Source organism: Schistocerca nitens, chromosome 8 (assembly GCF_023898315.1).
Source record: "Schistocerca nitens isolate TAMUIC-IGC-003100 chromosome 8, iqSchNite1.1, whole genome shotgun sequence".
In the NCBI taxonomy this organism is placed as follows: Eukaryota; Metazoa; Arthropoda; class Insecta; order Orthoptera; family Acrididae; genus Schistocerca; species Schistocerca nitens.
Window position 1 is genome coordinate 191,721,228 of NC_064621.1, and position 72,089 is coordinate 191,793,316.

The following is a 72,089-nucleotide window of genomic DNA, read 5'->3' on the forward strand; positions in this document are numbered from 1 at the left end:
CCATCACGATTATTCGTTGAATAATAACTGGAATTAATATCAAGTCTTTCCTTAATCATTTACCTTCTTAGATAATTTCTCAGTTGGAATTAATATGAAGTTCCTTCTTCATTATTTTCCTCCTCAGATCGTTTCTCAGTTTTAGGGCTTTTATTTTCAAACTACATGGCTCGTTCATTCACGTCAGTAGCTGGACCGAACGCATCTTATTGGAAGCAAGATATCGTCATGAGAATCAATAGTAATTAAAGCGGTTTTCGGCACATGAAGTATTTTCTTCTTTGCACTCAATTTTCAGGCGGTGTAAGGTCGTCTGAGATGCAGACAAATTCGGGAGTCGTGTTAGAGCGAATACGTCAAGAGTTAGCTTTTTTATAATTTATGGTTATTGCTTTTATGTAATAGGCAATACTAGATGCAGCACACATCTGCGTTGCATGAGTGTTTTCTACAACCAGATGATGCAGTTACAGTAACTTTCCTTGTCAACTCCTGTTAACTCAGACACTGCTCTGATTGTTAAACGGCGATCTTGTCGAACAAGTTTACCGATTTTTTCAATGTTTGCATCAGTTTTTGCTGACAATGGTCTGCCAGTGCGAGTGTCATCACTGGTGTCTTCGCGGCCATCTTTAAATCGTTTAAACCACTCAAACCCTTGTGTTCGCGATAAACAATCATCGCCGTACACTTGTTGTAACATTACAAACGTTTCACTTGCAGATTTTCCTAGTTTGAAACAAAATTTGATGTTAACACGCTGTTCTTTCTGTACACTCAACATTTTCCGACGCACAGACAAAACGTCAACTACTTAAAACAGACGCCACGGGCAGACTGAGTGCAGGAGGCAGATGAAACTCGAGCAGTAGGTGGAGCGAGAGTCACGTGACAGGCCACGCGACTTTCAGCCTTATTGCATTCGTTTTATTGTTTCACCAGTACTAGTCCGGTTTTTTTCTAGCCACACCTCGTATATGTGTTATGTGATATCAGACGGTAGTGATGGATAATCCGTGACGTCGCAGCGATTTAAATCGTAGCATTACGCACATGTCTGTCGTTTCTGCAGAAGCATCAATGCTAGCATTAATTAGCCACATCAACAGCTCTTGAGTGGTATCATGTACATGAAGTTCATTTGAGATAAACCAGGAGGTTTTCTCAGAAGTCTAAATTGTGAGATTTCCTGTCACAGCCCAATGTCCTTTCATCATTTTTAGCATTAAAAGTACTTCAGTGTAATAGGTCCTTCTTTACATTTAACTGTGTGACGCAATGAAATTCTCATGCGGCAGTTTTCCACCACCAAGAATATGCTGAATTTAATCGTAATACAGCAGTTGATAAACTAATTTCCATTTGAATATTTTCAAACAACTCTGCTAACATAACCTGCAACCGAACAACGTAAAGTAAATTTTACCAACAATGTGAAGTTTGATCCATTAAACTATAAATATTTCTACTAGACTACGAAGCACCACTCAATACTTTGAATTAAGCAAATTTTCAATGCAATATATGTTATACTTTTCATTTATCTTAAAGTTCTAAACGTTTACGTAAAATATTCTAGATCGTCTGGGTATGCGATAACTTCTACTTAGCGGGCAAATTGAATAATTTAGTAGCTTCAATTTGCCAGACATACAAACTAATTTAAACTTTAGCCTTAGGCACACTACACATAAAATGAAACTGAATCGTAAGAAACAGTTAAAGCGACGCAATCTCAAGGATCGCGAAACAGTTGGCAACTCCGTCCATAAAAACGCAGCTATCTGGGACCGAGAAATTTTAGCAGCGAAAAGTACGAGCCTGTTATCTCAATTACAATTTAAAACGCGTACAAGTCGTTTATGTCTCGCAGCAGATAGGCGGCAGCGGCAGAAATGTGCTACGGGTGTGAGTACCGATTCCCCCCTCCCCTCGCCGCGACCCAAACCCTCCCACCGAGGCAGGCGAGAACATTATCCGTACGAATCGCAGATGAAATACGGCCGAGGCAGCGAGCTTATCAAACCACGGGACTAATGCTTTTATCATTGTTCCGCTAACATAGCGCAGACCTTATCGTGGCTTAGAAACAACGCTTCCTTCACGTTCCTTCATCTCTTTGACAGTATATGATTTATCTCACCCTGTATGGTGCGCTAGTTAGCAAGTTCTACGTCATGAAAACAAATACCATTCAAAATACATGTAACAACATTAATACTAATCAGAATAATAATGATAACTATCACGAAGATGAAAGTAAGATATTTACGGACAATTATATATTTTCTTTAATAGGGACGCTTAACAGTAATTTATCTTGGAAGAGTATTATTACAGAAGGTGATTGCTGGACTATACGATTACTAACATATGCCGTTAGTACGGTTAGGTGGTCTCATCCTTGTGTCAGCTCACTAGATTTAATGAGAAAGAATTGCACCCGAATCGTGCAGTTTGAAGTATTTAATTTGTAACGTACTCGAAATGTTTTACTTGTCACGAAATGGAGATGACGCAGAATTGCTTATAATCCTTATGCATTAAACAGTGGGGAAAAGGATATGAGAAAGAAGTTTCGAGAGAGAATGTTCTACAGGATTAATTTACCTATTTTACCGATTTTCGGCATTCAAGTCCATCAACAGACTTTAACTGACGGAAGTAACTAAATAAACACATTATCGTGTTTTTCATTTATAATTATGTTGCTCTACCAAGAAGCGACGGTGGAATCAGATGAGTTTCTACAGCTCGAAAATAATTTTCTCTCCCTTGGTTCGAGAAAGGAACAGGGAATGCTTCATAATGATTCGAACACTATTGACCGAGAAATAAATGCATTCCCAGCGTTTATGTATAGTGTTTCCAAAGCGTTTATGATCAAACTTATCCATTTTACTGATAATCCAAACCTGAGTACTATAGGTAATCAAATACTGATCGTAGATGAATATCTGCTGTTGTTATCAACGTAAATAACTGATGCCCTGTACCTAGAGCTTGTAGTCATAGCAGCTGCTCAGGCAACGACTACCAGTAAAACTGCATGACTTACAACGGCATAAATAAGTGTTCTGTTTGGTTAATGTCCTAGCTGCCCGTATCGTTGTAAAACAGATAATGGTGATACTAGAGAGAAAATGGCATAAATAATTTTTCCACATTCTCACTAGTATCACCATTATCTGTTTTACAACGATACGGGCAGCTAGGACATTAACCAAACAGAACTCTTATTTATGCCGTTGTAAGTCATGCAGTTTTACTGGTGATACGGGCAGCCAAGATCTTTGCTCATATAGTGATTCATGTCCTTGGAAGATTTCATGTCCGGGGGAGGTGAGAGATGTTTTCTCCCACATAATCCAGTACTCTATCCTCAAAATCTACTGTAAGAACGATTCTTTTCTGCGAATTTTACCACCTCTTTGTGTCTTGAACAGATCAGATTCTCATAAATAATTATCTACCGTGGCAATTTTCTTCCAATTAGGATAATACCAGGGAGGAAATTTTCCTCTTTATACGACTCTAACGTAGCGTCCGCTGCATCGCTCGTGTAGACTGGATGGTCCTTTTGTTTCCCTTTCATAAAAATTTTACATTGTTCAAAAATTTCCACACCTTCTAAACTTTTCACACTAATGAAGGCCAGTGAGGATGGTCTTTTCCGAATGTACGTCTGACTAAAAAGCGATCCCGGTAGCTGAAGCTGGAGTTCAAGTTTATGTTAATTATGCCTTTTGTATTTTTGTAGTATTTCAAAGGAAACTTTCATCCTTTAACACATATTCCTTTAAATTTACGAAATGAAATAACAATTTTCATGGATATAGATTTTTTTAAACAAATTTTCATAGCTTTAACTTAGAAAATGCTTTGATAGTGAATCAGTTCCATGGAACTTTTGATCCTCTATTTCCCCCATAACGAGTGGAATTTCAAACTATCCCTTCTCAAACGACGCCTACAGAATAAGATTACGATCGTCTCAAAACTTCAAGCTTCTGTCCTTAGCAGTTTGGACTGGCCCTGTTTGACACAGTTAGGTTTCCAGAAACAGTGAAACACGTTTTTTTTTCCTAATCGAGAAGCCAGAAACCAATTTTCAATGATTTAGCTTTAAAAATGTTTTCGCGATAAAATATTTTCATAAAACTATTCACCCCTTTAGAGGCTGAATTTCCAAACACAGTGAAACGCGTATTCTTTTTATTTCTAACAGAGAATGCAAATACAAATTTTCATAGATTTGGCTCCGAAAACACTTGCATAATGCAATATTTCCATAAATCTTTTATCCCTTATTTCACCTCTTTAGTGGCTGAATTCGCAAGCCGGCCGATGCGGCCGAGCCGTTCTAGGCGCTTCAGTCTGAAACCGCGCGACGGCTACGGTCGCAGGTTCGAGTCCTGCCTCAGGCATGGAGGTGTGTGATGTCCTTAGGTTAGTTAGGTTTACATTTTTCTGAGTTCTAGGGGACTGATGACCTCAGATGTTAAGTCCCATAGTGCTCAGAGCCATTTGAACCTTTTTTTTTTTTTTTGAATTCGCAAAACATGTTGTTTTATTTCCAAGCAAGAGACCAAATTCAAGTTTTAATAGATTTAGCCTTAAAAATTCTTTCTTAATTAAATATTCCCATAAAACATTTCATCCCCTATTTTATTCCTTAAGTGTAGAATTTCCATAAACACTGAAATATATATTTTTTTATTCGGAATCTAGGAGTCAAATACAAAGTTTGAAATAGCTTTAAAATACTTAAATAGTTCTTTAATCATGATTTGTTTTCGAAAATAACGTTCAAAAATAATTTCACCCCCAAACAGGTTAAATTTCCAAAAAATGGCTAAATAAGTGTTTCTTTATTTCTGACCAAGGAATCAAACACAAATTTTCGCAGATCTGGCCTCAAAATTCCCTTAGTGGGGTCGTATATTCAAAAAACCTTTCATCCAATACTTCATCCCCTTAGGGATGGAATTTAAAAAAGAGAAACACCTGTAATATAAGATTAACACCCTCTGCTAATATCAAGTTTCTGTCCTTAGTAATTTGGGCCGGCCTATGACGTGTCATTGAGTGAGCCAGTCAGTTGAGAGACTGATTTTTTTTTATTGATACTGTAATGCCCAGGTTGTTCAGAAGCAATTAAAATTTGTAGTCATCCCATTATACGACCGATGGTTGTCCATATTCGCAACTGCAAACACATTTCCTCCGCCACTATCCTGCTCAACAATAGACTGATTGCACTGTCTTCAAGTTCCTGTAACAACTAAAGCTCCACGGCCGAAAACAAGTCTTGAAGACAAACAGCGATGAACTCAACAGTATTTGTTATTTCTGGGCGATGTTTCCAGAATGAGATTTTCACTCTGCAGCGGAGTGTGCGCTGATATGAAACTTCCTGGCAGATTAAAACTGTGTGCCGGACCGAGACTCGAACTCGGGACCTTTGCCTTTCGCAGGCAAGTGCTCTACCACTTTTTTTTTTTTTGGACAAGTGCCCTACCGACTTTTTTTTAAATTGGGTAACAATAGCAAACATAAACTGCTGCTAGCATTTTTTTTATATAAGACGATGACCTTTAGAAAGTAAAATATTTCTGGGAAACGTAAATAAGTGGACTTTTGTACATAATAGTAAAAAAAAAAATCCTGCTTCTGTCAGTACAAAACAATAACGGTCTACATTCCTCTTTTGGGCGCGTACCTCGCTAATCCCGTTATACCTCTCGTTGGTGTCGGGTACGTCTTCACGTGTGTTTGTGGATCTTCTCCACTGTCCTGGTCCTTTCTTGTTCTGATACTTACAATCAATAATTACATTCTCCTACCCGTGACACCCCAACTGGGTGGGGGATCAAGCAAGGCACTCCCTAAAAAATTTGCGTAATATGTTCGATATCTCGGATGTGTTACAAGCTTTGAGTGATGATCTTGTAGTAAGGCCCAAAAGTCGAGCACATTCTTAGTGCCGTCTCGGAAAAGATAACGCACAGTCAAACCTCGAATCCAGGTCACTGCGTTTGTCTTTGTTCGGGGATAATATGTCCTATCTGGGAGAAGTAGTATCCGTGGTTCTATTGCTTGCGGCCCCACCCGAAGGAGGAAGGCCATCATTTTTTTTGACCAAAAACCATACGTCCGCCGAAGGTCCGCATATCAGGCGATGCTCCTCTGTGTCCATAACATGGCACTGCGGACACAGTGGCTCGTCCGCCATATGAATTGTATGCAACCTGGTACGAGTCACGTATTTCCCATTTACCACCTGATACCACAGTGCGCGCGTTCCCGTATCAAGGTGTGGGTGGTGCCCTGTACGCCATACCACTGACCACGTAACTGTTGGTTGGCGACGCTCTACGGCATTATTCGGCCGTCGTCGAGTCAAGATGTGATATATATCATGTGCCGTTGCCGTCCTGGTTGTCGGTAGTTCCATATGTACATAACTGTGTTCCACAAAAAAGGTTCGCATATGGGCAAGCGATGGTGAGATGTGAGACACCGCTACTTGAGCCGAACGTGAAGGTGGAGCGAGTTCGTCTATCAAGGTGCCCGTCAGACTTGTCTGGTGTCGTGTCCACATCTTTATCATCGTGGTTACATAAATAGCCATTGCTCGGTCGCGTACGTGGACTAGTCCAAGACTTCCACGACTACGAGGAAGCGTGAGGGTTTCGTATCCGACCTTAAAAAGCAGACCTGTGCTCACAAAATATCCTAGTGCCGCCAGGATTCGGCGGGCCAACACCACCGGCATAGGAAGAACTTGTGCCAGGTGGGGGATGCGAGAAGCTAGATAAGTGTTGGCAAAGGTGACCCGTTGTATCATATCCAGTGCCCTTAACCTGTGACTTCGGACACTCGCACGAATTGTTTGCAGAAGATGTCTGTAACTCAGTGCCGCCGTGCGTCGAACGTCTGTAGTGAAGATAATTCCTAGGCATTTCATCTTGGTAATCGGCTGTAAGTGAGCTACACTTCCTGGCGGGAGTCCTCTCCCGATGTTCATCGCTCCCGACTTTGCCATGTTCAGGCGACTTCCCGCAGCCATACAATACAAATTAATGCAATGCAAGGCCGCTCTTGCCTCGTTGCCTGACCGTGCTAAAAACACTAGGTCATCCGCGTATGTTCTGCATATAAACTTGTTGTGCCTTATGGTCATTCCTTGGAGTCGATTCCGGAGCCCGCAGAGCAGCGGCTCGACAGCGATAGCATATTATATCGTTGACAGCGGGCACCCTTGTCTGACCGATCGTGAGATGGTGATGGGCCCCACCAAGCGTCCGTTGATGAGCACTTTGGATGCGGCTCCGTGGAGTAGTCGCATGACGACGGTGACAAAACTTTCCGGAAACTTCATTTGCTTCATCACGTCCGTGAGATAAGCATGGCTCAACCTGTCAAATGCGCGATCGAAGTCTATCGATACGAATGCACCCCGGAGACGACATGTTGATGCCAGTGCGATAACATCGCGGTAGTCGCTGAGTGCCGTTTGTATATTGCTATCTCCTCCTAGGTGGGTTTGTTCGAGTGATATCACTTGGCGTATTACGCGTTTAAAGCGTGCTGCAAGTATCTTGGCGTAGATCTTGTAGTCGCAATTAAGAAGGGTCAGTGGCAGGTAGGCCTGTATCCCTGTGCCGCCGGATGGTTTGTGGATGGGGATGATCATTCCTTCCATGAAGGATGGTGGAAGAGGCACGTTGGGAGACATCAATTCGCAGTACATGGCAGTCCATCGTGGAGTTATAAGATCTTTAAATGTACGATAAAACTACAACGGAAACCCGTCGGGCCCCGGCGATTTGTGCGACGCTCCCTTATCAATAGCTTCCATTACGGCGTCAACGGTGACTTCTCTTGTTAACTCCAGGTTGGCCGTCTCGTCGAGACACGCGGAGAACGTTCGTTGGACCTCATGAAAGGCTCCCTGATCGTGATCCGCTTCGTCATAGAGATGACCGTAGTGTTCCACAAAAGCGTTGGCAATGTCTTTTTGCGTCGTTGGCAATGTCTTTTTGCGTTGTCATACGGCGATCATCTGGCAGTACGACCGTCTGTATTAAGGTTCTGCGGCTACGTTGTTTCTCTCTGATAATGTGATACATCGACGGTGATTCTCCACGGACTCGTTCAAAGGCCCTTGCACGGATTGCGACACCCTCCAGACGGCGGCGCGTTATGGAAATTATTTGGGCCTGTGCTCGTTTTATACCGGCACGACGCTCCTGTGAAGGTGCTTGTACAGAAAGTTCGCGGAGCATCGTGAAATAAAAGTCCGTCGTGTGTCGCCTCCACATCATCTGCTCTCTGCCGTATGTAATTAACGCTCGGCGCAATGCAGGCTTAACGCATTCCAGCCACCACTGCAATGTCGACGGATATGTCGGGAGGCGTCGTTCACACACGTACCAAGTGTCTTCGATTAAGCGTCTGCACTCAGGTTCCCTGAGGCGTGCTGTATTCAGTTTCCAAACACTGCGACTCCTCCACACTTGTTGACGACTCAGGGAGACCGTGCATATATATGCTATGTGATCTGAAAAGGCGACAGGCCACAATTCCGCATCGAGGATCGCAGGTTCGAGACGACGTGTTACGTAAATGCGATCGAGACGACTTGCAGAGTGACTCGTGACGTAGGTGTATCCACGTCTGTCGCCATGTATCGTCTCTCATGTATCAATGAGATTCATGTCCTGTATGAGTTGCCGCAGCTCCGGGCATGAAGTGTAACGTGGGTGTTGATCTCTTGGTGCGAGCACGCAGTTGAAGTCGCCTCCAAATAACAAATGTTCATACCGACCTAAGAATAGTGTTGCAATCTCCTCTGCGTAAAATCGGGATCGATCGCGCTGTCTGTCGGACCCCGACGGTGCGTAAATGTTAACGACCCGTACTCCCAGCACTGTGAGCGCCAGTCCTCGCGCTGACGGCAGGTACACCACGTCCTCGGCTACTATGCCGCTACGTAGAAGTATCGCTGTTCCGCTTCCGCCGTCAGTAGTAGGTGTAATGTATGTATCGTACTCGAATAGGTCGGGGAAGCTCTCAACACATACTTCCTGCAGAAGAACGATGTCGACGTCCGACGCATGCAACATTTCTCGTAATAATTGTAATTTGACAGGCGTTCTGATCGTATTAATATTAATAGAGGTTGTTCGATATGCCTGCCGCTGTTCCTGAGTGCGTAAAGCGCACATGAACGCTTATGTTAATCTGTGTGCCGCTGCTCGGCGATATGCTGTCTGTGCGGCAGACTGCATCTTCGGCGTGGTTAACATCCGGTGGACGCAGCACTCGCCATTGCGGGTGCGTCGTCGGTGTGGGGGTCAGTATCGGATTCGTCGGCCCAGTTCGTGTGCTGGTGGTCCAGCTGCCGCCGTGTTTCTCCGGCCTGCCTGACCGAAGGCGGTGGCGTTGCTCCGGTGGGTGGAGGGACTCATTCCGTCGGCTTTCCGTCCGGTGTGTCTGTATTCAACACCTGTCTAGCATGCTTCGCGTCGTACTACTGTGTGGGAGGTAGAACCTCTCGTTGCGCATCCGGATGCACTGTATTGACGTTACACCCAAGTCCGTCTGACGTGGACTGCAGTAAGCAGGTATCCGACGGCGCTAGTCGTCGTTTCTTGTGGCGCTTCGGCGATCGTTGTTTGCGCGTGTGCGCCTCCGTATCCGAGTGCGGAAGTGACTCCCGGTGCTCAGGGACGAAAGCAGCTGTCGGCACAACCGCAGGATCAATTTCCATACCTCCTACCGATCCTTTCCGTTCAGTTAAGGGCGTCGTCGTCTCCGGAGCGGTAGAAGTGTGCGTCGTTTCGTCATTGGAGGCGGTCTCTGCTGCAGTCGGTTGCCGTAAACTGTCAGGATTCTGTAGCTGGTCATTCTTCGGGATGGGATCTGTTCGAAATGCGTCCGCATACGTTAGTGTCAGCGGCGTCAACGTGGACTGAGGCACGGGTTCGCCGGTTGGAACTTGCGCTATCCTCCGCTGCATACATTCGGAACGGACGTGGCCCTCTTTCCCGCAGCCTGAGCATGTTTTGGGTTGTCCATCGTAGATGACTATAGCTCTACATCCGCCGATGAACAAGTACGAGGGTACATGTTGTGTCAGTTCTATTCTGATTTGACGCACCCCATTGAGAACGGGGTAAGTCGTGAAGTTGGACCATTTTTCCTCAACGTGGCTAAGCACTCTTCCATATGGGCGTAAGGTGTCAATGACCAAGTCAGACGGAACCTCGAAGGGAAGTTCGAAAATACGTATGTTTCGTAAGCCCAGTCCTGCGTGATCAATAGTTACTTCTCCAACATGTCCATCAGAGCGACGAAATTTGAGTCCATGTTTAGTATCTCGGATGATTCTGTCACATACTGCATCGTTAATCAGCTTGACGTAAACGACACTGCTCACTATGGAGAGGTGTATTCCGATAAGTTCGTTGTAGTCAAGTTTAACTTCGTCTCGTAGGAACCTTTCGATTTCGTAGTTTTTCGGTCTCGCATATTCATTCGAAAAACTAATCTTGAGAGTCGACTTTCGGTATGCATGTGCCATTCTATATCGAGTCGTCTAAACGCGCGAGTACGCCGAAGAGGTAAACAACTGCGCGAGCGCGAACGTCTCCAGCAGGAACGTAAACAAACGTCCGTGCCGTAGCACTGCCGAAAGCAGACTGCCCACTGAGCACGACTCACGCCCCGTCGTGGCTAAGTCATGTCTCCGCAATATCCTTTCTTTCAGGAGTGCTGGTTCAGCAAGGTTCGCAGGAGAGCTTCTGTGAAGTTTGGAAGGTAGGAGACGATGTACAGGCAAAAGTAAAGCTGTGGGGACGGGGCGTGAGTCGTGCTTGGGTAGCTCAGTGGTAGAGCACTTGCACCCGAAAGGCAAAGGTCCCGAGTTGAGGGCTTGGTCCGGCACACAGTTTTAATCTGCCAGGAATGTTCATATTAGTGCACACTCCCTGCAGAGTGAAAATCTCATTCTGGAATGGAAATACGGCCGGTGTGGCCGTGCGGTTCTGGGCGCTTCAGTCTGGAACAGCGTGGCCTCTACGGTCGTAGTTTCGAATCCTGCTTCGGACATGGATGTGTGTGATCTCCTTAGGTTAGTTAGGTTTAATTAGTTCTAAGTTATAGGCGACTGATGATCTCAGAAGTTAAGTCGCATAGTTCTCAGAGCCATTTGAACAATTTTTTTGGAATGGAAATATTGATTGAAACCGTAAATATCCTGCCAATATAGTGATGTATCACGTAAATCACAAGTACCGTTTCCAAGGGAAATTATAACCAACTTTGACGTGACCTTAGTTCCAACAAATGAACGTCTTATCAACAAACGATTTCCCTTCGACAAAAAAATTCCTCCAAAGTTACTACCATCCAGGAAGTTAGCAACCCCCGCCCCCCCGACCAACCACATGCGTACGCCTCCTCTCTATTGCGGACAAACACGCCTGAACACCGCACCCCCACCCCAAAAATAGATATTTGATTCTCTCTCCGTTAGGGCTATTTGAATTGTTAATGTAGTTTCGTTGTCAGTCATTTTCTGCCCAATATTTTCCCCCTCAATACATGGTGCTAAAACTTGTCTAATATTTTGAGAAGTGGTATTACCCACCGAAGTAAAATAAATGTCTAATACGTTTGGGCTCTAAAATGCATACCTACAGAGCTAGGAGCACTTGTTCAACAGAAGAGACGTGTTTCAGAGTTGAGAATATGAAGAAGTGTTGTTATCTATTAGTGGAACTCGGTGAGGTGTATACTACCTCAAATAGGGAAAGCAAAGAGCTTGCAGCTGAAGAGATGTCTTTCACACTAATGGGGATGAACAATTGCTTGCACCTCTTAATGTGTGTAATTGGGAGCACATGTTCACTACATATTGATCCCTTGTTTTGGTGGGTACTATCACCTTCCAAAATATTCAAAAGTGGCTCTGAGCACTATGGGACTTAACGTCTGGGGTCATCAGTCCCCTAGAACTTAGAACTACTTAAACCTAACTAACCTAAGGACAGCACACAACACCCAGCCATCACGAGGCAGGATTCGAACCTGCGATCGTAGCGGTCGCGCGGCTCCAGACTGTAGCGCCTAGAACCGCTCGGCCACCGCGGCCGGCCCACAGTATTCGACACTGTTTTTTATTCGTTGAGGTATGTATCGTCTATGCAACTAAATGAAGGCAGTTTGTTTGTTGCCATACACGTTTCGCTTAATTTATTTGGGAAGCATCATCAGAGGCCTGAAATACATATCTCTTTGTATTCATACAATAAACGTATTATTTGAGGGATATAATACGGTGATATATTACATTTTGTCGCCTTTTCCTCTTGCTTTTTAGGTTAGAAGCAGCTTTTGAAGCACAAGTTTCGTATTGTGAATGTATCGTTCGGTGTTACTTACGATTTACATTTTGTTATCTGCCTGTACATGAGTTTCATTACTTATGTCGGTTAAAATACGATTATAATGAAGATGTAAGATAAGAATGTAAATTCATCTGTGTTGAGATCTGAGTCCGTAATATTTTTCCAAGAGGCCATTTTGTAATTCAGAAAAGACATCTCAAAACCACCACAATCAGTCATACTAGTAATTTAAATTATTGTTACTAGTTTAGGTTTTAAATCATCATGATCTGACAAATGTTATAAAGAGAACGTGAGAGGAAGGTTCGTTGAGATCTGAAGTACACGGGAAACACAGTAGGTGTCTGTATAAAAGTTTGATTCATATTATCTTGAAACAAAAATCTAATAAAAAATAAATAATAAAAACTGGATTATACCAGTTTTCGAGTTTTTGGTTGACTGAAGACGTTTCTTCTCAATTATCTAAGAGCTATGGGTGTGTACTTGCGGATATCAACTTTTTAAAGAAATAGTGAAGCTCCAGTGCGTAATGTGACAGTGACAGTTATTTAAATAACAAGAAAATTTGATGTTTCAGTGACATCTGGATATACGACTCGCAGTATACAGATTTGGAATTAGGAGGCTAGTAAAATAAAATCTGTAAACATGTATGCTAATAAGTGATAAGGCTTACTGACTTAAGAATTGCTAAGCCTGTTCCTAACTGCGTGTTAGGAGTTTACTAAGCTGCACAAACAAGGAAGAAGAAACAGAACATGAATGGTCACTCAAAGAACAGCTCCCGCCAGGAAAAAACGTTTTTGGGTTTTTGCATATGGAGATGGTGAAGCCTATTGAAATTCATTTCAGAATGAAGGTATGGTTCGCATGTCTGTCGCTGTGGCACGTTCGCTAACGGAGACAAAAGTACGCAAATGGTGTGATGTCTACAGTCTACAGATCTCGTCTAGGCTAGAAGGGTCTATGTGTGTATTGAACTCGGGACATAAGAACGCCGGAGAGACTTCGCCCGCCATGGCCCTCAGAGGTTCACAACCCCACAACAGGCCACAGCAGTCCACCCAACTCACTGCCGCCCCACACCGAACCCAGGATTATTGTGCTGTTCGGCCCCCATTGCCCCACCCCCCGCCCCTCCCCCACCCGGGAACGTCTCATACCAGACGAGTGTAACTCCAGTATGTGCGTGGTAGAGTAATTATTGTGTATGCGTACGTGGAGACAGTGTTTGCGCAGCAATCGCCAACATAGAGTGGCTGAGGCGAAATAAGGGGAACCAGCCCGCATTTGCCGAGGCAGATGGAATACCGCTTTATAAATTATCCGCAGGGTGGCCGGCACACCGGACCACGACATTAATCCCATGGGCGGTTTCGTGCGGGGGACCGGCACGCCTTCCCGCTCGGGAATCAGCGCGTTAGACCGCGCGGCTAGCCGGGTGGGCAGTCTAAGCATATCACGCCGTGACTCCAAGTGTCATGGGGCTGACTTTGCAAAAGCTGTAAGCACTTGTGATGGGTCAGTATGTCGCACTGTGGATTTTGTACATTGGAAAACGTCTGAAGCATGTTGAATAACAGATGCTGATCTCTGTGTATGAAACGTCACGGCAAACGATATCTGGGCCTCTTACAATCAACCAGAAAAGAACAGACATATTATCGAAATGTGTCAATCCACGTGAAACAAATTCCAAACACTGTCATCAGCAGAAATGATGTGAGATACAGGAAAGGGAAGCTTCCCATAAGATCATGAAATTCCAGAGAAACAACGTCTCACAATAGACGTCTTACTGCAGGAAAGTTACAAGGGGTTGTCCAATTAAGCATGAACGTACAGTTCCCACACCTCACATGGATGCATTAATGAAGGGGCTTATCTAACTACGCAAGGAAACTATGGATTACTATAACAATTTGATTTATTATCATAACACGCCAAACGGTTTTATCAACCAGTGAACTGAGCAAGTAAATATTTAATATAGGCTTGGCACAGGTGTGCAGTCACATGAATGCAAAAGGTGAAACTATATCGTGGACACAGCGAACGATTGCAAAAGTGGTTCGTGACTGAAGGAACCCAGCAAACTAAGTATGAACACCAACAATGTTGCAAAAGTGCATGACGGTAGCAACTATCTGGCTGCGAACAATAAAACTGCACAAATAAATTAACTATCCTCAAATCCCCCTCAGCATCGCATGCTCACCACTCTCAAACGGAATGAGTGTGGAAGATGGACGCAATTGAAACTGGGAATTTTGAGCCCAGCTCAACCTGAGTAGTCTGCTCTATGTTGGGGTCATATGTCCCCACAGTTGCCTAAAGTGAACTACTGTCTTAGCGGCAGCCCTGAAGCAAATATATACTCTTCGATCTCCCGTTTGGAAGTGCCCCCTGACTTTAGTCTCCGGAACTCGGTTGGCCGGCCGCTGTGGCCCAGCGGTTCTGGGCGCTTCAGTCCGGAAACGCGCTGCTGCTATGGTCGCATGTTCGACTCCTGCCTTGGGCATGGATGTGTGTGACGTTCTTAGGTTAGTTAGTTTTAAGTAGTTCTAAGTCTAGGGGACTGATGACCTACTTTGTTAAGTCCCATAGTGCTTACAGCCATTTGACCCATTTTTTGAACTCGGTTGGATCTCCCAGCTTAGTAATGTCTCTGGCCAATTGCAGTAGACCTTGCGAGTTCAGACCATTAAATATTTTATAAAAACATTTAACAAATTCATTCACTCTCGAATTTTGTCATGGTTAACTAATAGTGATAGGGCACAAGAAGGAAGGCAGAAAATCTCTTCCACTATACGGCACCTTTATAAGCCCAGTCAATCAAATGGCTTGAAAGTAGATATTGGTGGGAAAGCACGACTTCTGCCGAAATAATTATTATGAGGTAGTCAGAGCTCTGATACTCGTATTTAAATGAACATTACATTATGGAATGGCTATGGACAATGGGTGCTCCCACGGTCTGAAGCTCTGAGCGCTACAGTAGGATTTTGGGTTTTTATCTGTTCAAAAGGGACTCTTCATACCATCCCGAAAATGTAATTTTTACTGAATGTAGATCGCTCCCGGAACGTCCGCTTTGTGAAGATGGGACGCAGAAAACTCCCCATCCCATCTCAAGAGCTCCTTTCAGAGTCAGACAATTTATGACTCTCTGGTCCTTCACAATTAACTACGACGTCACAATCCAGCTAAGGAAAGCTCCCAGGGTGCAGAAAATAACAGGTCCCCCTCAACATAATGAAAGCGAAGTTGAAGAAGTAATTATCTGTGCAGTCATTGAAAATACAGAAGAATGTCTGCCATTACCGTGCAGATAAGAGAATCTGTTATATTGACTACTAAACTAAAATCCGTCCGGATAGGCCACGAAGGCCCAACGATACCGACCGGTTGCCGTGTCTTCCTTAGCCGAAAGGCGTCACCGGATGCAGATATGGAGGGGCATGTGGTTAGCACACCGCTCTCCCAGCCATATGTCAGCTTACATATTGACTATAGGGATTCCCATACATCATTATAAAATAGATTTAGTGACAGTCTAGGCGCATACTGCCATATAATAATGGTTTTGCTGACCGTCTTGGAGACTTAAAATATGCCATCTTCGAACAGTGTATCCTGCGAGGAACTAGTACCACTAGTGTACCGTATTCGTAACATGTCTTTGGCGTACAATAAAGACGAAAAGTGCCGGTTGCAGTCTGCGGGTGTTCTGTCCCAACATGACAATGAATGGCTACACAATTTGATCCATGTAACACTTGTGACAATTAATACCTGCATAGCTATTGGAAAGAATCAATAGGTTCCTACAATTTCCGTAATGATGGTGGTGTATGCTTCACGCTGTATAAGTAATTTGATAGATTCTGAAACGAATTCTTTCATACGCTAATATTGGCGCCTCGCGAGCGCTGGTGATCTTGTATTATCCGTGGAAGAGATTATTTCGAAAATCTGTTTAGCTTTATGAACCATGAGAGGCTTACACAATATTAAAATTAAAAAGGTGTTTACGATTCTATTTCTCCCTCCTTCTTTCTCTCTTTCTCTCCCCCCCCCTGCCCCCTCTCACTCTCTTCCCATTCCTCGGAAGCTTATTGTCAGTCTGCATGCATTTCCACACCTACACTATAGAAACAAATTAATATATGGAATAAAATAATGGCGTATCTCGATAAAGCCTTCTACTCACTAAGCTGACGGTTGATATCCTACCACGGATTAATGCACGTACATATACGTCTACATCTACATGGATACTCTGAAAATCACATTTAAGTGCCTGTCGGAGGGTTCATCGAACCACCTTCACAGTTCGCTATTATTCCAATCTCGTATAGCGCGCGGAAAGAACGAACACCCATATCTTTACGTACGAGCTCTGATTTCCCTTATTTTATCGTGGTGATAGTTCCGCCCTATGTAGGTCGGTGTCAACAAAATATTTTCGCATTCGGAGGAGAACGTTGGTGATTGGGATTTAGTGAGAAGATACCGCCGCAACGAAAAACGCCTTTCCTTTAATGATTTCCAGCCCAAATCCTGTATCCCATATTTCTCGCATATTTCGCCATAATACACTATGGGACTTAACTTCTGAGGTCATCAGTCCCCTAGAACTTAGAACTACTTAAACCTAACTAACCTAAGGACGGCACACACATCCATGCCCGAGGCAGGATTCGAACCTGCGACCGAAGCGGTCGCGCGGTTCCAGACTGTAGTGCCCAGAACCGCTCGGCCACTTCGGCCGGCTTCTGTGACACTCTCTCCCATATTTCGCGATAATACAAAATGTGCTTCCTTTCTTTGAACTTTATCGATATACTCCGTCAGTCCTACCAGGTAAGGATCTCACACCGCGCAGCAGTATTCTAAAAGAGGATGGACAATCGTAGTGTAGGCACTCTCCTTAATAGATCTCTTACATTTTCTAAGTGTCCTAAAAATAAAACGCAGCCTTTGGTTAGCCTTCCCCACAACATTTTCTATGTGTTCCTTCCAATTTGAGTTGTTCGTAATTGTAAGACCTAGGTATTTAGTTAAATTTGCGGCTTTTAGATTAGACTGATTTATCGTGTCATCGTAGTTTAACGAGTTCCTTTTAGCACTCGTGTGGATGACCTCACACTTTTCGTTATTTAGAGTCAACTACCACTTTTCACACCATTCAGATATTTTTTCTAAATCGTTTTGATCTTCTGATCACTTTATTAGTCGAAAACGACAGCGTCATCTTCAAACAGCCGAAGACGGCCACTCAGTATGTCTCCCAAATCGTTTATATAAAGAACAGCAAAGGGCCTATAACACTACCTTGGGGAACGCCTGAAATCACTTCTGTTTTACTCGATGACTTTCCATCAATTACTGCGAACTGTAACCTCTCTGACAGGAAATCGCAAATCCAGTCACATAACTGAGACGATATTCCATAAGCACGCAATTTTACTACCAGCTGCTTGTGTGGTACAGTGTCAAAAGCCTTCCGGAAATCCAGGAATGCGGAATCGATCTGAAATCCCTTGTCAATAGCACTCAGCACTTCATGTGAATAAAGAGCTAGTTGTGTTTCACAGGAACGATTTTTTCTAAACCCATGTTGACTGTGTGTCAATAGACAGTTTTCTTCGAGGTAATTGATAATGTTCGAACACTATATATGTTCTAACATCCTGCTGCAAATCGATGTTAACGATATGGGCCTGTAATTTAATGGATTACTCCTACTACCTTTCTTGAATATTGGTGTGACCTGTGCAACTTTCCAGTCTTTGGGTACGTCGAGCAAACGGTTGTATGTGATTGTTAAGTATGGAGCTAATGCATCAGCATACTCCGAAAGGAACCTAATTGGTATACAGTCTGGACCAGAAGACGCTTTTATTAACGGATTTGAGTTGCTTCAATACTCCGATGATATTTACTTCTACGTTATTCATGTTGGCAGCTGTTCTCGATTCGAATTCTGTAATATTTACTTCGTCTTCTTTTGTGAAGGCATTTCGGAAGGCTGTGTTCAGTAACTCTGCTTTGGCAGCACTGTCTTCGATAGTATCTCCATTGTTATCGCGCAGAGAAGGCATTCATTGTTTCTTGCGCTAACATACTTCACATATGACCAGAATTCTTTGGATTTTCTGCCAGGTTTCGAGACAAAGTTTCGTTGTGGAAACTGTTATATGCGTTTCGCATTGAATTCCTCGCTAAGTTTCGAGTTTCTGTAAAGGATAGCCAATCTTGGGGATTTTGCGTCTGTTTAAATTTGTCATGTTTGTTTCGTTGTTTCTGCAACAGTGTTCTAACCCGTTTTGTGATACTCTGTCGTTTGTTAGTTTATTTGGTATAAACCTCTCAATTGCTGCCGATACTATTCCTTTGAATTTAAGCCACATCAGGTGTACACTTATATTATTAATTTCGAGTGAGTGGAGAAGAAAGAAAAACAATAGAACACTCATTGAAGTATCATAACGGCATTTATGTAGGCAAAAGACGGAATACTATATTTCTTTTCGAACTGTATAGCTATGTCTAGATAAGTAAACAAGTTGCCGTCAGATATGAATGTTTCATGGCAGTGCTGGATGAGATATCCCAGCAGGTGGTTTCAGCCCCTCTGTGAGGGGACATGTGAGAGGTGTGTCGAATGTGCATTTAGTATATTTTACGAGTGTAACTGATGCATGAATTTTTATGTTTGTACTCTATGATGATGATGATGGTGATGGTGATGGTGATGGTCATGACAATGGCGATGAAGATGAGAGCAGGGCGAGGGTGAAGCCCGATGCTGGAACATTGCATACTCTTCTCGAATAGCACCAAGCCTGACGTCCCCAACTAACGAACGGATCACCATCAATGTTACATGCCCTCACATAAAGAGACACTGAGAAGCGGGTAAGATTTTAATCATGACATCAGCGCAAAGACGGATGATGAGGAACTTTATGCCACCATGTCTCCTCCTCTTGTCAGACAAATACTGAGAGTTAAAATTTCACCCACCGCAAGGATTCGAACTGGCTTACTTCCGGATAGAGCGCCACCACAGTCATGTGCTTTACTGACAGCTACGGATGTGGGTAGCAAATTGTGGCGTAATAGTTGCATTTCGTTTTCTGATATTTGTCAGTAATGAGCAACTGCTGTATTTCTTAACATCGAAATACAGAAAAGATTAAAAACATTGTCTCCGTGGAGCGCCTCACATATACCATGTGTCCCAGAAATACTACAACAAACTTCGAGGGGTTGCAGAGGGAGTGTTGGGAACAAAGCAATGATAGAAACTCGTGTCCGGAAACTTCATCCATGGAGCGCTACAGAGCGTCAAAGCAACAGGCGCCTGCTACTATGGCACTCCTCCGTAGCAAACGTCAGCTCTTATGCTGACAGATCGTAACCGAACGTGCCACAATGTTGTTTGTTATTCAGTGACGGTGACTGACTGCTACGATCGCCAATGGAGAAGATGAAACTATCTGCTGCGAGGAAAAACCTTGTCTCATATGAATGCGATTTTCTGTTCCCTTAGTGGACGGTTTCGGACAGGGGTTTTCATCCGCAGGTTATTATTCTCCTCAAAGCCTCTAAAATCTTCATTGTTCTTTTACACTTAGGACAGAAATAACTGCCGATGGGAAGCGGTGTGCAAAACCATCATCAGCCAAGGGAAAAAAGCATTGTGCCTGCGCGGGATTAGCCGAGCGGTCTCAGGCGCTGTAGTCGTGGACTGAGTGGCTCTTCCCGGCGGAGGTTCGAGTCCTTCCTCTAGCATGGGTGTGTGTGTTTGTCCTTAGGATAATTTAGGTTAAGTAGTGTGTAAGCTTAGGGACTGATGACCTTAGTAGTTAAGTCCCATAAGATTTCACACACATTTGAACATTTTTTTAAAAGAGCATTGCATCTATCGCAGCAGCTAGCTCCATCTTCTCCGGTGGCGGTCGTGGCATTCAGTCGCGATCATTGAATAACATACAAATTGCGAGACGTTCTACCTACGATCCGTGGGCCTAAAAATTCACTTTTGATACTGAACGGGTGACCTAGTGGAGGCGCCGGTGCCTTTAACTTCTACGCACTTTAGCGTCGTTGGATGACGTTTCCGGACATGGATTTCTGTGCTCGATTTGTTCCTGAAGACACACTCCACAACCCCTCCAAGTTTGTCCCAACATTTCAGGACCAATGCACAGAAACATGAAGTTATTATTTAGACGTTTAAACTGTATTAATAGGAAGGGCACCTGTAAATACTGAAGTTAACCACGTATAGGGCGACTGAAAATATTGTGTCGAATTACCAATTAAAGCTGCTTCCGTTTATTCGTTTGGGAAACAGAGACACAGTAATCATGGTTCAAATGGCTCTGAGCACTATGGGACTTAACATCGGGGGTCATCAGTCCCCTAGACATAGAACTGCTTAAACCTAACTAACCTAACGACATCACACACATCCATGCCCGAGGCAGGATTCGAACCAGCGACCTTAGCAGCAGCGCGGTTCCGGACTGAAGCGCCCAGAACAGCTCGGCCACAACGGCCGGCACAGTAATCATGACCTCCAGTTAATCTTTCTTTATAAGACAATGCAATAACGCACTATCCACGCAAAATTAGAAAAAATGTGATTATCAACATGATCCAGAATGACGAATTTTTAGGATTGCGCGAGAGTCAATTAAGGCTAATGAAGTTATTTTTTCGATGCTTTAAAGAAAGAGCATTGTACTAGTAACAGGAGCCCGTGCAAAAAATACAGGCGTTCGGGTGTCGGGCGAAAATATAGGGAGTAGCGGATTTCTAGTTTGTGTGGTTTTTGTTCGCTCAATTAATGTGGGTGCAGTAATCGTACCGTACAGCAGATTTTCCTTTGTATGACGATTTAGTATCAGTACCCTCAAGCAAAATTAGAACTAAAGTATATCGCCATGAGCTGGAAATGCGTTTTCTCCTACTTGTCTCTTTTCCGTTCTGCGGCAGTTTGCTGCCCAATACAATGCGTGACCACTTCTGTGAGACAACGTCAGCACCGTGTCTAGAACTGAACGTCATGCGCACTGTCGCTCCTCCACATGTTTGTGCGTGTGTGAGCGCCACAACACTATGGCTTTAATACTGGTGGTGTTGGGTGGCTTTTTTACCGTCTGTGTTGAAACGATTAGACGTCTTTCTGTGCGATTATATAAAGGCAACTGCTCTGGAACTATCTAGCAGTGCTTAAGGAGAGGAGAGGATGCTTATGAGCTGCATGAATAAATCTAGAGCCGTGAAACACTGTACTGAATATTTACATGAGATAAACAAACGTCCAAGAAATATATGTAAATGTGGCACCATTGGTGCATCACACGGTATCGTAAAAAATTCTCTGCCTATGAATTGAGTATTGTCAGTACAATGACTATCATCGTTGTTTCCCAGACGCCGGAATTAACTCCTACACGGAGGACGATCAGAAACGGTGGATAAATGGCAAACAACGTGACAGCTATGGCCAAACTTGCAGAATGAATGATCAGAACATTTAGACGACTTATGTGGGTCTCCCAGCAATACTAAGCTACGGACGAGGGTGGGGGAAGGGGTGCGGGACTGTGGCTGTGATATAATTTATTTCCTTACTACAAATATTTCTGTACTAGTTGTTGGTTATCATTCACGTATCATATACTTTCTGCTAGAACATGAAATTGCGAAAAATTCTCCTTGGCATACCAGTCACTTTAAATCACAGTGAGATGGGTTTTGGAGGGTATATATTCCATAAGGTAATCACGTCGACCCTACTACGAGAGCACTAAACCATCTGGTTTTGGCGCTTATCATAAACAGACCTTTGACACAACTGAGCCTTAGCAGTCTGATGCCAAATGTCAAAATACTTCAACTCAAATATGAATTATTATAAACTATTTAAATTATCATAACAATGCATACCTCGCTTAAAGAGAAAAAAAGAAAAAAAAGACTACACAGGCAATCCTCTTTCAGCTTTCATAAATTATGTTTGCGATTTAATGTGCAATAGCTTCTTTATGACTTACGGTTCGGTGGACAATGTAGTAATGACATTACGACCCACTATGTCAAACCAAATCCTCACAGCAGAGTGGATTTCAGGTCGGGGGAGGGGGGAGGGGGTAGGGAAGGAGAATATATATTACATAATACAGTCAGCTTCAACGGAGAAGGGTGACACAGTGTGGGCCACAATGTTGTCTCAGACTACTGGTATACGGTGGAAGTACATATTGGAGACATCTTTTTTTTTGAACCGATATTGTTGTTTTCGTATGTTTTTAAACTGTCGTCAGACAGAAAATAAAGAAACATTACGCAGTGTTATTTTGTAATTCACTGGTAACGTAACAATTAAAAACGCCAATACCTAGAAAAGCCGACAGCTTGCCGTTCTAGACAGAACTAATTCAGGGTCAAAAAGATACAGTAGTATCGGCGAGAGTTGTACTCTTGGGAATCTACATAGGTGTATTAATGGGGGTTGTATACGTAGCTCAGTCGTTTTGCATTTCGAAAATTCTGGTGAATCACTTCATTGTTTTAAATTCAGGTTTTAATCTAATTTTGTCTCAGAACAATGCATTGATCACCATGAAAACTTGTCATTCATACACTCTAAGCTCAGGACAGGTAGATATATGCCAGATAAACGTTATATAGCTATCACGTTTCGTGTTCTTCGAAAAATGTGCGGACAGGAAGAGTGACTACCTGTTACTTCAAACAGTAAAATTTATTTGTTTGTTTCTTAACTCACTGCAAGTGAAACTTAATTCATTTACGAATCAAATATTGGTTAGTCTGGGACTTTATCAGGTTGCATTAACAGAACTTATATGTTGACACGTTTCATCACGGAGACCTTTGGGAATCGCGAAAGCGTCACGGTTATATTAACTGACTTCAGCGACGTACGTTAGAAGAGGGGGGGGCTGTGCCTCACGGAGATGTCCACTCTTAAAATTCGATAGCGGAAGTCTCAAGAAGAATGGAACTACCTATTGCTTTGACCCAAACATGCCTCGAAAATTGACCACGATGAAATCAGAGAAAATAATGCTCATGAAAGGGCTTAGAGACAAACTTTACCGCATGTACCATTCACGAAAAGACCAGCCAGCATAGAAGAGAAATAATAATTATACCATCCACTGCAGCTTTTAGGGTGGCCAGTAGAATGTACACTAAGTGATCAAAAGTATCCTGCAACCTAGCAGAAAATGACTCACAAGTTCGTGGCGCCCTCCATCGGTAATGCTGGAATTCAATATGGTGTTGGCCCTCCCTTAGCCTTGATGACAACTTCCACCCTCGCCGTCATACGTTCAGTCAGGTGCTGCAAGGTTCTTGCGATCGGCAGTCCATTATTCAAGGAGTGCTGCACTGAGGAGAGGTATCGATGTGGGTCGGTGACGCCTGGCACCAAGTCGGCGTTTCATCCCAAAGGTGTTCTATAGGATTCAGGTCAGTTCTCTGTGCAGGCCAGTCCATTACAGGGATGTTTTTGTCGTGTAACCACTCCGCCACAGGCGTGCATTATGAATAGGAGCTCGATCGTGTTCAAAGATGCAGTCGCCACCCCCGAATTGCTCTTCAACAGTGGGAAGCAAGAAGGTGCTTAAAAATCAATGTAGCTGGTGCTGTAATAGTGCCACGCAGTACAACAAGGGGTGCAAGACCCCTCCATGAAAAACACAACCACACCATAAGATAACCGCCCCCGAATTTTACTGTTGTCACTTCACGCGCCGACAGATGATGTTCACCAGGTATTCGCCATACCCACACCCTGCCATCGGATCGCCCCATTGTGTACCGTGATTCGTCACTCCACACAATTTTTTCCACTGTTCAATGGTCCAACATTTACGCTCCTTACACCAAGCGAGGCGTCGTTTGGCATTTACCAGCGTGATATTGGCTTATGAACAGCCGCTCGACCATGAAAACCATGTTTTCTCACCTCCCTCCTAACTGCCATAGTACTTGCAGTGGATCCTGAAGCAGTTTCGAATTCCTGTGTGATGGTCTGGAGAGATGTCTGCCTATTACACAACCCTCCTCAACTGTCGGCTGTCTGTGTCAGTCAACAGACGAAGTCAGCCTCTACACTTTTGTGTTGTACGTGTCCATTCACGTTTCCACTTCACTATCACATCGGAAACAGTGGACCTAGGGATGTTTAGGAGTATGGAAACCTCGCGTCAGACGTGTGACGCACGTAACACCTAATCAGCTGACAACGTTCGGAGCTCGTGAGTTTCGCAGAGCACCCCATTCTGCTCTCTCACGATGTCACATGATTACTGAGGTCTCTGGTATGGAGTACCTGGCAGTAGGTGGCATCACAATGCACTTAATATAAAAAACGTATGTTTTTGGGGGTGTCCGGGTACTTTTGATCACATAGTGTGGGTGCAGATATTGACTAGCACAGGTACCTTTAGTTTACAAGTGGATTCCGAACGTTGGTTATTGTTTTTCAATTTTCGTCACACACTGTATGCAGATTACAGAATTTGTTACGATTTCTTTAAGGAACGATCGTGATACCTGGACAATGTGCTTCACCGGTTTGTGGTAAACATAAGTCGGGGTTCGGCGAGAAAGCCATTTTGTGTTTAACAGCAACAGCATTTCTGCTGAAGTTAAGCTCTATAGACAATATCAGACCAGCCATTAGAAACATAAAAGGCTCACTCTGAACGATATAGTGCTTCCCAGGCAGAAATGATTAAATCTTGAAGTTAAATGTATAGAATGTCATACTATGCCAAAAGTCACTAGAACCGGCTAAATTTTGGGTTCTTCTGAAGCCATTAACAGGGTTTTTATTTGCAGACGCTATATTAATTAAACTTCTGAAAGCCTCTATTAATCATCAAGGAACGGAGTCCTAAGATTAATGTCAGAGGTATTTGCGGAGTGCTATGCACTGCCGGATGCTGTGTCCTTAACAGCAATAGGCGACCTTTCGCCTTTCCGCCGCCTTATCAGATGTCTGGCAATGGGTTAATTCAAGAGTGGTATCGGTATTTTAACGAAATAGGTACGTCTGAATTTCAGCTATTCATGGAGGCAAAAACTATAAAATCATGGCGTGGTAGGAATGCGAGAACGCGAACACCAAAGCCCCTGTGTGGATAAAACAGCGACTTCGTAATTCATTTAGAACCTCAGTAAAGTGGGCTCAACTGAAGTGACAGTTCCGAAGTATTTATGTACTCTCGTACATCGCGACGTCTATTTTTGACTCCGCATAATATTGCCGAAGAGGTCTCCATTGCGATATTGTTTCGCTTTTCTGTGCGCGGTAATATGACGAAGGTGCAGTCCACTGAAGTGCTTTTATTCCTTTATCTGAACAGCAAAACAGTATTAGCAGTCTCGTTGACATCCTAAAAACAATACTCTTCTGCTCTTATATTCTCAATTGAAATTTAATGCTTTTGAGATTTAAGCCCCAATACGTATATCGAACGGTGTTATGTGCTCTCGGAATTGGTAGCGTCTTGTGAAATGATGAATGTCGTTGTAAAATATATATTTATAAAATATATGAATGGACTGAAGTAGGCAATCAATTTCTCCGCTGTCTTGCAGTCGCTGGAGAGAGATAATGATCCGAGCACAATTTACGGAAGTGAAACTAATTCTTTACTGTCACTGAAACGGAAGGTTGTTCTGGATCGCTATGGTAACTTTCGAACACAGTAACCTCCAGTTTGAAGTAGATGATTTGACTTCCCAGTCTGTCATGTCTTGCGTATTCATACGTTCTGACCCCTTCTGAAGTAATTGTTTTCTCGTACCACCGTTTATCTTGTTCTTCATTACAGCTCCTCAGCACAGCCGCTACTGTGAAACTCTTCTTCCTGAAACTATTCTGTAATGGCTTTTCATTCATGTAAAAGTTTAGAGGCTTATTGAAACAAGTACCTATTTCAGATGCATCTAGTAACAAGAACAAAATTGACTGAATTACGTACTACTCCGAGATCAAACTCGATTAATTCTCAGATAATAGGTGAAACACAGAAATCGATTGAGTTCATTGAAGCTTCTGGTTTTCATTTGGGTCAATTTTTAATAAGCAAAAACTAGTACTTACTGCTTCAGAAAGCGGTCTTAAAATGTAATTAATAATTAAATCATGTGACGCTTCCATTAATCTGTGATCTTGCAAATTTAATTACTTAAATTTGTGAGGTAGATAAATGGTTTCCGGAAGCTGCATTACTCTACTTTAATTCTTTGTTTTGTGTTGCGATTTTTTTCCCAACAGTGCGTATTTCACCAACCTACTGCTCACTTTATCTACGAATTCAACAAATCGTACCTCTGAATACTACACGAGCACCATTCAGTTTTCCGAACTGTGGGTGAAAAGACATTTTCTCTCTGCACTCATAAAGAAAATTGGTGCTTGTCGTACTTCCTTCTAGTACAATACATGTAAGTCACCCGCATCTTACTTTATTAATCACACGCAGTTTTACATATTTGAATATTTTTAAATCATAGTTCGGCTGAGGAGCGGATGTAAATGTGGCTGTTAGCTGCCTGACCCATTTTGGGCGTGGTGTATAAAATAATGAAGTAGAAAAAAAAAGTTTATGTTGTTTCCTGGGCCACGTCAAATACCACAAAATTCGCTATAAACAAAGAGAGTTAAAGTCTCGAGTCATGACGCTGTGTTAATTTTATCGCCATTACACCGTACTACTGCGCTGCATCAACTTTGGTAAAGGTGAAATTGAGTACGCCTGCCGGGGTGGCCGAGCGGTTCTAGGCGCTACAGTCTGGAACCGCGCAACCGATATGGTCACAGGCTCTAATCCAGCCTCCGGCATGGATGTGTGTGGTGTCCTTAGGTTAGTTGGGTTTAAGTAGTTATAGGTGACTGGTGACCTTAGAAGTTAAGTCCCACAGTGCTCAGAGCCATTTTTTGAAATTGAGTACACATCCACAAAATACATAGGGGCACTAAAATATAATTTGAGCTCCAACACCACTAGCAGTATTAATCTCAAAGCGTCGATAGCCTTGTTAAGAGTCATACGTCAACCTCTTCTAAATCTCCTATAACGGGGCCTTTTCTGTGTGAGCTGTGAATGCTGCAGCACGAGCGGCTGAACGAAGACTGACGCCTTCTTACCAGACTCATTACTTGTATAGGCAAGAATGTTGCCTCCTTGAACCCCTGATTCTCGATGTACGCTGGGCGGTTAATATGTGACGTCATCTCACCGCTCACGCAGAAGATGCCCCGTTACAGGAGATTCAGAAGATGTTCACGTATGACTATTTACTAGGCTATCGACGACTTCGACATTAGTACTGCAAGTGGTGTTGGAGCTCAAAGTCTATGGCAGTGCCCCTCTGTATTTTGTGGATGTGTGCTCAATTTCACCTTCACCAAAGTTGATGCAGCGCAGTGTGGGATTGGCTGGTTCACAATTGCAGTAGGGCCGTATAATGGCGATAGAGTTGAAACAGTGTCAGGACTAGAGACTTTTATTAGAAGGAATGTAATTGCCTATCGTACCTCTCGGATTTTGGTAAAGGAGCTCCACAACGTTTACGACTTTGATGTTTATTACACTGTCTCAGTCTGTTATCTGAAAAATGAATTCTTGCTCATATAAAAGTAAAGATTTTCTTCCGTACGTGTCAAAACTTTAGTCTCTTAGGAAAAAAAAGGTAGTATTACAGAATCTGACGCTATGACCTCCCAGATTTTCACAGCGCGATTGATTAATGGTGTGCTTCGGGATATTCAGTCTAGTGTTTAGTGCGAGTATGTCGACGAGCATCCCAGCCCTCTTATTCGCGTACTGGGAGTTGTGATGTTGTTTACACGCTGTCTGGATTTCAACCAGTCTTCATAATATGGAAAACTCAGTTGAACACCTGGAAACTCACCATTTAAGGTGACGCATATACACTGTTGAAAAAAGTTAGGGGCTCACCTGTATCAACGCCCGGCATGTTAAATCTATTTGGATACAGGCGGTACTTGTGAACTTATTGCAGGCCTCGAGAGCGTCGCTCTCACTGTAGGCAAGAATTGAAATCGTTCGTCGTCTATTGGCTGTGTTATATATTATAGCGTCAGGCGACCCCTCAGAAGGAAGTGAGTTTTATAGTGAGGTAAACAGATGGAAATTGTCACTTGTGGTCGTTGTATTGAACCAAGCACATGCAACTGGACATCTTAATGTACCGCTAGTTGAAAGGACGATCTGTTTGATCTATAAAGGATGCACGTGTTGCTGCAGATGCCAGTGACTATCCACGTGTCATCCATGGGTTATGGACAGGCTACAGGGAGACAGGTTTGACAAAAGGCGAATCGGTGAAGATCGCCGACGCATTACAACCGCACGTGAAGACCGACATGTGGCCATCTCTGCGTGGCGGCGTCGTACTAATATCGCCAGAGGGCTACAACACGATCTCAAGAAAGCCACTAGAGTCGATTTGTCCGTTCAGACTGTAATAAACAGGTTACGAGGAAAGACCTTCCGATATAGATATCCTGTTCGAGTACCCCTTTTGACATGTGAACGTCTAGCAGCTTTCAATCAGTTCTGCCTCTCCAAAGTCAACTAGCAACTTCGTCACAGGCACAACGTGGTACTCACAGACGAGTTCCAGATAGCCTCTGACACAAGGTGATGGCCGTGTTCGAGTGCGGAGGTCCTTGGTGTCCAGGATATTGACAGATTTCAAAATTTCTGTGATGATGTAGGGAGGCATCAGTGTCGACAACCACACGGATCTTGTTGCTGACCAAGTTCGCCTTACTGCCTGGCAATACATCGAACAGATCCTGTTTGGACCATCTGGTGGCTACTGCGTACGGTGATGGTCCTGTATTATTTCTAATGGCAGGGCCTATGTAGTGGGCGGCAGCACTGGTGTCTTATGAAGTCTGGACATCGAGATAATGGAATGGTCGACAATGAGCCCCGACCTAGGCCCCATCGTTCATATGTGGGACATACGAGACAGATGTGTTCAAGGTCGTCCTGTTCCACCACAGGCTCCCCAAGAGCTCTCATGGACTCTAATTGAAGAATGGGAAGGGATAACGTAGGATGACTTCCGTAGACCTTCACACAGGCGACAGGCAGTGATAAAGGCTCACGGAGGACATAAGCGTTATGGAAGCTCTCAAAGTCCATTGAAAGGCACCCTGGATGACGGGTTGAATGATTTGTTCCACTTCGTTTCCGACACGTGTCGGATATGTGAGTCCTTCCTATCTAAATGATCGAGGACATAATGACGCTTTGTTGTGCACGTATGGTTGCCGTCGCTGCGGAGTAACTCAGCATGGAGTCTTGAGCCGCTCATCGACTGCTTCCGTTGAACCCATACACGAGGAACATATAGGCCAGTTCTTCATCGGTGAACAAGTACAAACTACTGTACAGCGCTGTTAATGTCTAACGAACACAGCTGGAAAACAAATTCGAGACTGAACTGAGCAGTATTTATTCATCGTATGATGACAGGAGAAAAATTCTGGGCATCAATTTACAACACATAGATGCATTTCAACACATATGCACATGGGCGCTTGTTCATAATGGTTTCATAGCCATATGTTCAAGTTTTAGATCCTCTTGGAAGCTTCTGTAGACCATTTTCTGAGCAACATTTAAGTATTTTGTAATGCAAGCCAGCGGTTTGCTGTTCTTCGCCGCAGTCACATTGAGGAGAAGACTTCCACATCCTTGAGTACAACAATCTTCCACATCTGCCCCGGAAGTTTCTGATCCAATTCAGGACGCACCATTGTCGTCGGTGTGAATGAAAACCTGGTGGTCGCTAACAGGGGGTTTTCATTAGATGGTGATGTATCAATATAGTTCACTGGTGCCAGTGAGTGTTCCGTATGTTTTGTATCTTGAAGTGACTGTTCTGCAGACGGATGACTGTGAGCTACGATGGTTCTCTAGATCACTATATGTGTGGTGCTAATATTGAAAATTGTGATTGAATTGGGAATTTTTGATCAATTTTTTTCAGGTTCCTTTCCACAGTCTATTAAGAACGGAACCCTTACAGGATAACTTCGTTGCCTGTCTATCTAGACTACAGTTACGATCACTTTCTGGGTAACGGGTAACAATATCAAACTGAAATTCAGGTCACATACAAAGATCCACGGGCTTTTCGCAAGGTGAAAAATTTAAGCTTCTAAGTTAACGCAGTCAAACCAAACGGAAATTTCTTGCTACTCGCAAAATCACTCATTAAATTCTACAAGGTACTTCCCGTGGTCCCATAAACAAGAAATTTCGTAAGCAGCAAGGTTGCACAAAACAAGTAAAGGAAAAAATCTGAAATTTGTTAATATGTAATTATATAATCTAAAAATATATTTTTTTGCCATTATAACCTTATATTGCATTCATAATGTCACAAATCCTGCAGAGTAATGTAGAGACTTTCGGTAATAAGTAGAGTGATACTCGGGGAAGATTTGTGCACATAATTTACAAAAATTTCGTGCTAATTATCTGAGCTGATATGAAATAAAGTCTCCTACTGCTGGGAAAACAATGCTCCGGCCATCTAGTGGTGACACATGCAAGGCCGCGCAACCAACGTAACACTCCGGCTGATTTTACATGTAAACGTTCCCTGACAGTCTCTGCTTACTTTACGTGCACCATCTGTAATGTTTCATAGCAAAGTAATGCTGGTAACTGATACAGGATTTCGATTCCATTTTTCGGGATGAGCTTCCGAATCCCAAAAATATCTATCGAAACGTTCCACAGAACGATTTGACATTTGACTAACAAGAAAAGCTCTGCATCCGCCTCTACCGTTTTCTGCTCAGGAGAATTCTGTCCAATCTCATCAGTAATCGCAACAGGGCGAGAGCAGACGAAGCCGAAGCATCTGCTATTGCCAGCGCAACACACAGTGTCTTCCGATTCTGTAAGGAATGCTTATGCGAAATTCAAAACTGTAACGCTATCTCGTGGCGAGTTGCGGCGTTTCGACCATTCAAGTTTCAAAAATGGCTGTTTAGAAAGTCAAAGCGCTAGTATTTCTGCATCAGTCTTCCTGGCCAAGTATGTAACAGTACGTGTCTGACATCCGTCGGAAAATGGAGAGCAGTGAGGCAAGATCTAATTTTTTGAATCCGCCAGTATTTGTGGGCGACAATTCGTCGAATTCGACCTTAATACCGAGAGGCAGGTTCATGGTTGCTCCTTCATGACGACACCCCAGCACACAAAGCGAAGACTCTGTACCGGTTTTTGGCCAGCAAATGGATCGCAGTCCTGGATCACCCACCGTATTCGACGAATTTCGGCCCTGCCGACTTCTGGTGGTTCCCTGAATTGAGGTTACGGTTAAAGTACACCTTTAAGACGCAGTTAATGACATTCAAGAAAATTTTATTGCAGTACTAAACGCAGATCCAAAGAAAAAAAAACACTTAAAAATGATTTCAGCTGTGTTTTGATTCTAAGGGAGACTATTTTAAATAAACAGTTTCTGTGGACCTTATGCTTGAGTTCTAATTTTCGTAGAAACAGTCCTAACGGAGCTTGGATACACTGTGTAACTCCAAATTTAGTGAAATAAATGACAAACTACTATAACACCGAATGCGAAATTAGACAAATAAATTAAACTTGATAATTGAAAGTGGGACCCATTTCTTGTCAGTATCGGTACGGATAACAAATAAAAATCGTCGAAGGTCTCTCTTTCCGGGATGGATGAACTGCCTACACACATAATTACGTTTGTACTGAACCCTCAATGAGCAAGTCTTGCTCACATGTGCCTGGCTTTTCTTTATTGCTGTACACACGTTCAGCAATGACTGTGATTTTGTAAGAGATGGTGGAATATTTCTAAGAACCGATAACCAGTGCGTGTTTGTGGTACGAATACACCCGTGATGAAGCGCATTGCCTGACTGAGCTGTGTATCAATTATTTTAGTGTGAACACTGGTTATCGAGATAGAAGAACAGTACACTCAGACCGAGTATGAAAGAGCTGAAATTAATGATAGGAGGACTGTTGAAATGGGACCCCAGGCTGTTCCTATTGACTTCCGTTGTATACCTATTATTCCGAGTTTCGATTTTAGCTGCCACGTCCCTGAGATGGATGTTGCATGTGAATGACCTGTCTAGGAGCTATGAGATATTGGATCTGATCTCTATATATGATGTTACGTTTCCTGTTTGTTTCTTTATTCCGTAGAAACAAAGTAGGTACAGTTGAATGCAAGTTTGAGGGCGGAAACTAAATCGAGTACTATTGTTGTCAGCAGTAGGAACCATGAATGAATGGAATTGGTTTGCTTCCAAACCAGACACAAAGGGCAGACCGTTGACTTTTGCACTATCCCGCAGATATTTACATTGCAATGCAGATATGAAGATAAACGGGAATAAGAACTCAACGAAATGGGATTATACTGTAACGATCCAATGGAGGCCACAGGTGCCAGAAAATATCCGTGAACAACATCCTAAATTTGATCGCTGGAGTCCACATTCACTCTGTATATGGTAACTTCCAGTTCGGACTGAAGAAGTGTTAGTCTCCTATTTTTCAAATTTCGTCCACCTTCACAGATGAGTGGTCAGAGCGGCTGACTGCTGTACCCGTGCCTGGGTTCGATTCCCGGTACTGCCAGCCATTTTTCCCTGGTGAGAGGACTGATATGCTGTGCACTCAGCTTCATGAGGACAACTGAGGAGCCAGTCGACTGGTTACAAGAGGTTCCCAGGTCAAGAAATGTGACAACGACTTGTACTGTAATGTGCTGACCTCACAGCATAGGATGACGCCATTGGCAGAGGTCGAACGGGCCCGATTGGCCCGTCTAGGGCCAGAACGCCGAACTTTGACATATTGACATAAATGGATGTTGGAACAATGTCAATATGTGATTTTACGAGTCAATTTTTCTTCTGAAGAAGACAAAATTATGTTTGTCAAAACCATGGCAAAGGGTTAATAAACCTATAATTCTGCAACTGTTTTGATCTCATTTACCAGTCCCATTAAGCTTCTACGTGCAGCACTGCTGAAGCACAGCTGTATTTATAATTTAACAAAATACTTTTTACCTTTACTTTTCAAATAGCCAGTGATAAACAATGTGTACGTAACATCGTATCTATGATGGAAATTATTAGGCGAGTCAAGCAAGTGAATTAGGGGGCAGAATGAAGGGGAAACGTAATTATGACCGTAGTAAAATGGGCCGAAGATGATGGGAATGATATAAGCAAGAGTATGAATGCTATGCGGGCCGAGAAATTTCTTTTTTCCAATACTGGAGGCGACGTTCTAAACGAAGGTAAGTAGATGCCATGAGACAATAGGCTATATAGGAGCAGGATCCATATCGTCGAAGACCAAAATGAATGAAAGAGTCTGAAGAAGGCAGTAATCCAGCATTGGATGTCAGTTGGCTGATAAATATCATAACAATGACAACGTCGAAGATGAAGATCCTGCTGATCACGATATATTAAATATTAGATTCTAACTGAATAATAAAAGACGTTTAATAATTTCGAGTGGTCACTAAACCATAAGCCACCCTTACACCAGAAGTAACTAGACCTAGGTTCTGAACCACTGCTCTGACACTTGCTTCTTTGGTACATCAAATTGCTGTAGTACCCTAATTTGCCAACGAAAAGCCCAAGTTTTCTTCTGAAAGTGCACACTTTAATTATATCACACATTCCTTGCTTCCTTAATCAGTACGCGGCATGAGATACTTGCACGGGCAACGATATTTCAGAGGCAAGTCTTTTTTTAGAAGTGTTCGATTTATTTATATATTTTACAATGTGACTTTCCCTAACCCTCATTCACTTGACAGTTTAACGAATGACGCGAAGAATGAACATTTGGAAAGCAAACTAACTAAATAATCGTTACTATATTGCGTATCTGACGAGATGGAGAACAGGATCTGTCAGTGATGAGAGGGTACTGTAATCCATAACGTTTTAGATGGTCGGTTATTAAGCGAATCGAGGCAGCACCGGTTTGAATGAAGAACTGTTACCCCAAAACAGGGGCGGAAGAACACTAGTCAGTACATTATGAAACAGTACATTCTTCAAAATCTCTGACAGAAAACAAACGAACCTTACTTTCATGTAATCAGTTAACATTATTCCCACAACGTTCACAACAGGGTTGCCAGGTTATTTTTAAAGGTTTTCTCTTTAGGAAATAATTCATGTGAAATGTCTAAAGTAGTAATTTCTTCACATGTGTTTTGTATCGTTAGTTTCGCTGCCATAAGACACGTTATGAGAGGAAAACAGTAACTTGAGTGTTACAACCATATTTACATTTGTTAACCCATTACCGAACCCTAACTTACACCATTCATTATCATAGTGCATATATGATTTCAGCTTTTGCCTCTTTTTCGACACTGGCGCTTCACTAATTTCGATATCTGACGATTAAACCAGTTGTACAAACTGTTTACGAAACATAAATTTACAGTAACAACAACCAATTGTTTGCAGCGACTTCTGACTTGCCAGCGAATGAGAGTAACTTCACTGTAACGGCAAATGAGTGAAGCTTTGCCAACTTGGCTGTCGCCGAGTAAAACATGATTTTTAAATTCAGTTACATTTACAAGAATGCCTCTTAGTTTAAACACTCACATATTGAAAAGAGATCGTTTTGGCGTAATTATAATATTTACGTGTACCGAAAAGCTTTAATCACAGTTTATGAACAGGAGAAATGCTAAAATCGGGATATCTGGCAACTCTGGTCTCGGACACAGCAATGCATTTCTTGTCTTTCACTATTGCTTTTGTCTCCCTCCTGTGACACTACATCACAACATATTATTTCATTTACTTACCACAGTGTTAGTGAGGCTGACATTTCTTAAATCTCGTACCATTTTATGGTAGTATGTACTATATATATCCTAATTTTAATTTCCAAAGGAATATCCGGTTAGATTTAATATCTGAAGAGCTGAAATGAATGCACAGATAAAGAATAATTCAGTACGTGGATTTGTAGGAATTGGCGTGAACGTATTATCAATCAATAAATAAATATGCATTTCTTTTTCTTCAGCATTAGAACTGATGCTCTTCATTGTCGGTGGGTTACTTCATGTTTCCTTGTGACGGTGCTTCAACATTTCACGTCCAGTCCGTTCAAAGGACGGCGGCCGCCTGATCACCCAAGCCCTTCTCCGTAACCGAGTCGCTAGCACATGCATGTGTGCTGGCTCTCGACTTGGAGGTAAGCCGATGCCAGCCCTGGTCCTGCATGAAATTTTCACTGCCACTATCTGGCAGGAGAGGTGGTGGCGGAAAGTTTCTGATAAACAGTCCCTGAACCGATGTGCTTGATAAAAATCTAGATCGCCCCGCAGTGCCTCATGGAGTGAGGGCAAGTGACACCGTTGATAATGATCCGTCTGTCGGATAGGGACATTAAACTCGGCGTCCTCCTTGGTGCTTTTCTAGAGGATTAAGCAGTGTGCTCTCATCATCAAACAAAACAAACATGTCCATACACTACACACTCATCCATTACAATCACCTAAAATCTACTGATACATATACGATATAACTCTGCCACATCCGCGGAGGAAGACCCCTCTTCCCGTCATGCAGTGGGATATCCCAACCGTGAATTCCATAAGAAGTTTACATTCATTGGCAATTGTCTGGTTGTGCAAACTGTCCCAAAATTGGCAGCCAGTTCCTCATCGCGTGATGCGTGACTGAGCCTTAAAATAAAAAAAAAATATATAAAAAAATTGAAACGCTTCATCCTCTGCTACAAGTGCGAGGGATGGTCATAAAGTGTTATGTGTTTATGCGTTGAGTGAAGCGCGAACGAAAATTTGTATCAAGGCTGGGAATCAAAGCCAGGTCTCCTGGTTACTAGGCAGGTGCGTTAGCTACCAAGTCACCTTGGCATAGCGGTTACACAACTGCACGGATACAGTGGCACGCCTCCGTGCTCGACAGAAATTCCCATTCTACTTTAAATTCCCTCTTACACAAAAACAGAGTACCCTAGGCTATGAAAATGTGTCATTTCATTTCATAAAGTTTTAATTACGTCTGCCAAAACTGAAACTGCCTTCAGGAAACTCAGTGGTGGTGACCGTCCTTCTCTACATATTTTTCATCACGCGGTACACATTTTTACTAATAATGGACGATTCGACAGAGATCTTGATTGTGAACTTCAGCATTTGGACCACACACGACACTTCACATGTCAGCAGTCACCTCTTCGTCATTCTTGAATGTTTTCTTCATCCGAGGAAGGGGGGGGGGGGACATCACTGTGCTCCATGTCAAGAGAGTACGGCAGTGGGGAGAGAGTACGATAGTGGGGAGTGGGGTTGGGGAGTTGATAGTACAGTGAAGAAGGACGTCTTCCTGTGTTGAATGAGCTGGGCGTTGTGATGGACGCAAGGCTTTCCGCGACATTTCACCTTGACAGCCTCCCTTAAACTCTCCATAAAATGTCGGTAGTATGTGCTCTTGAAACGGTTTGCCCCTTACTTGGAGGATCTCTTAACACCACAACGTGGCAGTGCACGAAAACAATCTGCATCTCCTGACCGGATTATGGTTGGTTGGGTCTTCACCATTTTCGGCTGTAGTGAATCAACATGTTTCCCCTTCTCATTTTGTTCACGGTCTTAGGGCATAAAAATCCATCCAGCAGTCGACCCTATTGATTAGGCGACTAAAGAAGGCAGATGCATTGGACTGGCTTAGCTGCAACATTGCCATTACTGCGCTGGTTCCCTGCGATTTCTAAATTGTGAACGGTCGTGGAACTCAGCAGTGTTGCTATCTTCTAACTTTGATTCATCGCATACGTTATGAGAGGATCTTTCGCACGCGTCGTATCGTACAACATTTTCATAAAGCGTGCTTTATTTTAAAACACACTTCTCAGTCCTATGGTGACGACTTCGGGCTAGAACTTCGGGACGACTTTTACAGCCTCCCCATTCCGGCTGTCTCCACGGAAACTCTTCGAAAACAAAATCCGTCCCCGCGTGTACACTTCCTGTCAGCTACAGCTAAGCATGTTCTACCCTGGCCTCAGGTCGCGTATCCCATGGGCTTATTCCTTCTCTGTCTAATCTGTCGTCCCCGGTCCACCCAAAAGCAAAATCTCACTACTAGTGCTCCGTGTCCTTTCTTATGGCTGATTCTAGCAATCATATTTTCCTTCCCATCATTAATACGAGGTGTGGCTAGAAAAAAAACCGGACTAGTACTGGTGAAACAATAAAACGAATGCAATAACGCTGAAAGTCGCGTGGCCTGTCACGTGACTCTCGCTCCGCCTACTGCTCGAGTTTCATCTGCCTCCTGCACTCAGTCTGCCCGTGGCGTCTGTTTTAAGTAGTTGACGTTTTGTCTGTGCGTCGGAAAATGTTGAGTGTACAGAAACAACAGCGTGTTAACATCAAATTTTGTTTCAAACTAGGAAAATCTGCAAGTGAAACGTTTGTAATGTTACAACAAGTGTACGGCGATGATTGTTTATCGCGAACACAAGTGTTTGAGTGGTTTAAACGATTTAAAGATGGCCGCGAAGACACCAGTGATGACACTCGCACTGGCAGACGATTGTCAGCAAAAACTGATGCAAACATTGAAAAAATCGGTAAACTTGTTCGACAAGATCGCCGTTTAACAATCAGAGCAGTGTCTAAGTTAACAGGAGTTGACAAGGAAAGTGTCGAACAAGTTTACCGATTTTTTCAATGTTTGCATCAGTTTTTGCTGACAATGGTCTGCCAGTGCGATTGTTATCACTGGTGTCTTTGCGGCCATCTTTAAATCGTTTAAACCACTCAAACACTTGTGTTCGCGATAAACAATCATCGCCGTACACTTGTTGTAACATTACAAACGTTTCACTTGCAGATTTTCCTAGTTTGAAACAAAATTTGATGTTAACACGCTGTTGTTTCTGTACACTCAACATTTTCCGACGCACAGACAAAACGTCAACTACTTAAAACAGACGCCACGGGCAGACTGAGTGCAGGAGGCAGATGAAACTCGAGCAGTAGGCGGAGCGAGAGTCACGTGACAGGCCACGTGACTTTCAGCCTTATTGCATTCGTTTTATTGTTTCACCAGTACTAGTCCGGTTTTTTTCTAGCCACACCTCGTATATCCAACAACAAGTCATCTCTTAGCAGCACAATAGAGCTAACCATACGTATTGTAACTGGTGTGCAACATCGTTGGTATAAACTTTTTTCAGAAATTCATGTTAATTTATTGTTTTAAACCACAAAATTGTCATTTATTTCCAGGTTTAAATGCACAAACATCACCTCATTTACAATGTTTAATCACTTTCAAAATTGTCTACGTCTCTGGCTGAAGAGCGCATTTCGTTCATCTGCCAGCCCAGCCTCTCGTTAATAGAAGTGACAATAAACAACAAAAAGCTGCCCCGCGCAACTGTATTGTCGTCTTTTCGTATCCGAGCGATACCGATGTCTCCATGTGTGCAGCCGCTCTGTACAACTATTCGGTGAAACAACCAGGAAGCAAACTATTAACATTTAGACAAAAAAATATAAAAAAAACTTACCACAAACCATCAGTGTTGCTACTAGATGCGATTATTCCTTTGTCTTTCTACCACCTGTAAACTGCTATTCCAATGCAGTGACCTACCGATCCTTCGCGATTGGTATTAGATATCATGCGATCTGAATTGATTCAATTTTCCCTTAGCGCTGTTTACTAACAGGACTACACAGAACCTACACAAACCTTATATCACAAATAAAACGATGAGCAACAAACGTATTGATTAGACAGACGTGTTAATAATTTACACTCTAAAAATGCTGTGACAGTTAAACACCCTTGCTATTCATCTGCTATAAGGATCAAATGCTCTCTTAATCTTCACTTTCTTTTCGTTTCGTACTTCAGTCGGTAAATGGAACCCTTTCAGGATCGCTTTGTCGTCGGTCTGTCTGTCCGTCTGTTATGGCCCCTTTTTCTCAGGAACGGGTAGAGGTACGAAGCTGAAACTTACGTCAAACTACGTTGCCCGGATATGTATTTATTTCAATCTTCTATTAGTCTATATCCTCCTACACTCCTTTCTGTTCACCTCCTCTGTTAGCCCACTCTCTGCCCATCTCCGCCTTCCCCTCTCTCTGTCCATTTCCTCCTCCCGTATCACTATTCATCTCCTCCTCCCCCATCTCTCTGCCTATTTGCTCCTCCTCCTGTCTCTGTCCAACTCCTCTCCCCTCTTTGTGTCCATTTCCATCCGCGCTACCTCTGCCAATGTTGTCCTCGTCTTGTCTCTGCCTATCATCTGCTCCCTCTTGTTGCCTTTCCATCTCCTCGTCCTCCCCCCTCTCTCCATGTTATCACACTCACCCCAATATGAGGCTGGTGGTTATTATCCAGAGCTACAGTATTCCTTTCCAGATTGCATCTAAAATGAGTACCAAATCTGATTGAAATCGTTCCAGGGCTTAGTACGAGCATTTTATCGGCAGCTTTGCCCACATACGCACATTCGAAATATATTTCTCACGCATTTAACATTTTGGACGCGTATTTGTACACATATTACACCAGTATGTCTGGCGAATATCGCCCTGCAGTTGCGTTTTCACGGAACTCACTGTTTATGACGTGGTATCTATGGAGCTATATGTCGTACAATGACGTATTTCTCTAGGTGCATCCAGCGGCATATGTGTCTGAAGTTTGTTGATAATATAGTTAGTAGCAAAGAAGTAATAATTTAAATAGTCATGCACGATGAGGCAGTTTTTTTCTCGCATTATAATATCTGACTTAATATCTTCTGAATTATGTGCCTTACACTAATATACTTTTGTAGGTACATTCAGTGACAGATTTTAATACTGTTTGCGAAACGCATTGCGAATAGTGTTAGTAACAGCGACGTAATACATTTAAAACTCTTGTACGATGATACAGTATTATACGCATCTCAGTGTTTATGACTTCATATCCCCTAAACTAAGAACCGCCAAACGATGTAGTTTTTTCGTACATCCAATGGTATATTCGAATGCTGTCTGCAAAATATGTCACGAATATGATTTGTAGTAATGAAGTATTAAATTAAAACGTCATGCTTCGTGTGGCAGTTTCACTACACGAACAGCGAAAATATAGTAACCGATAAACGTCTTTCACTTCATAACTTTGTTGGGGATGTCAGCAAGAAAAAGTTTAGAACGGGTTTTAAATTATGTGTAAGGTTTCTTGCAAGTCTCTAAGTGCTCTCATTCTCAAATACTGGATGACTAAATTAAGGATAGTCTCGCATCATGGACTACACGGTTTCTTCACCACTACTCCCTCCCTTTGATAGGTGGGTCGTCCTTACCCGCATATTGATTCTTTCCAGACAGTAACTGGCATGTGTACCAATTTTGGGTGAAATAAGTCCGGTGATTTAGGAGGAGACGTAGAACATGTATAAATACAAGAGTACATCCATTTTCACAATTTATATGGATTAACTTTGTAAAGAATACTCATTGCGCGACTACTACTGGAACCCGAAAATGTTGTCAAGTTACTCGGATACTCTCTAGGCTTTAGTATTTGATTCTTCTGACACGAATCTGCACTGAAGAGCCAAAGCAACTGGTACATCTTCCTAATATCGTGTAGGGCCCCCGCGACCACCCAGAAGTGCCACAATACGAAGTACCATGGACTCGCCTAATGTCTAAAGTAGTACTGGAGGGAATTGAAACCATGAATACTACTGGTCTGTCCATAAATCCCTAAGGCTATGAGAGGGTGGAGATCTCTTCTGAACAACACGTTGCAAGGCATCCCAGATATGCTCAATAATGTTCATGTCTGGGTAGTCTGGTGGCTAGCGGAATTGTTTATACTCATTGGTGTGTTCCTATAGCTACTCCGTAGCAATTCTGGACGAGTGTTGGAATTTCCCAAAACCGCCGGGATGCACAATGTACATGAATGGATGCAGATGATCAGACAGGATGCTTACGTACGTTTCACCTGCCAAAGTCATATCTATACTATCAGGGGTCCCAAATCACTCCAACTACACACGCCACACACCATTACAGAGCCTCCATGCAGGGTCAATGGATTCATGAGGTTGTCTCCATACCCGTACACGTCCATCCGCTAGATACAATTTGAAAAGAGACTCCTTCCATAAGGCAACATGTTTCTAGTCATCAACAGTCCTCCTGTTGGTGATGACGGGCCCAGGCGGGGCATAAAGCTTTGTGTCGTCCAGTCATCAAGGGTACACGAGTGGGCCTCCAGCTCCGAAAGTCCATTTCGATGATTTTTCGTTGAATGGTTTGCACTGCGCCAGACACTTGTTGTCTTATACAGGCGTTGCTGACTGCATCACCGTATTCTGCCTGTTTACATGTGTCTGTATATGAGTACGCATGCCCATACCAGTTTCTTTCGCACTTCGGTATAGTTGCATATGTTAATACGGGTAGGGATATTAAAAAGCTTATCGTTGGCAACAAACTTGATGACATTGTTAGTTTGGAGTCTCTTTCCCAGCTGTTCCCCTACAGTCAACAACTCTTTTAGGTCTTCGATCGGACTGTGATCTCTCGATTGATAAGTGACTCTGTGGTTCGTCGCTTCTACCTGGGTACCCTACAGTACGGCCTTCCGTTCATTTTTTATATCAGGCAACAGTCAGATCATATTTGTACGACGTCACAAAGTGTATGGTTTGAATGGAGCGAGTGTACCGGTGGTTATCAGCCAGTTTGCCTCACTAAAGTAGTACAAACGCTTAATAGATTTATGCTTCACAACGAACGGTTCGTTAAATAATGACAAATTTAAGAAAAGGACACATCAGGGAAGAATTACTTGTGCAGAATTATTGGTTAGCTAATGTTCCGTGATGTACCTCTTGTCTTAATAGAGCTACAAAGTTCAGCAGGATGCCAGATAAAGAAACCAGAATGAACAGATTCCAGTAATGCGCTTCCCTGCGTCAAAGACATCAGCGAGCCAGTACGCGAAGTACTTCGGCGAGAAGGAATCTAAACAGCTTTCTGGAGTCGCCGCAAAATTCGTGATTTGGTAGGGTCCATTAAGAGTCCAATTAAAGCCCACAACGCCTCAGATGTGTAAGAGATGCATTTTGAGTGCAGTGACACCTACATTGGAAAACCGGAAGGACTGTTAGCACCAATATAGCAGAGAATGGGCGCTGTGTTAGCTGGGAACAGCACAATAGATCGGCACTAGTGGAGCACCATTCCCACTATTGGCTGTCTACTAAGTTCCCAGAAGCACGAATCCATGCAAGGCAGCCGTGGAGGCACATAAGCAGAATAAGAGAAGAGCTGAAATGCTGAAGTTGCATGGCAACATCAACACGGAAGACTGCTACACGCTGTCGACGTCGTGGTCACCTGTAACCCTGGTATGTATGGTCGCGTGTAGCCGCAGGGCAGCGGCCTTACCGGACATCCCACTACCGCAATCGGCTAAGCAGACAGCGTGTACAGCCGGCCGGAGTGGCCGAGCGGTTCTAGGCGCTACAGTCTGGAGCCGCGCGACCTCTACGGTCGCAGGTTCGAATCCTGCCTCGGGCATGGATGTGTGTGATGTCCTTAGTTAGGTTTAAGTAGTTCTAAGTTCTAGGAGTCTGATGACCACAGCAGTTAAGTCCCATAGTGCTTAGAGCCATTTGAACCATTTGAACAGCGTGTACACAACTGACATCGTTTCCCCGCAGCGGATAACAGGAAAATACGGTCCCCAGAAGCTTATCACTGATTCGGAGGGGGATATCAGCTGCCAGAAAGTCGTGTAACCAACAGGTGGTCTGCAACGTATCCCCGCCCTCTCTCGTATCACCGACCAGCGTATTTGAGGCCCAATAAAATCTTTGAGACATTGTGCGCAGCAAGCGATTCGATTTCTTTTCTATGGTTCCGCATCTCAGTCGATAGAAACTGAAACCTTATAGGATCACTTTGCAGTCCGTATATTTTTCTGTCTGACCGACAGACGCTATTAACACATCTTTTTCTCAGCAACGGGTGGAGATAAGTTGAAATTGATGTGAAATATTAAGGTCAACGTTGGCCTGGCGGTCTAGAGGTAGAGCGCGTGTCTGGAAACAAAGAGGTCACAGGATGGAATACCAGTCGGATCACAGATTTTTCAGTCTTTTTTTAACCTAGCCTGCATCTCTGTGGTGTGAGGAGTCACCAGAAACAAGGTGTTCGTGTTCGACGTTAAACTCTGCGACCCCTTTTCGTAGGTGGCTAACTTGAGTACGTTCGGAACACGCAAGTCGCCAAAGTGGCAAATGTTCAAATGTGTGTGAAATCCTATGGGACTTAACTGCTAAGGTCATCAGTCCCTAAGCTTACACACTACTTAACCTAAATTATCCTCAGCCGGGACCAGCCACACAGTCCATGAATGCAGCGCCTCTGACCCCTCGGCTAATCCCGCGCGGCACCAAAATGGCATCCAATAGAAAAAATTGCACCTAGGCATTGAACCACACGTCAATATTATTATTATTATTGCCTGTATACAAAATTAAGTGAAATTTTTCTGTTTCGTATGATTGTTTTCCTGCGGACTTTTGACTAATCTATGGGAAATCTCTAGGAAATGGATAGAGGATGCAAAAAGCAAAAAAAAAAAAAAAGAACCTATGTTGCTGCATGCTAATCTCATAAAGGGCAATTAATCGGGCAAAATTTGCAAATACCCAGAGCGAAGCTCCCTCGCAACATTACGGCAATGTCAACACGAGGCGATCGCATTGAAAACATTTCGCCACTGAGACTGAGTCAGGGCAAAACAGATCGGCCAGGCACCAGACTTCAGGAGAATTTAACCGGGCAGAGCAGCCAAATAGGGTGACGTCACCTTCGTTGTGTAACAAAAGAAACGCTACGGCGAATGCAAGAAACGGTACCGAGAGCTTTTACGAACCAGATCTATACTACAACAAACTCGTTAAGCAATCACGTGAGAAGGAAAGCCGCTGATATGGTCGTAATGGCAAGCCCTATGCGCTCATTACGAATGACGTCAGGTGAGCATTAGCCACTACTGCGCTCCATAAATACCCCAACAGTTTAGTTCGTATGGCAGTCGGTCAGACGGCTCGATGGTGTATATCGTGTTCGCACTCGATTCCCTGACTACAGCGAACTGATGTCTGCCACTAATCTGTTGTAGATTTCCTGCACGCTTCGGAATACAACAGCCGCTACTCCGCTACTGGGAGGGATAGCTATGTCGCCATAATCACCAGTCGCAAAGTTCAACACCACGGACAGCCTCTATTGTATATGGGAGGTCCTTAGGTCTTTGCTTCCCATCAGGATCAGAACACCAGCGTTGCTGATATTACGAAGGACCGAATGGCCTGGACGGTAGGTCAATATCCTCGTACTTCTCGGCTACACGGCAACCGTCATCACGGCACGACGGATGACGAAGAATACATGCGCCGCAATCACTTACTGCCGGACACGAAGTGAGCGGTGTTGGCGGCCGTGAGCGGGTATTGACAGACGATGCCAACTACGAGTCAAGACACTACCTCAGTTTTTACTGAAATAAATTACTAACTCGAATTTTCTTTCACTGCACCAACAGGCGATCACAGGTCGTTACCGTTCTTCCGAGGAAAACCGGAAAGAAACGGACTGGCAGAGTGCCTCCCTACTTACGCCCTCCCAAGAGTAGCCTCTTGTAATACATATAATCATTTTTTAAAAAATTTTCTTAGTTAGAGATTTATTTGGTGTTACATGTTTACTTCGCTTATTGTCTTTCTGTTTTCAAATTTCCTGCTTGATTCTACAGGCATTATTTTTTCTTTCTAAATGTTATTTGTTTTTGGAAATGTTAATTCAGCGTCTTATAACGTTTATCTTAGTTCCAAAGGTACTAGTAAATAAAAAAATCCTTTTAGTAGTGAGAAAACAGTCAGTAGTGGTTGCTTTCTCTACGCTTTTTATTTGGGTAGTGTTCACTATGTAGGAATGGAATCGGTTATTTTCGAGCGGGGCGTCAACGAATAAGCATGCGTAAGCGGCCTCTTGTGTCTGAGACGATTCTTATTGGACAACTGTGTGCTGTATACTTCTGGCTAAAATGTATTATAATAAGGACATGGCAAACGTGTACACGATATTTAGAATTGCAGATATCAGTGAGTGTGCAGACAGACCTCTCTATGCTGGAAGATTTCCTAATAATTTACCGATCAATAGCACATTTTAGAAGGCTCTTTTGAGAATAAATCATTTCATTGTAGGACACCAACTTAACGTTCCGTCGCATATATCCATTCGAGGCTCAAATTTACAACTACGGTCACAATAGAATACATTTTGAGACTACAAATGAAACAACTCACGCCGGCCGCGGTGGTCTAGCGGTTCTGGCGCTGCAGTCCGGAACCGCGGGACTGCTACGGTCGCAGGTTCGAATCCTGCCTCGGGCATCGGTGTGTGTGATGTCCTTAGGTTGGTTAGGTTTAAGTAGTTCTAGGTTCTAGGGGACTTATGACCTAAGATGTTGAGTCCCATAGTGCTCAGAGCCATTTGAAACAACTCAGCGAGTCTGTTTCTGTGCAGACAATGCAACGGCAAACCGAACATTCGCTTCTCGACCGCCAGCGCACCCAGCTATGTGCTTGAAAAGCAGACTTCTTTTGCATTAAATTTCTAATAACTCTACGAAATGGGATTGTATCTGCTTCCTAATTTATCGCAGCATAGATAAATGTTTAAAGAAAGTGTTGTTTAATTTCTCTTCTCTGCTGCTATAAATATAGCTCGTAAGATTTTTGAGCAGAATTATGAAAAGTCATCTTCCTCTCAACTACGCTCTATGTCTTCGTTCTCCCAATTAACAATAAATAAATGTCGTTGAAGCGTGGTACACTCTGATCAGCGAGAACTTCATGACCACCGACCTACTATCGATATAAACCGGTCCAGCAGATAGCAGCATCACTTGGCGAGGAATGAATGCTAGACACACGCACGTTGCATTCAGTATCAGTGAGCGTGCTGTCCGAATGTAGAATGGGGAAGGCATCTGAGTTTGACCGAGGGCAGTTCGTGATGGCCCGGAAGTACGACACGAGCATTGCGGAAAGTGCACGACTTGTCATTGTGTTCGAGGAGTGCTATGGTGAGTGTTTTCAGCTCATCGTGAAACCAGAGTGAAACCACGTACAGACCTCGTGGGGTTGGGCTGCCAACCCTCATTAGGGATGTCGGACGTTGTAGGCTGCGCAGAATCGTAAAATAGGAGAGGCGGTGAACTATGACGGAACTAACATCGGACCATAATGCTGGGCACAGTACAAGTGTGTCTGAAAATACAGTGCACCGATAACTTCCAACGATGGACCTCCGTAGCCGATGACCCATGCATGTGCCGATGTTAACACCACGACATCTGCAACTACGATCGAAATGGGCACGTGACCATCGGCACTGGACAATGGCTCAGTGGCAGAGCGTTGCATGGTCTTATGAATCCCGATACCTTCTTCTCGTTCACCCCTTCATGACGTTCATGTTTCCCGTCAAAATGATTCAAAGGGCTCTGAGCACTATGTGACTTAACATCTGAGGTCATCAGTCTCCTAGAACCTAGAACTACTTGAACCTAACTAACCTAAGGACATCACACGCATCCATGCCCGAGGCAGGATTAGAACCTGCGACCGTAGCAGTCGCGTGGTTCCGGGCTGAAGAGTCTAGAACCGCTCGGCCACCGCGGCTTGCTGTTTCCCGTCGGCAGTGGCATTTTTCAACAAGAAGTTCAAAATGGTTCAAATGGCTCTGAGCACTATGGGACTCAACTGCTGAGGTCATTAGTCCCCTAGAATTTAGAACTAGTTAAACCTAACTAACCTAAGGACATCACACACATCCATGCCCAAGGCAGGATTCGAACCGGTGACCGTAGCGGTCTCGCGGTTGCAGACTGCAGCGCCAGAACCGCGCAGCCACTTCGGCCGGCTCAACAAGAAGTCACAAAGCCAGGAGTGTGATGGAGTGGTTCGAGGAACACATTGGTGAGTTACAATAGATGTGCTGGCCCTCTCAGCTCACCATATCCGAACCTGATCGAACACATCCGGAATGTGACTGAACTTTGCGCCGGAGCTCATCCCTAAATGTACGGGATCTAGGTAACGTGTGTGCAGATGTGTCAGGTACCTCAATCATTCCATGTCAAGATGCACCGCAGCTGTTATCCGTGCGAAAAGTTGGACATACCAGCTATTAGGTAGGTGATGATAATGTTCTGGTTGATCAATGCATTTTTCTCATTTTGTAGTAATAATACGGTTCTGTAATTGAATTCTAAAAAGTAGATCTTTTGTTACAGTTTACTGTATTCTAGGTCAAAAGCTACAAGTTTTGGGAAAACTAGGAAAGTTTGGAGCATAACGCTATAGAAACTTCCATACGTTGTCCTCAAATGCATTTACTGCTACAATTTCACCTGAGTAACTTCAAATTTCAGCGGACGTGAAATTTCATTAAGACGCGGACAACTTGTAAAATATTTAATGGAACTCTATCGAAACTTCTGGACAATGTTTGAATACTAAAATGGATACGCCATTGAATTTTCAGAATTGTCGTTTGAAATTCTAGTGCACGTAAAACATCCGTAATGCATCGATTTGCAAACTATTTACCTGAGATCGTTCAGACTCTAGACTGATTACATCTACGTGTTTCTGAAATATTTTATTAATATACTGCATGATTTTAAATTATTAATGTTTAGTTCGATGTTGCACAAGACCATGGCAGAACGCCCAGACAGTAGCTTCTGTGTTTGTCTTAGCAGCGTAGAATTATGGGAGCGTGGTGATACTCCCGCTGTGTTAACTCTCATATGCCGATAGCTATCCAAAGTACTTGTCTCACAATGTTACGGCGGTGGCGTTGTGACACAGTTGGAGGTGTAGTATACAGAAGTACTAACTCCGCAGCTAATTGGTCTATGCTCTCATGAAAAAAAAAACTGTGTGAAATCTTATGGGACTTAACTGTTAAGGTCATCAGTCCCTAAGCTTACACACTACTTAACCTAAATTACCCTAAGGACAAACACACTCACCCATGCCCGAGGGAGGACTCGATCCTCCGCAAGGACCAGCCGCACAGTCCATGACTGCAGCCCCCCAGACCGCTCGGCTAATCCCGCGCGGCATGTTGTCAAGGACGTAGCTATAATACATCTGTTACATGGGCTATTTTAGCATTTTAGCAATTTGAGTAATTTGTAAGATCATGTGGCAGTGTACTCAGGACAATTTTAATGAGACTGCCACCGTCCATGGAATCAAATCTATTTTCTCTGACAGCCTATCGCACCACAAGTGATCCCCTTAAACACCCGATCTACAGTCCATAGAAAATGTCTGGCATTATTTGCAACAATGGGTGTGTGGAATCGTCTGGAGATCACGGTGTCGCGCCAAAGTCGACAGCGCGAATCGATACCAGAAACTTTAGTGAGGGCTCGCCGGAATCCGCAAGATCCAATGGGAGGCACTGCGGAAGCATAGCAGCGTAGTGGCATCCTCACACTGAGGTCAATATATCGGAGCATGCAAGAGCTCAGCGCTGTTGATGACCTGAACTGGAGGAATCAACAACACAGGGTAAGACCAACGAGTTGTTAACGTCTCTAATGAACTTGTACTTTAGTAAATGTGGAATGCCGTACTTCAAGGGAACAATTTGTTATCTAGTGCATCAAGTGATTCTTTAATAGTCACTGACAGCTATAAATTATCAAGCGCTCCTGTATTAAAAAACTGGGTCCAGTTTTTATCATTTGTGTAATAAAGTGAACTAATAGTTCATGATTTACAGTTCCTCAGCGTGCAATCAAAGAACTCACAGCTATGGCTGAACGAAAGTAGTTTCGCTTGGACCTAACCATGAGTGAATCGCTTTATCTTTATCTGTCATACGAAAAGAAACTAGTGGACCCTCTTACCATCGGAAGTGAGGACATTTGAAGCCAAAGGTGGTGTTACACGGTATTTACGGGCTTTTTTCCTACAGCTGACATATTTTTGTGCAGTGTTCTGGCGTCTACAATGCGTTCAGTGCTAGAGATGTCTCTGTCAATATTCATAGCGATGGAACAGCCTACATCGCGCTACTGGTAACAAATAACGACAGGACGCTCACACCACCTCTTTTCTCCATCCGCAGCACCTGTCACTTCTTTCGCGGCGGACACAGTGCAGCCATTTTGCAGGCGTGTTCGCCGCTCATTACTCATTCTGCGGGCGCAGTCATCGCCTGCTCTTCCCTCTCACCCGCGCGAGTCTCGCCAACCGCGCCGCGCTTCTTGTTGGTCTTGCCGGAGTTGGGGAGCAAACTGCGTCGTCTGGGAAGCGGACGGAATCTGCTGCGGTTTTCATTAGAAGTTAGGGGCGCAATTGCGGTTCCACCTCTCTCCACTCCGCCCGGGCCCAGCCCCCCCAGAAAGCGACCCGCCGCTTCCGCCCTTAAGGCTTAATAAAGAGCGCGTTGCGAGAGCAAGGCGCAGTCGGGAGACGTGTCTCGCGATCACAGTGGTTGTCTGGCAAGGGGGTGGGAGGAGCTGCACCACCACCGGGGCGGCGGTATTTTATTCCGCGGCACCGTCTTCTGCTTCCCGGCGGAGCCATTCGCGCTAATTTAAAGTTATTGTGCGATCCGAGGGTGAGCAGAAACCAATGCCTTGCTGCTTCCATGCCCAATGATTACTTCCAGTTCCCTGACTATTCGGCGTTCTCTGAGCTGCTCTGCTGTCTAGAACATCCCCAATTCAGTAAGTGCAAATCTAACATGAGCAATCAGTGCTGTGGCCATTAAATAGATCTGCATGCGAGCAGCCGACAAGTGTCAGCCTGTTTCCTTCATTGGTCCTCAAACTATTAGAGCCGATACTACTTACTATCTCTCTTTGTTTTCGTTTCATACGACAGACCTATTTGGGAAAGTTACGCTGACTACTTGCGCGCAGATGATCTGTCAACGATATTTAGTACATAACTCGGCAGTTTTTAGATGAGTAAATGATGCGACTATATACTAAACCGAATGATTTGTTGTCTTATTGTTTTGCTTGCTGTTAAAATCAACAGCAAGCCTACATCGAAACTTTCTTTCCGCTTGTTGGGCACCACATCGCCAAAGGTTTATAGACTTGTAGTAATATCTTGATAACAATTTCCGTCGGACAGGGTGAGTCAGTCTGAATCTAATGACTTGGATACTTGAGTGTTCTGTCTCCTCTGGACTACTGTTCTGTCTGCGAGGTTTAGTCACAAAGCAGTGCCTCCATTTCTTTTATTTTCATTTTACAACAAAAGAAAATACCATACACATAGGATAATAACAACAACATTTGCGATTAAAATTTCTTTCACTCAGTTAGAACATATACTGCGGCAACCGTATGTACAAAATTTGAATTAAAACTAGTTTTAGTTGCAACTTATTCTTTTATTAACTATGCGTTTCGCCTTCGTGGGGCATCTTCAGATTAACTCAAAATTTTTCTTCTACGGCATATTAAAAAACAATAAACAACCCGGTGCTAGATTGAGGCATGCGTCGAATCAGATGAAACCACCCACGGAGACCTTTTCCTGTTCCAGCATTTTAAAAACCATAATAATAATAATAATAATAATGGCTTGTGACGAGGGTCTCCCGTCGGGTAGACCGCTCGCCTGGTGCAGGTCTTTCGATTTGACGCCACTTCGGCGACTTGCGCGTCGATTGGGATGAAATGATGATGATTAGGACAACACAACACCCAGTCCCTGAGCGGAGAAAATCTCCAACCCAGCCGGGAATCGAACCCGGGCACTTAAGATTGACAGTCCGTCGCGCTGACCACTCAGCTACCGGGGGCGACCTTAAAAAACCATGTTGTTGTTGTTGTGGTCTTCAGTCCTGAGACTCGTTTGATGCAGCTCTCCATGCTACTCTATCCTGTGCAATCTTCTTCATCTCCCAGTACCTACTGCAGCCTACATCCTTCTGAATCTGCTTAGTGTATTCATCTCTTGGTCTACCTCTACGATGTTTACCCTCCACACTGCCCTCCAATGCTAAATTCGTGATCCCTTGATGCCTCAAAACATGTCCTACCAACCGATCCCTTCTTCTAGTCAAGTTGTGCCACAAACTTCTCTTCTCCCCAATCCTATTCAATACCTCCTCATTAGTTACGTGATCTACCCACCTTATCTTCAGCATTCTTCTGTAGCACCTCATTTCGAAAGCTTCTATTCTCTTCTTGTCCAAACTAGTTATCGTCCATGTTTCACTTCCATACATGGCTACACTCCATACAAATACTTTCAGAAATGACTTCCTGACACTTAAATCTATACCCGATGTTAACAAATTTCTCTTCTTCAGAAACGATTTCCTTGCCATTGCCAGTCTACATTTTATATCCTCTCTACTTCGACCATCATCAGTTATTTTACTCCCTAAATAGCAAAACTCCTTTACTCCTTTAAGTGCCTCATTTCCTAATCTAATTCCATCAGCATCACCCGATTTAATTTCACTACATTCCATTATCCTCGTTTTGCTTTTGTTGATGTTCATCTTATATCCTTCTTTCAAGTCCTTTGCTGTCTCTGACAGAATTACAATGTCATCGGCAAACCTCAAAGTTTTTACTTCTTCTCCATGGATTTTAATACCTACTCCGAATTTTTCTTTTGTTTCCTTTACTGCTTGCTCAATATACAGATTGAATAACATCGGGGAGAGGCTACAACCCTGTCTCACTCCTTTCCCAACCACTGCTTCCCTTTCATGCCCCTCGACTCTTATAACTGCCATCTGGTTTCTGTACAAATTGTAAATAGACTTTCGCTCCCTGTATTTTACACCTGCCACCTTCAGAATGTGAAAGAGAGTATTCCAGTTAACATTGTCAAAAGCTTTCTCTAAGTCTAAAAATGCTAGGAACGTAGGTTTGCCTTTTCTTAATCTTTCTTCTAAGATAAGTCGTAAGGTTAGTATTGCCTCACGTGTTCCAACATTTCTACGGAATCCAAACTGATCTTCCCCGAGGTCCGCTTCTACCAGTTTTTCCATTCGTCTGTAAAGAATTCGCGTTAGTATTTTGCAGCTGTGACTTATTAAACTGATAGTTCGGTAATTTTCACATCTGTCAACACCTGCTTTCTTTGGTATTGGAATTATTATGTTCTTCTTGAAGTCTGTGGGTATTTCGCCTGTCTCATACATCTTGCTCACCAGATGGTAGAGTTTTGTCATGACTGGCTCTCCCAAGGCCATCAGTAGTTCTCTGTCTTACCATTATATAATCTATCTGATACCTTTTAGTATCTCCAGGATTCTTCCAGGTATACAACCTTCTTTTATGATTCTTGAACCAAGTGTTAGCTATGATTAAGTTATGCTCTGTGCAAAATTCTACAAGGCGGCTTCCTCTTTCATTTCTTCCCCCCAATCCATATTCACCTACTATGTTTCCTTCTCTCCCTTTTCCTACTGACGAATTCCAGTCACCCATGACTATTAAATTTTCATCTCCCTTCACTACCTGAATAATTTCTTTTATCTCTTCACACATTTCTTCAATTTCTTCATCATCTGCAGAGCTAGTTGGCTTATAAACTTGTACTACTGTAGTAGGCATGGGCTTTGTGTCTATCTTGGCCACAATAATGCGTTCACAAGATATCAAACCATAAAAAATGTCAATCAAGCACATAGCCGCTTCATGGTTTCTAACAAGGTGGAAAAGTGAAAAGTCTCTGCGGGTTCGTTTATGGTTTTTAGTATGTTGTAAAGGAAAATATTAGCCGGCCGGTGTGGCCGAGCTGTTCTAGGCGCTTTAGTTTGGATCCACGCAACCGCTACGGTGGCATGTTCCAATCCACCTCGGGCATGGATATGTGTGATGTCCTTAGGTTACTTAGGTTTAAGTAGTTCTAAGTTCTAGGGGAGTGATGACCTCAGATGTGAAGTCCGATAGTGCTCAGAGCCATTTAAAACTTTTTTTTGGAAAAATATTAAGATAATCCCATGCAGGCGAAATGCGTAATTAATAAAATAATAAATTAAAACCAAGACTGTTCTTAACTAAAATATTCAGATTAATTTGTAACTTTTCTATATAATTACCGTCTTTTACCAACTTCTTTTCCATTTTTAAGCAAGAGAATTTCTCTTTCTTGTGCATTCGTCCCACATCGGGGCAGCGTCGGCTGGTTATATAATGGGATGTGGCATGGTTAATTGATGGGGAAAGGTGACCGGGTAAAATTCCCATCGCCATCCCGCTGTCCTCCGCGATGGAATGTACGCCTGTCTCCACGCACTGTTGCTCATGTGAAAGTCAGTTGAAGTTCTCTAATGTGTAACAGATGCGGGACTTCGGTACCAGTCCGGCATTCACCTCGTGCGATGTCAGAAACCGCATATAAACCACGCCCAGGCTGGCCACCACGCCGATCAGCGTCGTTAATCCACAGGGAAGATTCAATCCGGTGTATCTCGCCATCCCAGAAGTGGCTATCCAGACGGGTTATGGAATGTACACCTGTACCGCAAAAATCATGGTACAATTTCCTTATCCCTAGGCTCGTACGATTTTTCAAGATATCAGCATATTCAAATGATGTTGCCAATGAGCTTATTTGAGTGGGCCGAAATGAGCCGCTCCAACAGTTTGGATGACATTGTTTCCCATGTTTCCTTATACTGCCTAGTCAACATTTTGGGTAGCGAGCTTGCACAAATTTCGGAACTGACCAGGTTTTCAATAGTGGCCGTAACACTGTGTGGCGCCATATAGAATCCTCCCTGTGGATTAACGATGGTCGGTATGCCAGACAGCCTGAATGTGGTTTTTATGCAGTTAGCCACATTGCACTTCTGCCCAATGGATAACTGGTGACACAGTTCATCTGTTGCTTCCCGGCAGTCATCAAGGATGAGCTGGACGACCTCTGGATGTGAGTGAAGTCACTGCATTCGCTGTCCGACCGCTCCATGTAGCATCACCCATTTCTGTTTGCCTTTCGCCTCCTCTACAGTGCATAACGGTGCTCTCGGCCATCATAGCAACCACATACACCTTCTTCCATCATTCATGAATGCGGCTTATTGTTTCACTTCCTACTTTAAGGAATTAATTCAGAGGACGCTCTCTTATACGCGCGGCAATGTCAGCCATTTTCTAAACATATACAATGTTGTCATCTGTTAACGCTGATTTTGCGTCGAATTCATGATAACGAATTACCAACCTAATGGAGGATTGGGCCTCGTAAGATGACTCCCCTGCTCGCAGTTGAAGTTGCTGTTGGCAGCACTGGTATTGCCAGGTGGCCACATCAAATGGCAATGGCACCTGTGTGGGGAGCCAATGCTGAGTCAAGAATGCTTTCTTAACAGGAACATTAATTATTATTAAAAAATGCAGCGCTTCCAAGAAAACTGCCTAGGAGGTTGAACCTAAGTCTGTGTGATAATCACCACGTACAGGAGGCAAAACTTCCATTCAAACCCTAAAAACTATTACCCCAAACCGGAAACACTATTGACTGTAGCGAACGCATTTTATTTGCCCACACTCCACTTAACCTAAAACGTGGTAGGCCCAGTCTACTATTTCTCATGGGGTATTAATATGGAAAATGGGGAATCCATATGCAATAAAATGTTATGCTCTATTACCTCCACTAAGTTGTTTCATCAAAATTCTGATATTGATCACGTTTTGGCCTTGCTTACATTTACTGGGAGAGCCTCACAGACGATAAGTAGTCCCATTTCCTTTTAAAGGTAGGTTACTGCTTCCTAGCCATATCTATGTGTCCGCCCTCTGTTGGACGTTTGTCTACAATCCCGTTCTGGAGGCCTTACTAACTTGCACTTCTGCGGACGGTCACCCAGCCAGGTGGCTCCTCAACTGGCCTCACAAGGGCTGAGAGTACCCCATCTGCCAGCAGCACGCAGCTGACGGTCACCCAGCCAAGTAGCTCCCCAACTGGCCTCTCAAGAGCTGAGAGTACCCCATCCGCCAGCAACATGCAGCAGACAGTCACCCAGCCAAGCAATTCCTCAACTGGCCTCAAAAGGGCTGAGAGTACCCCAACTGCCAGCAGCACGCAGCTGACAGTCATCCAGCCAAGTAGCTCTCCAACTTGCATCACAAGGGCTGAGAGTACCGTATCTGCCAGCAGGATGCAGCAGACAGTCACCCAGCCATGTATTTCCTCAACTGGCCTCACAAGGGCTGAGAGTACCTCATCTGCCAGCGGCACGCAGCAGACGGTCACCCAGCCAAGTAGCACCTCAACTGGCCTCTCAAGTGCTGAGAGTACCCCAATTGCCAGCAGCATGCAGCAGACAGTCACCCTGTCAAGTGGCTCCTCATCTCGCCAATCTATGGCTGAGAGTACCCCAATTGACAGCCGCACGCAACAGACAATCACCCAGATACGTAGCTCCTCAACTGGCCTCTCATGAGCTGAGAGTACCCCAACTGTCAGCAGCACGCAGCTGACGGTCACCCAGCCAAGAAGACCCTCAACTGGCCTCTCAAGGGTTGAGAATACCCCATCTGCCAGCAGCACGCAGCAGATGATCACCCAGGCAATTAGCTCATCAACTGGCCTCTCAAGGGCTGTCAGTTCCCAATTGCCAGCAGCATGCACCAGACAGTCACCCGGCCAAGTGGCTCCTCAACTGGCTTCACAAAGCCTGAGAGTACCCCTTCTGCCAGCAGCATGCAGCAGGCGGTCATCCAGTCAAGTAGCTTCTCAACTGACCTCTCAAGGGCTGAGAGTACTCCATCTGTCAGCAGCATGCAGATGCGGGGCACCCAGCCTAGTAGCTCCTAAATTTGCCTGTCAAGGGCTGACAGTAGCCCAATTGCCAGCAGCATGCAGCAGACAGTCACCCAGCCAAGTGGCTCCTCAAGTGCTCACACAAGGGCTGTGAGTGCCCCATCTGACAGCAGCACCCAGCAGATGGTAAGCCTGGCAAGTAGCTCCTCAACTGGCTTCTCAATGGCTGAGTGTACCACAATTGCCCCCAGCATGCAGCAGACAATCATCCAGCCAAGTGGCTACTCTACTGGCCTCTCAACATCTGAGAGTACTCCAATCGTCAGCAGCATGCAGCAGTTAGTCACCCACCGAAGTGTCTCCTCAACAGGCCTCACAAGGGCTGAGAGTAACCCATCTGCCAGCAGCACACAGCAGCTGGTCACCCAGGCAAGTAGCTCCTCAACTGGCCTCTCAGTGGCTGAGAGTACCCCAATTGCCAGCAGCATGCAGCAGAAAGTCACCCAGTGAAGTGGCACCCCAACTGTCCTCAAAAGGGCTGAGAGTACCCCATCTGACAGTAGCACACTGCACACGGTAACCCAGCCAAGTAGCTTCTCAACTGGCCTCACAAGGGCTGAGAGTACCCCAATTGCCAGCAGCATGCAGGAGACACTCACTGGGCCAAGTGGCTTCCCAACTGGCCTCACAAGGGCTAAGAGTACCACAATTGCCAGCAGCAAGCAGCAGACAGTCATCCAGCCAAGTAGCTTCTCAACAGGCCTCACAAGAGTTCAGAGTACGCCATCTGCCAGCAGCACAGAACACTGAATCACTCTGCAAAGTAGCTCCTCAACTGGTCTCTCAAGAGCTGAGAGTACCCCATCTGCCAGCTGCATGCAGCAGACGGTCACCTAGCCAAGTAGCTACTCAACTGACCTATCAAGGGCTGAGAGTACCCCAATTGCCAGCAGCATGCAGGTGACACTCACCGGGCCAAGTGGCTTCTCAACTGGCCTCACAAGGGCTGAGAGTACCCTAATTGCCAGAAGCACGCAGCAGACAGTCTTCCAGACAAGTAACTCCTCAACGGGCCTCAGAAGTGTTGAGAGTACCCCAACTGCTGCAACACAGAGCAGAGGGTCAGCGAGCCCAGGATCTCCTCAAATGGCCTTTCAAGTGCTGAGAGCACCCCAATTACCATCAGCATGCAGCAAACAGTCACCCAGCCAAGTTGCTCCTCAACTGGGCTCACCGGGGCTGAGAGTACCCCATCTACCAGCAGCATGCTGCTGACGGTCACCCAGCGAAGTAGCTGCTCAACGTGCCTCTTAAGGGCTGAGAGTGCTCCAATTTCCCCTGCAGCATGCAGCAGACAGTCACTCGGCCAAGTGTCTTATCAATTGGGTCTCAAGGTCTGAGAGTACTCCAATTGTCAGCAGCATGCAGCAGACAGTCACCCAGCCATGTGGCCCCTCAACAAGCCTCACAACTATTGGGAGTAGATAATCTGCCAGTAGCACACAGCAGACGGTCACCCAGGCAAGTAGCTCCACAACTGGCCTCCTAGGAGCTGAGAGTACTCCACCTGCCAGCAGCACGCTGCTGATGGGCACCCTGCGAAGTAGCTCCTCATATTGTCTTTCTAGGGGTGGGAGTATCCCAATTGCCAACAGCATGCTGCAGACAGTCACTTGGCCAAGTGTCCAATTAACTGGCCTGTCGAGGGCTGAGAGTACTCCAATTGTCAGCAGCATGCAGCAGACAGTTGCCCAGCCAAGTGGCTCAACTGGCCTCACAAGGGCTGAGAGTACCGCATCAGCCAGCAGCACACAGCAGACAGCCACCCAGCCATGTAGCTCCTCAACTGGACTCTCAAGAGCCCAACTGCAAGCAGCATGCAGCAGACACTCCAAGTGGCTCCTCAATTGGCCTCTCAGTGGCTGAGAGTACCTCAATTGACAAGAGCACGCAGCAGACAGTCACCCAGCCAACTAGATCTTCACCTGGCCTCTCAATGGCTGAGAGTACCCCAACCATCAGCAGCACGCAGCAAATGGTCACCCAGCCAAGTAGCTACTCAACTAGCCTGTCAAGGGCTAAGATTAACCCAATTGCCAGCAGCATACAGCAGACAGTCACTCAGCCAAGTGCCTCCTCAACTGACCTCAAAAGGGCTGAGAGCACCCCATCTGACAGTAGCACGCTGCACACGGTCACCCAGCCGAGTAGCTCCTGAACTGGCCCCACAAGGGCTGAGAGTACCCCATCAACAAGCAGCACGCAGCAGACAGGCACCCAGCCAAGTATCTCCTCAAGTGGCCTCTCAAGGCCTGAGAGTAACCCAATTGCCAGCAGCATGCAGGAGACACACACCAGGCCAAATGGCTCCTCAACTGGTCTCTCAAGGGCTGAGACTACCCCAATTGCCAGCAACATGCAGCAGACAGTCACCCAGTCAAGTGGCTCTTCAACTGGCCTAAAATGGCCGAGAGTGCCTTATCTGTTAGCAGCTCGCAGCAGACAGTCAACTAGCCAAGTAGCTTCTCAACGGGCTTCACAATGGATCAGAGTACACCATCTGCCAGCAGTACAGAGCAGAGAGACACCCAGCCAAGTAGCTCCACAACTGGCCTCTCAAGGGCTGAGAATACCCCATCTGCCAGCAGCATGCAGCTGACAGTCATCCAGACAAGTAGCTCCTCAACGGGCCTCTTAAGTGTTGAGAGTAACCCAACTGCCTGCAGCACAGATCAGACAGTCAGCCAGCCAAGTAACTCCTCAAATGGCCTTTACAGGGCTGAGAGTACCCCATCTGCCAGCGGCACGCATCACACTGTCACCCAGCGAAGTAGCTCATCAACTGCCCTGTCAAGGGCTGGTAGTACCCCAATTGCCAGCAGCATACACAAAACAGTCACCCAGCCAAGTAGCTCCTCCACTGGCATCTCAAGGGCTGAAATTACCCCAACTGCCAGTAGCATGCAGCAGACGGTCAACCAGCCAAGTAGTTCTTCCACTGGCCTGTCAATGGGCTGGGAGTACCCCAATTGTGTGCAGCATGTAGCAGCCAGTCACCTGGCCAAGTGGATCCGCAACCTGCCTCAAATGGCTGAGAATACCCCATTTCCCAGCAGCACACAGCAGACTGTCACCCAGCCAAGTAGCTCCGCAACTGACCTCTTAAGGACTGACAGTACCCCAATTGCCAGCAGCACGCAACAGACAATCACCCAGCCAAGTAGCTCCTCAACAGGCCTCACAAGGGTTGAGAGTACCCCATCTGCCATCAGCACAGAGCAGAGTATCACCCAGCCAAGTATTTCCTCAACTGGCCTCTCAAGGACTGAGAGTTCCCCATCTGCCAGCAGCACGCTGCTGACGGTCAACCAGCAAAGTAGCTCCTCAACATGCCTCTCAAGGGCTGAGAGTACCCCAATTGCCAGCAGCATGCAGCAGACGTTCATTCAGGCAAGCAGCTCGTCAACTTGCCTTCAATTGCTGAGAGTACCCCATCTGCCAGCAGCGCGACACTGACGAGCACCCACCCAAGTAGCTCATCAACTAGCCTCTCAAGGGCTGGGTCTACATCAATTGCCAACGGCATGCAGCAGACATTCACCCGGCCAAGTGGCTTAACAACTGGCCTCTCTACATCTGAGAGTACTCCAATTTCCAGCAGCATGCAGCAGACAGCCACCTGGCCAAGTGGTTCCTCAACTGGCGTCACAAGGGCTGAGAGTACCCCTTCTGCTAGCAGCATGCAGCAGACTATCACCCAGCCAAGTGGCACCTCAACTGGTTTCTCAAGGGCTGAGAGTAACAAAATTGCCAGCAGCACGCAGCAGACAGTCACTCAGCCAAGTAGCTCCTCAACGGGCCTCACAAGGATTGAGAGTAACCCATTTGAAAGCAGCACAGAGCAGAGAGTCACCCCGCCAAGTATTTCCTCATTTGGCCTCTCAAGGGCTGAGAGTGCCCCATCTGCCAGCAGCACGCAGCTGTCAGTCACCTGGCCAAGTGGTTCCTCAACTGGCCTCACAAAGGCTGAGAGTACCCCAATTGCCAGTAGCATGCAGCAGAGAGGCACCTGGCCAAGTGGTCCCTCAAATGGCCACACAAGGGCTAAGAGTACCCCATCAACCAGCAGCACGCATCAGACAGGCACCCAGCCAAGTAGCTCCTCAACTGGCCTCTCAACAGCTAAGATCACCCATTTGCCAGCAGCATGCAGCAGACAGCCACCCAGTCAAGTGGCTCCTCAGCTGGCCTCAAAATGGCCGTGAGTACCTTATCTGCCAGCAGCATGCAGCAGAGAGTCACCCTGCCAAGTGGCTCCTCAACTGGCCTCACAATTGTTGGGAGTACACCATCTGCCAGCAGCACACAGCAGACAGTCACCCAGGACAGTAGCTCCGAAACTGGCCTTTTAAGGGCTGAGAGAACTCCAACTGCCAGCAGCATGCAGCATACAATCATCCAGCCAAGTGGCTCCTCAACTGGCCTCACAAGGGCTTAAAGTACCCCACCTGCCAGCAGGACGCAGCAGAATGTTACCCAACCAAGTAACTCCTGAACTGGCCTCTTAAGGAATGAGATTATCCCAATTGACAGCTACAAGCAGCATACAGTCACCCGGACCGTGGCTGGACAACTGGCCTCACAAGGGCTGAGAGTAACCCATCTGCCAGCATCACGCAGCAGATGGTCACCCAGCCAAGTACCTCCTCAACTGCCCTCTCAAGGGCTGTAAGTACCCCATTTGCCAGTAGCATGCAGCAGACAGTCAACGAGCCAAGTAGCTCTTCAACGGGCCTCTCAATCGGCTGGGAGTTCCGCAATTGTGAGCAGCATGTAGCAGACAGTCACCTGGCCAAGTGGCTCCTCAACCTGTTTCACAAGGGCTGAGAATACCCCATCTGAGAGCAGCACACAGCAGACTGTCACCCAGCCAAGAAGCTCCTCAACTGGCCTCTCAAGGGCTGAGAGTAACCCAATTGCCAGCAGCATATAGCAGACAGTCACCCAGCCAAGTGGCTTCTCAACTGGCCTCAAAATGGCCAAGAGTACCTTACATGCAAACAGCGCGCAGCAGACAGTCACCCAGCCAAGGTGCACCTCAGTGGGCCTCACGAGGGTTTAGAGTACCCCATCTGCCAGCAGCACAGAGCAGAGAGTCACCCAGCCAAGTATTTCCTCAGTTGTTCTCTCAAGGGTTGACAGTATCCCATCTGCCAGCAGCAGGCAGCTGACAGTCCCGCAGCCAAGTAGCTCATCAACTGGCCTCTCAACGGCTGATAGTACCCCAATTGCCAGCATCATTCAGCAAACAGTTACCCAGCCAAGTTGCTCCTCAACTGGCCTCACGAGGGTTGAGAGTACCCCATCTGCCAGCAGCACAGAGCAGAGAGTCACCCAGCCAAGTATTTCCTCAGTTGGCCTCTCAATGGCTGAGAGCACCCCATCTCCCAGCAGCACACAGCTGATAGTCACGCAGCCAAGTAGCTCATCAACTGGCCTCTCAAGGGCTGATAGTACCCCAATTGCCAGCAGCATGCAGCAGACAGTCACCCGGCAAAGTGGCTCCTCAACTGGCCTCAAAAGGGCTGAGAGTACCCCATCTGCCAGCAGCACGCAGTAGACGGTCATTCAAGCAAGTAGCTCCTCAACTTGCCTTCAATGGCTGAGAGTACCCCATCTGTCATCAGCACACAGCAGACAATCATCCAGCCAAGTGGCTCCTCAATTGGATTCACAGGGGCTTAGAGTACCCCACCTGCCATCAGGACGCAGCAGAAGGTCACCCAACCAAGTAACTCCTCAACTGGCCTCTTAAGGACTGAGATGACAGCAGGCAGCAGACAGTCACCCGGCACAGTAGCTGGACAACTGGCATTACAAGGGCTGAGAGTACCCTATCTGCCAGCAGCATGCAGCAGATGGTCACCCAGCCAAGTACCTCCTCAACTGCCCTCCCAAGGGCTGATAGTACCCCATTTGCCAGTAGCATGCAGCAGACGGTCAACGAGCCAAGTAGCTCTTCAACTGGCCTCACAATGGGCTGGGAGTATCCGAATTGTGAGCAGCATCGAGCAGACAGTCACCCAGCCAAGTAGTTCCGCAACTGTCCTCTTAAGGACTGAGAGTACCCCAACTGACAGCAGCACGCAGCAGACAATCATCCAGCCAAGTGGCTCCTCAACTGGATTCACAAGAGCTGAGAGTACCCCATCTGCTAGCAGACCGCAGCAGCCGGTCATCCAGGCAATTAGAACCTCAACTGGCCTCTCAAGGGCTGAGAGTATCCCAATTGCCAGCAGCATGCAGCAGACAGTCACCTGGCCAAGTGGCTCCTCAACTGGCCTCACAAGGGCTGTGAGCACCCCATCAGCCAGCAGCACTCAGCAGACAGTCACCCAGCCAAGTAGCTCCTCAGCTGGCCTCCCAAGGGCTGAGAGTAACCCAATTGCCAGCAGCCTGCAGCAGACACTCCCTGGGCCAATTGGCTCCTCAACTGGCCTCACCAGGGCTGAGAGTACCCCAATTGCCAGCAGCACGTAACAGACAGTCACCCAGCCAAGTATTTCCTCAACTGGCCTCTCAAGGGCTGAGAGTACCCCATCTGCCTGCAGCACGCAGCTGACAGTCACGCAGCCAAGTAGCTCATTAGATGGCCTCTCAAGGGCTAATAGTACCCCAATTGCCCGCAGCATTCAGCAAACAGTTACCTGGCCAAGTTGCTCCTCAACTGGCCTCACAGGGGCAGAGAGTATCCCATCTTCCAGCAGCATGCAGCTGATGGTCACCCAACGAAATAGATCCTCAACTTGCCTCTCAAGGTCTGAGGGTACCCCAATTGCCAGCAGCATGCAGGTGACTTTCACCCGGCCAAGTGGCTGCTCAACTGGCCTCACAAGGGTTGTGTGTAACCCATCTGCCAGCAGCAGATAACAGATGGTCACCCAGCCAAGTAGTTCCTCAACAGGCCTCTCAAGGGCTGAGTGCACCACAATTGCCAGCAGCATGCAGCTGACACTCACCCGGCCAAGTGGCACCTCAACTGACCTCAAAGTGTCTGTGAGTACCCCATCTGGCAGCAGCATGCAACAGACTGTCATTCAGGCAAGTAGCTCCTCAATTTGCCTTCAATGGCTGAGACTACCCCATCTGCCAGCCGCACACAGCTGACGAGCACCCAGCCAAGTAGCTCCTCAACTGGCCTCACAAGGGCTGTGAGCACCCTATCTGCCAGTAGCATGCAGCAGACGGTCATTCAGGCAAGTAGCTCCTCAATTTGCCTTCAATGGCTGAGAGTACCCCATCTGCCAGCAGCATGCAGCTGACGAGCACCCAGCCAAGTAACTCATCAACTGGCCTCTCAAGGGCTGAGTGTACCCCAATTGCCAGCAGCATGCAGCAGACACTCACCCGGCAAGTGGCTCCTCAAGTGGCCTCACAAGGGCTGTGAGTACGCCATCTGCCAGCAGCACGGAGCATACTGTCACCCGGCCAAGTACCTCCTCAAATGGCCTCTCAAGGACTGTGAGTAGCCCAATGGGCAGCAGCCCAATGGCCAAGTGGCTTAGCAACTGGCTTCTCAACGTCTGAGAGTACCCCAATTGCCAGCAGTATGCAGCAGACAGTCACCCGGCCAAGTTGCTCCTCGACTGGCCTCACAAGGGCTGACAGTTCCCAAATTGCCAGCAGCGTGCAGCAGACAGTCACCCAGCCAATAGCTACCCAATCCCAACAGTACTTAACTGTGCTGATGTGACGGGAACTGGTGTTCCAGCTACAATAATTCAGTTGATGAAATGCTTACATTGCTGTTCAGAAATTCCCTATGTATGTGGCATGTTGCTCCCCATCAGTTACATCTAACTGCCGTCTGGTGTAAAAAATAAATCACTTAACTATCTGAGAGCTTCGTCACGCCAATGTTGTCATCGAACTAAATGTTTCTAGTGAGGTGAAGGTACCTTAAATGGTCTGATACCGGTTGTGTACAGAATAATATAATGTGAATCAAGCAACTGTTCTGCGGTTTCTTCATTTTACAATACGGACTTATATATTTGCGGCTGCCACATGAGAAGAGCTCTTAAGATACCCTGCCCTTATTTTTCTCAACAAACTGGGCTGCAACCCCTTAAAAAGTTCCTTTTAAGACCTACACCTACTTTTTTCTGTACTGCTGCACCAAGACCTTCCTCAGAATATCTAATTTCAAATGGTTCAAATGGCTCTGAGAACTGAGCACTGAGGTTATCAGTCCCCTTGAACTTAGAACTACTCAAACCTAACTAACCTAAGGACATCACACACATCCATGCCCGTGGCTAGCTTCGAACCTGTGACCGTAGCGGCCGGGGGGGAGGGGGGGTCCAGACTGTAGCGCCTAGAACCGCTCGGCCACTCCGGCCGGCAATTTGAAATTTCTGTGATTTCTTAACACCTATTCTCCCTTTCCAAGGAGCTTAATCCGTTACCGAGAAACATCCCAAGAACTTGCTTTTTGAGTACCAAAACACAGCCGCGGATTCCGAGTCGGATATGCACAGCAAATAGGTGTAATTTTTACAATGTATTCCTAAGATCTCCCTCTTGAACGTCTTCGAGAATTTTCTTCATATCTTTATCCGTTTCGGAGACTCAGAGGTTCAAAGTTACACTAATTGTATACATACAATAAGCACGTAAAATTCGGTCTGATGGGGAAAAGCAATTTGTGACGTGACGTAGCATGGGGAAATATGCTGTAAAGTGTCTCCGTTAGCATCCGGGAACACCATATTTTAGTACTGCAGAACATACGAATTTTATTTTATTTTATTTTATTTATTTATTTATTTTGCACGTACATTCCGTGTCTGACGTGTAAAATCAGTTGTGCGTTATTTCAGTTTCACATAAGGAAACTATCAAAAATTTACTGACTTTTCTTATGGCTTACATGCCCTGTTGCAGCAAAAAAATAAATAAATAAATAAATAATTTTGGGAAATTTTTAAAGGTGCCGATGAAGGTGAACGAGGCGGCTGATACCCCATTTTTCAGTCATAGTCTTTTTAAATAAACAGGAATATATTCGCATTTTTGTGTTTCGGCAGGATCATTTCTCCGCTCGTGTATTATAAGCTACTTTTCATACAGCACTCGGATGATAATGTCCCAGGATATGGTAGGGACCAGCAGCAGAGAGTAACATCCCAGGCAGAATGTTAAGGCAGTACCACAGCGGCGTGCAGTACCGCCGCCTCTCTGGCCTAGTCGTGGGGAGTTATTGGAGTGTGGGGTGTAGTGGGGTGGGGTGGGGTGGGGGGTCAGGGCATCTCTGCGGTGCAGCGAAGCTACGTGGCAGGGATGGCTTTCACTGCTGGTAGGAACGAGCAGCTGGAGCACGGAACAATAAGGGCTAGCTGATGGCCTCGCGTATTAGGCTTCGCTATTTAGTGAAACTGCTAGGTTATCCCAATTTATTAACTGATGACGCGGACACTGCACTGGTCGAAAGTACGGCACTGAAGGAAAGCTTTTACAGGCCGAACTGCTAGGATTTATACTCGTTCCGATCACGTGTGTTACGAAGGGCATTAAATAAGTAATGTAACATATTTTCTTTCTGAGAGAAGGTAGGTTTTATTCCGGATTCCAAATCACCATATTTGTGCCGTGCGCCCACCTTTAATTTCGCGTAATTCCCGCGGATTTGGAATCCCTCTGGCCATAAGAGCGCATGGAGCTTCAATGTCGCCGGTTGAGGGCAGATCGGAGGAAAAGGTAGTCAACGGCTGCGGCGACCTGGAGAAATGGAGAGAGTGTGACACGGGCGGCGAGTAGCGCAAGTGAGGCGGCTGGTTGTGCTGTCCAAGCGTCTGCCGTGGCCCGTTGCCTAGAGTGGTGTCTTGGCCCACTGCAGATTTGGCGGGGCCGAGTGTTGGTCGCAGCCGTGAACATTGCTCGATAAAAGCTACTTCGGCAGGACGCACGGTATAGTCCTCTGCTATCGAAGTTGCAAGCAATTTGTGTCCATCGTGGTGCATGGTTCGAGTCAGGTCCAACCTTTGCTGGACGCGATGGCGTCTGCTGGAATGATACCCGTGGGTTTCCGACTACGAGAAATCTTCGTTCCATCCTTCTCTCGGCGCTCTCTAAGCAAGCGTTTCTCAATGGGCGCTTGAATCTACCAGAAGGTGGAGGAGGAGGATATTGGTGTTTAACGTCCCGTCGACAACGAGGTTATTAGAGATGGAGACCCAGCTGGGATTATGGAAGGATGGGGAAGGAAGTCGCCGGCCGAAGTGGCCGTGCGGTTCTAGCGCTGCAGCCTGGAACCGCCAGACCGCTACGGTCTAGGTTGGAATCCTGCCTCGGGCATGGATGTGTGTGATGTCCTTAGGTTAGTTAGGTTTAACTAGTTCTAAGTTATAGGGGACTAATTACCTCAGAAGTTGAGTCCCATAGTGCTAAGAGCCATTTTTGTGGAAGGAAGTCGGCCGTGCCCTTTCAAAGGAACCATCCCGGCATTTGCCTGGAGTGATCTATGGAAATCAGAATCTACCAGAAATCACGGTGAGTATGCTATTAGTGTGCACGTCACTTCGTGTCGCGTGGTGGCTATTTTTACTCCGTATCCTGGTTGCCTGTTGTTATATATGAAGGTTTTGTCTGGTACTAATTGAGTTCAGTTCTGTCCATGTGTGTGGGCTTGTGGCTGTCACTATTCCAAACTGATTTTAGAATCTAACGGTATAGAATGGAGGTGTAATTCTTCTGATTTTCGAATTGAACTTTATATTCAGTGAAAATTGTTTAATCTAGCCACCTTATTTCTGAGGCATATATACAGGGTGAGTCCCCTAACGTTACCGCTGGATATATTTCGTAAACCACATCAAATACTGACGAACCGATTCCACAGACCGAACGTGAGGAGAGGGGCTAGTGTAATAGTTTAATACAAACCATACAAAAATGCACGGAAGTATGTTTTTTAAAACAAACCTACGTTTTTTTTTAAAAATGGAACCACGTTAGTTTTGTTAGCACATCTGAACATATAAACAAATACGTAATCAGTGCCGTTTGTTGCATTGTAAAATGTTAATTACATCCGGAGATATTGTAACCTGAAGTTGACGCTTGAAACCTCCGACGTTCAGTTGCGTGTTGTAACAAACACGGGCCACGGTCGGCGAGCAGCATCTGCAGGGACATGTTTACGATGACGATCGTGTTTACGAGTGTGGCTGTAGTGCACTGTTGTGGTTTGGTCTAGCTGTCGCAGTGTCCGCATGTAGCGCTTGCTGCTATTGTTATTCTGCATTCGTCTGTGATAGTGTAGTGTTGTAGGAACTGTGACCATGGTGTATTCGAACTCTGAAAAGGCGGAGATGATGCTCATCTATGGCGAGTGTCGACGAAATGCAGCTGAAGTCTGCAGGGTGTATACAGAACGGTACCCGGACAGAGAGCATCCAACGTGCCGCACATTGCAAAATATCTACCGCCAACTGTATGCAATAGGTTTGGTCGTAGCACGCAAACGGGTCCGTAACAGGCCCGTCACAGGAGAAGCAGGTGCAGTTGGTGTGTTAGCTGCTGTTACCATGAATCCACACATGAGTACACGGGACATTGCCCGAGCCGGTGGACTGGGTCAAAGTAGTGTCATGCGCATACTGCATCGTCATCGCTTTCACCCGTTTCATGTGTCGCTACATCAGCAATTACATGGTGATGACTTTAATCATCGAGTGCAATTCTGTCAATGGGCATTAACAGAGAATGCGTTGCAGTTCTACCTGTTTACCGATGAAGCGGGTTTCACAAACCACGGGGCAGTGAATCTACGGAACATGCATTACTGGTCCGTGGACAATCCTCGCTGGCTCAGACAGGTAGAGCGACAGCGACCGTAGACTGTAAATGTATGGTGCGGATTCATTGACGACCACCTCATTGGTCCTTGTTGTGGACTGGCAAGACAGCCAATCCACAGTGACGGGTAGCCGAAAGGCACGCGTTAAGCTCACGCAGGCTGGCGTGAGGTCTGGAACATTACAAGGAAATGAGAACTTAGAAAAACGGACGCAGTTGCTGTAATACTTAACTTTAACCTACAATTGGTGAACATCTCTCTTGACGGTACATGTTTTATAATTTCAATATTAACTGGTAATGGCGCCTTGCTAGTTCGTAGCAAATGGCGTAGCTGAAGGCTATGCTAACTATCGTCTCGGCAAATGAGAGGGTAATTGTCAGTGAACCATTCCTAGCGACGTCGGCTGTACAACTGGGGCGAGTGCCAGGACGTCTCTCTAGACCTGCCGTGTGGTGGCGCTCGGTCTGCAATCACTGACAGTGGCGACACGCGGGTCCGACGTATACTAACGGACCGCGGCCGATTTAAAGGCTACCACCTAGCAAGTGTGGTGTCTGGCGGTGACACCACAGTTCTCACTTCATTGCAGGGGCCCAAACAGCTGCAACATACATCGCATCTCTACAGAATGATCTGCCAACGTTGCTCGAAAATGTCCCACTGGAAACGCGTCGACGTATGTGGTATCAGCATGATGGTGCACCTGCACATTCCGCAATTAACACTAGGCTGACCCTTGACAGGATGTTCGACGGGCGTTTCATAGGAGATGGAGGACGCATAAATTGGCCAGCCCGTTCTCCTGATCTTACACCTCTGGACTTCTTTCTGTGGGGTACGTTAACGGAGAATGTGTACCGTGATGTGCTTACAACCCCAGAGGATATGAAACAACGCATTGTGGCAGCCTGCGGCGACATTACACCAGATGTACTGCGACGTGTACGACATTCATTACGCCAGAGATTGCAATTGTGTGCAGCAAATGATGGCCACCACATTGAACATCTATTGGCCTGACATGTCGGTACACACTCTATTCCACTCCGTAATTGGAAACCACGTGTGTACGTGTACCTCACCCCTCATGGTAATGTACATGTGCGTCACTGAAAAAAAGCCAATAAAAAGGTGTTAGCACGTGGACGTAATGTGCTGTTCCAGTCTCTTCTGTACCTAAGGTTCATAACCCGTTCCCTTTGGATCCCTACGTAATTCGGTGCTCTCCGATACACACGATCGAACAGCGGAGGAGTGGTACTCAAGCGTCAACTTTAGGTTACAATATCTCCGGATGTAATTAACATTTTACAATGCAACAAACGGCACTGATTACGTATTTGTTTATATGTTCAGATGTGCTAACAAAACTAAAGGGGTTCCGTTTAAATAAACGTAGATTTGTGTTAAAAACATCCTTCCGGGCATTTTTTTATGGTTTGTATTAACCAATTACATTAGCCCCTCTCCTCACGTTCGGTCTGTGGAATCGATTCGTCAGTATTTGATGTGGTTTACGAAATATATCCAGCGGTAATGTTAGGTGACTCACCCTGTATAGTTACCGGTTGGCTAATATCACGAGATCGATCTGTTTTTGCATCTGCTACTCCACCCCGCACCACAATAGAGTCAAACTGCTTGCAACTTCAATAGCAGAGGACATGCTGAATACTGTGCGTTCTGACAAAGCAGCTTTTAACGAGCAATGCACACGGCTGCGACGATCACCTGGCGCCGCTAAACCCACAGTGAGCAATGACACCACTGTTGCCAATGGGCCACGGCAGACGCTTGGCCACAACACGCCGCCTCAACTTGCGCTCCTCTCCATTTCTCCAGGTCTCCGCAGCCCGTAACTACCTTCTCCTCAGACCCGCCCTCTACCGGCGACAGTAACGCTCCATGCGCTCTTGCGGCCAGAGGGGTTCCACATCTGCTGGAACTATGCGAAATTAAACGCGGGCTCAGAGCACAATATTATTCCGCACACTTTTCGCCACAAGATGAATTTTTCAACACAGTCTTCGTTCATTGAGACGGCCTTAGCCCACCTTACCGTGAGATCCTGTATGCTCACACTGTACCAGTCTCCTGGACAGCCTTGGAGCCAACGTCTTGCTGCATCAGCAACCTTCCCATCATCCACCTACTGCTTCGCACGGAGTGCATTCTTCATTGGGCCGAAAAGACAGATGTCGGAAGGTGCAAGATCCAGGGAGCAGGACGGATGAGAAGAAAACAGTCCAATGAAGTTTTGTCAGCTCCTCTCGTGTGCGCAGATCTGTGAGGCCTTGAGTTATATTGAGAAGGAGTAGTTCGTTTGCATTTTTGTCATGATAAACCCGCTGAAGTCTTTTCTTCAATTTCTTGAGGGTAGGAGTACAGCACTATACTTCCCTAATGCACAGAGCGTTGGACGCAAAGCAAATGATTGAAAGCGTCGTGCTGCATACGAGCTGGAAGCCACATACTGAGCGTCCAAAGGTTGACCCAGTATCAGCTGTATGAACGAAGCGTGCGAGCAAAGTAATGGAACTGTACAAAATTGTTAAGGCTTTCGTGGCCACTTGTTGACAAACTGCCTATTGGCTTCTGTCTCGGGTTCTTCGGCCGACGTTCATCTAATGATTTTTCTGACGTTTCGCCAGCACGAGTGGCTGGCATTGTCAAAGCTTCACCCTCCATTGCCGGTGGTGAACTGGAGGCGAGCTCGCGGCCGCAGACTATATGTACCTGGCGCGCCAACGTCCTAGGGCTTCTCCGCGGTCATTTCCGGTGCGGTTCTCCTCTTGCTACCTGCGACGGTCGTTCGCTGCAGCACGGGAAGCCAGGATCCGTTTACCTTAAGCCTCAACACCTCAAACGAGAAATACAACACCTGGAAACTGTTCTGCGGAGCAATGGGTACTCCACAAATTACATTAGAAGTGTAACAGAGCCAAACACTCGGCGAAGTAAGGAACCAGAAAAAGAAATGTCGGGTACGGCCTTTCTGCCATACATTCCCAGAGTGACGGACAGAATCGGCCGTATATTGCGCAAACACGGCGTAAAGACGATTTTCAAACCGACAAGGAAGATCAAAGAGTGTCTTAGCTCGGCGAAGGTGAAAAGAGACCCACTTGCAATGTCGGGAATATACCGTATACCATGCACATGCGGAAAAGTTTATGTCGGAATGACTGGACGATCAATTAACACCAGGATCAAAGAGCATAAGCGACATTGCTGGTTGGGGCAGGTGGAGATATCGGCCGTGGCAGAGCACGCACTGAATGAGACCGACCACGTAATAAAATTCGCCGACACGGAAATTCTGGCTGTAGAGAAGCACTATCACACTCGCTTGTTCAGAGAAGCTGTAGAAATCCAAAAACACGCGAACAGTTTCAACAAGAAAGAGGAAAGCCTTAAGGTAAACGGATCCTGGCTTCCCGTGCTGCAGCGAACGACCGTCGCAGGTAGCAAGAGGAGATCCGCACCGGAAATGACCGCGGAGAAGCCCTCGGACGTTGGCGCGCCAGGTACATATAGTCTGCGGCCGCGAGCTCGCCTCCAGTTCACCACCGGCAATGGAGGGTTAAGCTTTGGCAATGCCAGCCACTCGTGCTGGCGAAACGTCAGAAAAATCATTAGATGAACGTCGGCCGAAGAACCCGAGACAGAAGCCAATAGGCAGTTTGTTAATGGAACTGTTTTTCAACTACCAAGGCTTTTATTTTATTTCAAACAATATTATTGTCCTCTTCAAAGTAGTTCCAGATCATTTCAACTTTTTTCGGT